The sequence below is a fragment of the Sceloporus occidentalis genome, unplaced genomic scaffold, assembly GCF_023333645.1.
Source record: "Sceloporus occidentalis isolate IW3139 unplaced genomic scaffold, rSceOcc1.0.p SCAF_9, whole genome shotgun sequence".
In the NCBI taxonomy this organism is placed as follows: Eukaryota; Metazoa; Chordata; class Lepidosauria; order Squamata; family Phrynosomatidae; genus Sceloporus; species Sceloporus occidentalis.
Window position 1 is genome coordinate 35760554 of NW_028316989.1, and position 71425 is coordinate 35831978.

General features: G+C 41.3%; 3 protein-coding genes and 2 long non-coding RNA genes across 5 annotated transcripts; 3 read left to right on the forward strand and 2 right to left on the reverse strand.

Annotated features, from left to right (window-relative positions):
* Positions 1-2068: 2068 nt before the first annotated feature.
* LOC149307263 (E3 ubiquitin-protein ligase TRIM69-like) lies at positions 2069-10246 on the reverse strand. The gene is made up of 6 exons (XM_089538763.1): positions 10100-10246; positions 8444-8539; positions 7530-7763; positions 5783-5805; positions 4234-4358; positions 2069-3086 (listed from the first exon to the last, which is right to left on the reverse strand). Exons 1-6 carry the CDS (start codon positions 10157-10159, stop codon positions 2542-2544), a joined length of 1083 nt encoding a protein of 360 aa, XP_089394889.1. The 5' UTR covers positions 10160-10246; the 3' UTR covers positions 2069-2541.
* Positions 10247-18734: 8488 nt separating this feature from the next.
* On the forward strand, positions 18735-22791 carry LOC149307264 (uncharacterized). The gene is made up of 3 exons (XR_016282359.1): positions 18735-18824; positions 20369-20530; positions 22485-22791. It is a non-coding gene; the product is annotated as an uncharacterized LOC149307264 (long non-coding RNA).
* Positions 20876-24975, reverse strand: LOC149307265 (E3 ubiquitin-protein ligase TRIM69-like). Its single transcript, XM_089538766.1, has 3 exons — positions 24959-24975; positions 23407-23531; positions 20876-22259 (listed from the first exon to the last, which is right to left on the reverse strand). The coding sequence occupies exons 2-3, from the start codon at positions 23528-23530 to the stop codon at positions 21715-21717; spliced, it is 669 nt and encodes a 222-aa protein (XP_089394892.1). The 5' UTR covers position 23531; positions 24959-24975; the 3' UTR covers positions 20876-21714.
* A 4516-nt stretch (positions 24976-29491) lies between these two features.
* LOC149307266 (uncharacterized) lies at positions 29492-38164 on the forward strand. Its single transcript, XR_016282360.1, has 3 exons — positions 29492-29536; positions 31135-31247; positions 38118-38164. It is a non-coding gene; the product is annotated as an uncharacterized LOC149307266 (long non-coding RNA).
* Positions 38165-38399: 235 nt separating this feature from the next.
* Positions 38400-58859, forward strand: LOC149307267 (centrosomal protein of 152 kDa-like). Its single transcript, XM_089539159.1, has 11 exons — positions 38400-38464; positions 41535-41867; positions 43158-43323; positions 45464-45604; positions 46616-46755; positions 47942-48142; positions 49296-49443; positions 50810-50901; positions 53963-54119; positions 55829-56027; positions 58811-58859. The coding sequence occupies exons 2-9, from the start codon at positions 41655-41657 to the stop codon at positions 54050-54052; spliced, it is 1191 nt and encodes a 396-aa protein (XP_089395285.1). The 5' UTR covers positions 38400-38464; positions 41535-41654; the 3' UTR covers positions 54053-54119; positions 55829-56027; positions 58811-58859.
* The last annotated feature ends 12566 nt before the right edge of the window (positions 58860-71425 follow it).

Consider the following 71425-nt stretch of genomic DNA (forward strand, 5'->3'; position numbering starts at 1 on the left):
GGGTTAATGATGGGATTGGCACGATGTCTTCTGAAAGTCTTTTGCATAGTAGCAATCAATTGCACTTTTCAGACGGGTTAATTACGGGATCGGCACACCGTCTTCTGAAAGTCTTTTGCATTACATAATGGCGCCGCCATTAGGGACAGCCCCCATTGTAACCAGTGGCGGTGTGGCTGCATGCATGTGCCACCACTGGGGACAGTGGAGGCTTAACTAAAGTTACATTGTCCATAATGGCGGCCACAGCCACTTGCACACACCACCAATGGGGACAACAGAGGCTGTCCCTAATGGTGGCACGGCCATATGCACATGCCACCATTGGGGACAACGGGACTTGAGCATCTATAGATGTTGGTATTTGCAGGGAGGTCCAGAACAAATCCTCTGTGGATACTGAGGTCCCATTGTAGTTGCATACTCAAATAATATTTTTTCATTTCCCCTTGTTCTGACTGCCCACCTGCACTCCCAGTGCATTAGATGCATACCTGTATGGTTACTTAGAATAATAGAATCCTAGAGTTGGAAGAGACCCCCCCCCCATGGACCATCCATTCCAACCCCCTGCCATGCAGGAACTCTCAATCAAAGCAACACTGTCAACAGTGGAGCATCTCCTTCTTTGGAGGCTTTTAAACTGAGGCTGGATGGCCATCTGTTGGGAATGCTTTGATTGAGACTTTTGGGGTCTCCCTGTCAAGAAGTTCCTTCTAATGTTGCTACAAGTGTTGCCTGTGCCCCCTCTAATTTAATCAGTCATTTTAAAAACTTAATTCCTAGGAAAGTGTTGGATTGTCAGCATATGGTACAATCTTATTCAGGCCTACTTAAAGGAAATTCTACTGAATTTGATAATGCTTACTCCCAGGAAAGTGTTTTATAGTGCTTGTCCCTGAGACAGGGGTGTTATTCTGACAGCGAAAATAATACCAGTAAAATGTGGGTTGAATCTATGTTGTTCACATGCATTTCGAATGCACCTGAGTACATTTGGAGGGGGACTGTCAAAAAAACCACTTAACCTAGGATAATTGGTCTTTAGGGGTTTTCTGAGTTTTCCTAAATGATTTGCATTGTCACATGGGTGAATAACTGATGCAATACACCCAGGATAAACTGGGATAAAACTCTGCATGCCTTGAATGTGTTTCAAATACATCTACATCACTGACTCCATCTTTATTTGCAGTGCTGACACGTGTGAGCAACAGAACTCACAGAGATGTTCACAGATACGGTTCTGATAAAAAATAGAGTGAACAACAAAACCAGAATGTGTGAGTGAGATTAGTTGCATAGTCCTGCTAAAACCACAACATCTGAATCACCCTACTCAAAAGGACATGTAAAGGTAAGCCCTCGGGCATCAAAAAGGCGCATTTTAGGCTGAAATGAGAGGAATGTAATGCATTCCAATAGGACTGATATCGAGGTAAGGACACATTATTTTGCCTGTGTTAATTCAACACCAAAGTCTGCTTGAAAATATCTAATAATATGAGGCAATGATAAAATTAGAGCTTCACTTTCAGTTGACAGTAGTTCCTGTATATCAGTCTCAGTAAATATTTTACTGGGCATAAAACCTGAACAACTCAGAGAAGAATATCTATAGGCATAAACATTTGCCCTTCATAAATATATTTTTATATGTATTCAAGAATCAACCAGCACACTGCAGAATTTAGTTGCTCTTTTATTAGATTTAATCAAACCAATACAAAAGAATCCACTTAAATCTTTGTTTGAGGTTAGTTATTTGCTCAGTTATTACTTTCCAAAATCCAGAGCTCTTAAGAGTCTTTACATCTTTTCATTTTTGCTTCTGTTTTGAATAAGTTGAAATTTCCACTAAACTTTGCCCCTATTGCTGAATTCAGAGTCTGTAAAATCACTTTGTTGGACTACAACTCCAAGAAATTCCTAACCAGCATTCCCATGTTTTCTGTGAATTCTGGGGGCTGTAGTCCAAAAATGCAAATCATCCATGTTATAAGTTAAATTTTTTATAATAAATGTATATTTGGACAATTTTAACAAGGATCAAAATTTGCTTTGCAAAATGAATGTGCAAAGGTTTTAATTATTTCCTTAGTTTTAATTTTTGCTGTTGTTTAAAGAATGGACTGTAGATACATTAACTACAGACAGCTCCCCTGAAGTGAACCTCTTTCCTGTTTGACTCTATGACTAGGAATTATCAGCACACAGAGTCTATGGATCTAAATTGTGGTGCCACAGGCTGTGGGATCCTGACACCTTTTCAGACATGACAGAACTAAAATTCTGTATTAAAATCTGCACAGCTGTACTACTGGAAGGTTAAGGATAACAATCAGTGCAGGAATTCCAATGGGTGGTTTTGCACCAGTGGTAAAGCTGAAGTAGGGTCCTAAGAGGTGTCCAAAGTCACCAACTATCCCCTTTCATTGGCACTGGAACTGTAGCACTGGATCCTAAAAGCTGCCTGTGTGTAGTAATTCATAGACCATAAGAGATCTGTTTTTCCATATGGACTTTATTGTTACCATTTGTCTACATACTATAACCAACAATTCTCAGTGGTTCGCTGTTTTTTCCAGCATCATTCAAGCATGGACAAAAATAGGGGTACAGTTTCTCTGTGAAAGTGTCTGTGAAAGTGTAGATGTGAGACGTTTGGTTAGTATCATAAAAGGACACCTGACCACCTTCATAATCCAAAAATATCCCAATTCTACAGGGAAGGCTGTCCAGGCTCAGACATTTTGGCTGTATATCTACAGCCGTGAACTCATCCTTATTCCTTAGCTTTATGAGCCAGTGACCCTCTTTGGGTGACAGTGGGTAGTTCCCTTTACGTTTAATGCTCTCTCTTACAACTCCCAGTGTCCATTTAGTCTTCTTTTGTACCTCCACTTCCCAGTAGTGCTTCCCAGAGGTGAATCCTTCTGAGCCCAGGACAGAAACACTACAATCAAATCTCTCTGGAGTGTCTTGAAGTGTCTTCTTTATGTCACTATGATACACATAGGTTAGCTCTTCAGAGAGAACCAAGTTTGGATGTGCTGTTTTGGGGTCCAGAGTCATGCAGGATATGTCTGGTTAAGATGGAAGAACAGAATGATTGTACATAGCAGCTTTTAAAAGTGATGATCACACAATAGACAAGGCCATGCTATAATAACAGAATAATCACAGAATCATAGGACTCAATCACACGGGGATGATTTATTGCTATTTATTGCCTGTTTATTCCTGGGATAATGGCACTTTAATCACGACATCATGTGAAAATGTTAGTCGCAATTGCGCTATTTCCACAGGATAATCGCTGTTGAAATCCCCGATTTTCCCTGTGTGATAAAGTCCATAGAGATGGAAGAGACCTCAAGGGCAATCCGATCCAAACCCCTGCCAGGCAGGAACACACAATCAAGATTCAACGGACAGTCTAGTTTTCATTTGTGTCTGAAATGGGAGTCTTTCACTTCTAACTATTGTCACAGAGTCAGAACCACATGATTCAACAACCTTACTGAAGATAAGCATGTCTGACAATAGAAAGTGTCTGCATAGAAGGGAAACCATCTGGAAGTGCATACAGATTGTTGTTAGTTCCATCACAGAAGAAAAATGGGTTCAAATGTAATAAATAATTGTTTTAAAGTGGGTGAATTTAAAGTTACTGCCTGAATTTCCTTGAAAATTAGGCAAAGGTTCTAACAGCTTCAACAGTAGTAATGCTACTGTCTACAGTAGTGTTTACACCCTGAAAGCTGTAATTGCATCATTATGCAATTATGTAATGAAACTGTTATGGAACCAGATGCATTCTCTACCCAGATGAATACACACAATATCATTTCTAGCATTTTGTCCATGCATTTTCCTGCAAAAATGTCTATCTGCCCTATTGACACCAAATGAGAGATTTCTTTCTTTAAGGTTTAACAATGATTTAATATTTTGAAGTCTGAAATTATGTATTGCTAGTTTGTATTCTGATTTTTGTGCCTACAGTTTTCCTTTAGTTTAATCAACAACCACTTCCCACTCCATTTAAACATTTTCCCCAGTAACTTCAAAAGGCATTTGCTTTTCTGAAACAAATGGGCAGGTAGTTTCATTTGATTAAGGAGAAAGAAGCAGCAGAAGATGACTTTCGCTGATCTTTCTTAGAGCCTACCTTTTATCCACTTAACTTTGATTTAAAGATGGGTAACCTAAACTAGACCACAGCTTTACCTGGACAAAGAATGGATTTCATTTCCTTCCACACAGAATAATGCATGGGGCCCTTGAATACCCCTGCACTCAGAGTAGCAGTCACCAGTTCACCAAGAGATGAATTTTCAGTTTTCAGTTCCATCCTGCACAAATCATTAATTCACACTTCAGTTAGCAAAAAGAGATGGTACCTGGAAAAGTTACAATTGTTATAATGCTTCATAAATAGCAATGCTGAGTAGATGATGTGCTTGTTAGATCTGTTTTATTTTTTCACTAGAACCCCTAAGTCCACCAACCAGAATCTGGTACAAAGAATTCCGAGTTCTGGAATATGTTTTGAGTATCATCACTGAATGGTGTTCTGTGTTCTTCCATGTACAAATCAATGGTCATTCCACATTTTCTTCATTTAAACAGTGTAATTTACAACAGGAATAATCATTTTGCTGATTTAATATGAGCCACTCAGAGATCTACCTAGACTTAGATCGCTGTTTAGTTTCTGTCCGATTCATGTTCATATAGATCCTGTTTAGGAACATTTCCTTTCCTTTACATGACAGAATCTTCATTTGATGTTACTAATCTACAGTCTACCTTCTACTAATCTACAGTTTACCTTCTCATTTCTCACTCTTAAAAAGAAAAAACTTTTATAGAAAATAAACTATCCAGAAGTAGTCCTGTTCAAGGTTCATAACAAAAAGAGGATCTTTGTTCTGTTGTTATTAGTTCCCAGCTCCTGGCTTAGATTTAACAAACTGGTTAGTTCATACCAGAAATCAGTTGTTTCCACTATCCATCTCTGCTGCATATTTAGAAAGGAGAGAAGGGGGAGTACTCAAAATTGTTTGTTCCCATGACATTAAATGCTGGTTTACCATTCTGCCTGAATTAGTCCTACTAATCTGTAAAAATGCATGAGATTACTTTTAGGTACATACACCAATCATAAGCTTTTATGTAAGTGCTTGTACCTGTGAGGATTGAAACAGAAATTGGAATGGAAAATATTGGAGTGGTAGGATAGTGCTCTTGGATCTGGATCATCTCAGTTATGGATGGTGTCAGTTGTCATTATATTTATTTGTCATAAAACTAATTTTCCAAAATTGGCTCAAGATAAAGGGCAGTCTTTGGCATAAGATGTAATGGGCATACACAAATACTGCACAAGAACCCTGTTCAATTGACTTTCTAAGACTGCAGAGACAGCCCTAAGTGAGTCCCTCTATAATCCTGTACAATTGCCTCTCTGTATCCACAGATTTTGCATCCACAGATTCAACCATCCATGGACTGAGAATATTTAAAACAAAACAAAACAAAACAAAAAAAAAACTCCAGCAGATAGCAAGGGCCCACTGTAGTAGGCCTGTTCAAGTTGGTACAGAACATATAGTAGCAGGGAGATGTAATCAGCAACTTCTATGTGATGGGGCTGTTGTGCATATATTGTTCACACTATCCCCTTCATGCGCTGATTACTGAATAGGGCTCATGTTGCATTAAAACGTGCCTGCTGAAACAGTTTGAGAATACCTTTTTATTGACTTCTCCTTACCTTTCTATAAAAGCTTTTATTCCCTGTCAGAGAAAAGGAAGAAAAAAAGGGGGTTACTATATTGTTGTTGTTGTGTGCCTTTCTAGCTTATAGCAACCCTAATGTGAACCTATGATGGGGGTTTCTTGACAGTTTCTTGATAGAGGGGTTGCCATTGCCATCCTCTGAGGTTGAGAGAGTGTAATTTGCCCAAGGCCACCCAGTGGGTTTCATGGCCGCGTTGGGAATCAAACACTGCTCTCCAGAGTCATAGTCCATCATTATTATGACAGCTGCCTTTATAGGACACACTTTCAGAATGTGAGCAACTCAGGGACCGTCAGTGTATTGCACATACAATGTCATTTAGATAGATATGCCTTTCTAGAGCAAGGTATTTGATTCTGTCACAGAGTGGCCTCCATGTTGTATTCATAAAGACCTGAGAAGCTGTCTTTACCACCACAGCTCTGCAAGCAACTACTGCTAGTGGCTTCCATATCAGTGGCTCCATTAATCTGCTCCTGGTTTTAGTTTGAATATTAATGGAGTTATTCAAGGCGCTGAGACTATTTGGGATGTAAACAGTCAGCATTTTGCATAACTCCATTAAGGTCTGGACTCTGGAGTAAAATCTGCAGCAGATTCACTATGGAAGCCACCAGTCAACACAGTTTCCAAGACTATTAAAGTTACTGTATTGTTCTTGGTGTGGTCAGGACTATAGTCTGGTCCTGTGGGTCTTGGCTCCTTTGATGAGATTCTTGGTCTGGACCCCCCCCCCCTTCTGTTAGATAAAATGAATGGTGTGTGCTGCCGCGCTGCTGCACCTAAGCCCCATTATAATGGTGGCACTTAGTCTGGAACCCCCCCTTCCCAAAATCCTGGCTACGTCCCTGTTGGCTCTTCTCCACTTTGTCAATTTTCATGTTAAAAGGTACATTTCTAGACTTTTAAAATGTGGGAATATAGGAAAAAGGAGGCAAGCAGGAGACTACCAAGACTGGCTTCCTCCCTTTGCCAGCAGCTCTCATTCATCGGAGCTATGGGGTGGCTGCCTGCCTGGGACAACATGAGTTATTACACTGGAGTGATACCAACTCTAGTGACACCATTGTTTAGTTGTAACACAAATATGTATTATAATTAAATCAACTTTGATGTGTTATCTTTAAAAAAAGTAGTTGTGTAAGCCTGTTTCAGTAAGAAAAAAAAGGATTAATGTGGCACCATCTGACTAAAAATTTAAAGGTACTACAAGAGTATTTTCTTCTTCTAGGCTACCTGTATTTATTATTGAATTCTGTAATTATTCTTTGTTTTCTCAAGTCCTTTCAGTTGAATACATTTCTAGACTAGGAGCAGATTTAATAAAGTTGACTGTGCTGAAATGATATCACTATGTCTATCTACTGGAATGCCAGTTATCCTTTAGTTCCCCTTTTCCTGAGAGGTGTTTCCTAGTACCCATAAGGAAGTTGTTAATCTCAGGGTTTGCAATGCCCTGAGATCAGGGGTTCCCAACCTGTACTCCAAGGAGCCCTTAGGTCTCCTTATGCACTTCCCAGGTGCTCCGTAGCTGCTCCAGGAAAATGAAAGAAATAAAAATTGAGTAAAATTAAAGAATACGAATATATTCTCATATATACTCCTAAACAGCATTAACTTGTAAGACATAGGGTAGGCCTCTTAGGGCTCTGCCATAGAAATAAGGGCTCTATTAGTTCAGCAACAATACCCAAAGCAATGCTCTATCTGGAATCCTTACTTTCAAGAAGCCAGCAGAATTCTGCTGATACAGCCGAGCCTGAATGCAGACCAGAGTATCCTTAGCATTCTGGGTTCGATCTTGGAGTTTATTGAGATTCGCCTCCATTTCTTGAAGGAGGATTTCACTCTCATCTTTTAACTGATTTATTAACATTTTTTCCTTGCTGTGAAGAAACTGGTGCAGTTTTAGGAATTCCAAGGAGATATGATACTGAAGTTGTAATTTGTTCTCCTGGAAATAAGTAAAATGATTAGAAAAAGTAAATAGCAGTCTGACAACTGATACTACTGTAGTTTTACGTTATGCTTTACAATAGTTGATCTGCTGTTTCATCATTAAGAATAGTTGATTCTTAATGATCAAAACAGCAAGATTTCTGGTGGGGGGGAACACATTATTTTAGATCAGTCATTCTCAACCATTGCACCTCCACATTGGTTGAATTTCAGATTCCATAATCTTAACATTTCTTGATTGCAAAGAAATAACTTGCACTATTGATGCACATGGTGTCAGTACTCTATACTTAAGACCTCTAGAAAGTTTTAAAAGTAAGGCCAGCCCCCCCCCCCCCCCCCACACACACCTTATATCTACCCCAGTTAGAGGATCTACATGCAGGCACACAAAAGGATACAAAACCTGGCAGTAGGTTTACCAATATAGTCAATAAAATCCATAGTCTCTTTGATGTGTACATACTGGAGTGGTCATTAGAGTTCAGGAAGCACCATACGTACTGCACAAACATGCCTTTGTGCTGTTTTCAATGTGAGTTGGTTTTTTAACTTCCTTTGGTTTGTTGTACCCAAATTGTTCTTTTGTTCAAAAAATACCAACCACACCCTGCCCCATCCAAATAGTAACAGAAAAATATTCAAGCAGGGCTCTGCTGAATTAATGCTACCCACTTTATGATTACTAATCTTTTCTTCCTGGGCATTCTTCAACACCTCTAGCTTCATCAAGATGGATCTGAGTTGAATTCTCAACATGAGCAGCTTTTCCTGTGGGTAAATAGTCACAAACAATGTTACTCTCTGGCTCTGCTGGGTAACTTGTTATGCAGGCAAAAGACCACACTTGCCCACATAAACAATTGCTTGATTTGCCTCATAAGAAAATTCAGGGGTTACTGAATTCCACGTTCTTTACAAGAACTATGCATACATGGATAGACAGAGCTATATTCTAAATTGCCCTTCTCTGACCTGGTATACTAAAGTGTTGGGCCTTGGGTGCATATCCAGCTCTGGAAATACATGTGTGCATATACATGCATGAACACACACACACACACACACGTGTGTTGATGCCTTCCCCCTGGCATGACAGTGTCACTACTGCAGAGATATAATCCGATAGCTATAGAGGGAGAGTTGTATTGCTCATCAACATGAGTAACATAACGGACGCTATCCAATATGGATTAAATCTAGAAATAAGAGGTTTCAAATGGGTTCTAGTATAGATCAAGCCCAAACGTGCCCTGGAAGCCAAAATGACCAAATTGAGGATGTCATACTTTGGCCACATAATAAGAAAGCATGACACATTAGAAAATACAAAAAATGTTAGGAAGGGTTGAAGGTAGTAGAAAGAGAGGAAGACCACATGCCAGATGGCTAGACTCAGTTTGGGAGGACATGGGCCTGAATCTACAAGACCTAAGCAGAGCAGTGGAGGCCGGGGGTCGGAGATGTCTCACCCACAGGATTGCCATGAGTCTAAATTGACTTGAGGACTGTTAACAACAATGAAAGGGGTTTCAGGCTTTTGTTACAGCATCATGCCATTTCATGCATTGAATTTTGCAGGGGCTTTATATAATGGAATCCTCCACTCTCCCTTATTTTTCCAAAGTTCCTTCTGACTTTTTTCTTGCCTCAGAAAACCCATTATGGATTAAATACAGAATAATTTCAAAGTGCTAACTACAATCATGATAAAAGCCTAGCTGGAAATTAGTACCCATAAGTACTTCTTAAAAATAGATGGAACTTTGATGGATATGACTAATTTCAAGTCCCACTGAGTTCAGTAGGTTTCCTTTCAGTATGACTAAGATCTAATCTGCACTTCAGAAATAATGCAGTTTGACACCGCTTTAACTGCCATGGTTCCATGCTATAGAATTCTGGATATTGTTGTTTGTTGTAGCACCAGAGCACTCTGACAGAAAAGTCTAAATATCTCACAAAACTACAAATCCTAGAATTTCATAGCATCCAGCAATGGCAGTTAAAGTGGTGTCAAACTGCACTGTTTCTACAGTACAGATTAGACATAAGTCCTCTATCACACTATACATTTAGAGCTTCTGATTAATATGAAATGTCATTCAAGTGGGAAATCTAGTTGATATACACAAAGGTGTTTTGTAACTGTTTGTATGAGAGACTTTCTCTCAACCATTAAACTGCAGTTCAACCAACCACACAACTTCCAGAATGTGCTAGTCTTACTGATGTAAACTGAAGACATGAGGATTTGTTTAAGGTGCGACTTTCTCTCTATCATTTAATCATTCCCTTCATTTTTTGATCTGGTGTTTGCATGACCGTTACCGTATAGATCTGTACAGCATCTGGGATGAGAAGAAACTGTGTGCTTTGATCTTTCGGCATCTGAGCTTCTCGGCATGTGAAGCAGGCTAGTTTTTCGTGTGGCTTCCAATACAGGGTTAGTGGCTCACTATGTTCAATGCATTTCTGTTGCAGGCAACCGACATGAAAGGTCTTAATCTTATCCGCCATTTTCTCCAGGGCAGTGTTTGATATGAACTTTTGCTCAGGAACATTTGCATGGCATTCTGGGCAGAATACGCCCTTTTTTCCCCATGTAGTCTGCCAGTCTGCTCCATTGGGCAGCTTTAGCGTCCTGACTGATAACTGCCACTTGCCAACTGTTTCCTAGAAGGTTCTATCTGGGCTTCTGTGAAATTATTTGCTTTCTCTCAACTACCAAGCTCTTGGAGTGAGATCTGAACATGCCTGAACCAGTCAAGTCTCATTTCATTCTTTCATTTCAGGGTTATATTCCTTGTGGCTTCTTTTATACAATACAACCAGAAATATTTTCCACATGAGAAGATACTCAACTCTTCAAGCATAGCACTAATTTTAGGTTTAAAATGCATGTGTAAGGTGATAAGGTTGGACATAATCTCATCAGAACTGTTTCACGCCAAGGGCATTCCCTCCTTCAGCTGGATCAGTGGGGTATTCCCACAGAATACTGAGTTTGGGTGTATTGTAGGTTCAAATGCTATCTTTCTGTTTTTCAACTGTGTTGTACGGGTCGCCCTTTGCTGGGTACCATTCAGGCTTGATTCCACCCAGCTCACAGAAAACTGTCATTCAATAGTATGTAAAGTATTGGTTTTATTTTTAAAAAGCTGTCCGTTGGTTTTTGAGCTTGCTACTTCTTTTTAATTTCCAATTTTCCTTCCAGCAATTCTTTTCACATATTTACAATCAGCCCTCGATAGCCACAGATTTTTTTTTATCCACGGATTCAAGCATCCACAATTTGAAAATATTTTTAAAATGTATAAATTCCAAAAAGCAAGTCTTCATTTTGTAATTTTATATAAGGGATACCATTCTACTGTGCCATTGTATCTATTGGCACCTGAGCATCCACCGATTTTAGATTACTGGTATGGTGTTTTTTTTACTTTGGGTATGTTTTTAATCTTAATTGTATACTGTTTTAACTAGGTTATTTTATTGTTTTAAAGTTGCTTTTTATGTGTTTTTATCTTGTGAGCTACCTTGGGTCCCTTTTTTGGCATATAAATTAAACAAACAAATAAATAACTATACAAATAAATAAATTATTTTTTATCCAGGGGGTTCTCCTGGAACTAAACTGCAGCAGATACCAAGGACCCACTATTGCATGGCTTAAAACCAGCACTATCAATGCCTTTTAACCACCTTGGTTCCCTGAACTATTATTATTATTATTATTATTATTATTAATTATTTATTTATTTCGATTCCACTTTTCTGTTAATAACAAACAAAGCATCTTACAATAAAACCAATTCGATATACAATACATGGTAACATACATCACATCCCCAACTCCCCCCCAAAACAAGATTAAACACACCGGATTATAATTAATCTATTAAAAAACTAGTAATCTGCCTAGGCCCTTAATAATCTCTAGTTGCTGTTGTTGTTGTTGTGTGCCTTCAAGTAGTTTCTGACTTGTAGAAACCCAAAGGTGAACCTATTGCTGGAATTTCTTGGCAAATTTCATTCAGAGGGTGCTTGCCATTGCCATCCTCTGTGAGGCTGAGAGAGTGTGACTTGGCCAAGGTCACCCAGTGGGTTCCATGACCAAGCAAGGATTCAAACTCTGGTCTCCAATCATAGTCTTGACGCTCAAACCGCTACACCATGCTGGTTCTTTAATATCTCTTTTTCTTTCTGGTTTCAGGCAGGGAAGATTAAAAATGGGATTATCGAGCATTAATTCACCTTTGGGAACACATGGCCCTCCATCATGAGATTGGAATTTATGTCACATCTCACTATTGGCTATGGTAAGGTTTATGTGACCTCCACTCCCAACATAAGAATATTTGGGATCCTTTCCTCTTTGGATTTACTGCACCTTTCTGATTTCTGACTGGACTCAGTCACTTTGTTATTGCTCTTTCTATCCTTCCACCACACCTGATTTCATGCCCCCCTTGCGCCTTCCTCCCTGGGTCTTTGCTCTGGCTAATGCAAAGAGCATGCCTTCTGGGTAGACCCATGGTAGGCGGTAGGCATTGCACATGATGCCATACAAAGGTTTGTGCAGGAAGGTTAGCGAACTGTCACCTGCATCCTCTGTTCCAGAGTTGTTTTGCTGGCTTTCCACATGGGAGGTGAGCCAAAACTAATGTTCCGGCCCCCTTTTTTCAGAAATCACACCCCGGTGTTTGTTCTAGGGTTGCCTGACCAAGCTCCAGCAGCCTCTGCAGATGGCAAAAGGTTAGCAAAAGTACACAGCGGGGTTCAGTAAGACACTCTAGGAAAGAACTTGATGCCGGCTGCCTCTGGTGCCGCTTGGTTTATTTGCAGAGCTCAAAATTAGCAGAGGCCTATAATGATTAGCAGCTGGCCTCGCGCCCAGAAAAACGCCAAGTGCTGGGCCTGGCATTCATTTTCTGGAAGACAATTGTCCCCTCACTCTCTCTTTTTTTATTACCGAATCGATTCTTTGACAACAGTGCTTCTGTTTACAATGCTGATGATGCCAGGGTTATATGGAGAGGAAAACAAGAGTGGCCAGATGCCACTCCTCCCTTGCGGGTTGAAACACACACAGCGCCTGTCGATAATAGTGGCATTGGTTTGTGATGCCTCGCAGCAACCTTCCCTCCGCTGGTGCCCTTTGGGTATGTTTTGCATTGCAGCCCCCCATAGTCGCCTGGGCCCAGCTGGAGGATTGTGGGGATTGTAGCCCAGCACAGCTGGGAAGGGGGGCACCAGGCTAAGGAAGACTGCTTTGCACACACCACATGCACTGTTCTGTTGACCCTGGTGGCTTTGCAAAATGGCTGCATGTACCTCTGGTCTTCTTCTCTGAGAAAATTCCCAAAAGAAGTCAGTGTATTTGAGTTTTTACCTCTTGGCCAGAAATAGTGTGATGGACCTAGACTTTTGTCCCAGAATAAGTGAATTCACTAAGACCCCTCAGACCCATGGGACACCACCATCACTGCATGCTGGAAGTTGTAGTCCAAAAAGGAAAAAGCTTCTCCAGACTGACCTGAGGGTTGGAGATGCTTTTGGGGTCCTTCTTTGCGATGGCGCAATCCATGGGGTGCAGCAACTCTTCTTGGCATTAAGCGCAACTTCTCTGGGGTCCCTTGAGATGGATGTGTGCCTGCCTTTTTTGGGGAGGGGGGCTAAGAAAAGCTAGCCCTATAACTCCTCAGCTGCCTTGAATGGCAACAAATACCTTGAATGGTAATAAAGATCTCCAAGTTCCATTGTCAAGATAATTAATTAATTAATTAATTAATTAACTTAAAATTTTATGAAATAGAAATGCCAGTGTCCATTGGGGATGGGGATACTGGAGATGGACTGCAGGTAATGGGGGAGAGGCCTATTAATGGGGTTTTCTTGGCAGGGTTTGTCCCAAGGGGGTTGCCCTTGCCTTCCTTTGAGGCTGAGAGAGTGTGACTCCCCCAAAATGGCCCAGGAAAAATATGAGTGACCCCTAATAACTGGGGGGGGGGAATAACAATGATCTTAAGTTCACAATTGAAGGGACCCCCAACAACGTAGGATTTATGCCTCTGTTATGGAGGGAAAGAAAGATGGCTGCTTAAAAGGATGGGGGCTTATTTCAAGATTTGAGTTTTTGGGTTAGGGTTATTCCCTCTCCTTTGGCCGTGAGATTTTGGGAGAGTCACAGTCTCTCAGCCTCAGGGCAAAGCTGCCATGATGAAGTCGCCATAAATTGGGAGTGACATGAAGCCACAAAACAAGATGGAGTCCATTTTGGAATATCAAAGCAACAAATAAGTGCAATATATAATAATAATAACATAGGCTTCGACTCCCATCCCTGAAGGGTCACTGTGTCTGAAAGAGTGGGATACAAATGCAATAAATAGGTGCAAATAATAATAATAATAATAATAATAATAATAATAGGCTTCGACTCCCATCTGATAAAGTGTCCCCAAAAAATAAAGTATGAAATGGGGAGGGCATGTTAGAACAAAAATGGACGCCTTCACCTCAGTTTTTTTTTTGGGGAGGGGGTCAAAGATGTCACTCTGAACCCCAAAAATGCTTCTCCCCCAAATAAAAGATTCCTATTTAGGGAAGAACCAGATTGTGAGGGAAACAAGGCCGCCATTACTTCCCCTCAGAGAGGCCTGAAGGGACTCTGAGGCGCGTGAGGCGATGAGAGAGACCGGGCGCCATTTTCCCTCTCCGCCCCTGACTCCCTCCATGTTTATTCCCGTTCTATTTCCCCTCCTCCTCGGCGGGCTCTTTCCCGGCGTTCGGCCTTTTGTCCCCCCCTTCGTCCGTGGGCGTCGAGAGAACGGCGACAGTTGTCGGCGTTCTCCCTTCTCTTGCCCGCCAAAGAGGAGGGAAGGAGCGGCCGCCATGAGGGAGAAGGGGAGCCGCCCTCACTGAGGAGAAGGAGGAGGGAAAAGGGAGAGGATGGCGGCTTAATGCTGCCGTTGCTTTTTTTGTGGGCCCTTTTGGGCTCCTTGCCCCAGCTGGGAGGCGACCCCCCGTGGGCAAGCCGCGCTAATTTAGGCCGGGGTCGCGCCTCGTGCTCCGAAAACGACTAGGCCCCATCCTCCTCCTACTCGACGCGCAGATTCCCCTCAGAGAACGTCTATTCTTATACAATTGGTTTTGAATACATTTGGGTTTTGTTCCTAAATATTATGATTTTTTTGTCAGTTCCTCTTTCTCTGAACCATGGAGCCAGAACGCACTGCAGAAATAATAATAGTAATAATAATATTGTTCTGTAAAAGAACAGGGTGACAAAAGTAAATAATAATAATAAGAATATATTGTCCAGGGTCTAACGTGGTCCAGGGACACCCCACCACTAGCAAATGTGGTGAAAAATGTCCCCATGTCACAGGGACTTTATTTTATTTGTAGTGAGGGAACAGCAGGGAAAAGCCCTCCAAGGCCTTTTGGGGGCTATTGCAGACCCCTACTCACTGGCAGTTGTCACTCTTGATCCAAACAGTGCTAATGTGGGGAAAGACTTGGGTTTAAATCTTAACTCATAGAATCAGAGAGTGGCTAGGTTTTGGGCCTGAGATAGTCCCAACCTGGCATCCCTAATACCTATTATTGTCAGTACTTTTCTCTGATTGCATGGTGCATAATCTGAGACCAACCAAGTGTACCAATATTCTGGCTAAAGAATTAATGGATCTAATGTGATGGCTATAGACCACAAGGGTCTACCTGTAATGAATTAGGGGTGTTGTTTTTTCTGCAACAGATTACCACATCTACCCTTTTGGAAATTATTATTACTACAAATTAGGTTACTTTGCAGAAATATGATACCAAATATTTTTGTTCATCCACATGACCACTGAGGTTGGCATATAGGACAAAAGGTTATAATGGACATTGTGCGGTTGCCTTCAAGTCATTTCTGAATTGCACTGACCCTAAGGTGTGGAATTTCCTTGGCAAGATTTGTTCAGAGGCAGTTTGCCATTGCTTCCCCATGAGGCTTAGAATGTGTGAGTTGCCAAAGGTCATCCAGTGGGTTTCATGGTCAAGCCAGGAATCGAACCCTAGTCTCCAGAGTCACAGTCCAACAGGCAAAACACTACACCATAATGGACATTAGCAACCAGTTTTCTAACTCCAGTAAAATTGTGTAACTTCTTACGTGTGGTTTGCAGTACAGCCCTTGATCTTGCTCTTTGAATCGTATATTGATTAGTGCTTCTATGGGCCTGAACAGACAGGCGAAAATAAAGTAACTTCAGGTCATTTTGGAGGTATGCTGTTTAAACGATGCATACATCCTAAGAGGCCAGAAGCTGTGCCAAAGCCATGCTCCAGTCCTAAGGACTTTTCAGGCCCTATGTTAGCATTATGCTGTTTAATGTGGTAAATTTGTAAAGAATAAATACAGAGAATGAATCCTAATTGCAATGTCTAGGTGTTGTAAACACCAAGCACAAAGGTGCTACATACTGGGTAGCACAAAGTTGGTGACCTTTGGCAAGCCTAATGTGTTTGCTTTCCTGGCATAACTGCTGTGTTTTTCTTTGGGTGTGTACATACATGTTCATTACTGAAAAAAGACTGAAACGTAAGTAAGTATGCCGGAACAATGTTTACTTGGCCAAGTCCGTATCGATGGTCTCCTGGTGTTGAACAGATGCTGGTTCAAATGCTTGTTGCATTTCACGAAGGAGTGATTTGTGCAAGGCTGAAGGGCTGTATTGACTTTCTGGGTTCCATGTCTGTACTGGTGCCACCAACAGACACATTCATTGTAAAGTAGTTTATACCATCCTAGAAATAAAACATAATAATAAATACCATACCATAACCTTTAAGCCAGGGGTAGGCAACCTTTTTGAGTTGGGGGCCAGGTTGCTGTCCCTCAGATGGGGGGCCAAAGCCGGAGGGTGGAGCCACCCACCCACCCTTTCTCTCTCTCTCTCTCCTCCTAGGGTTGCCATAAGTCAGGACCGCCAAACAGGGACAAATGTAGGACACGTGTAGGACAACATTTTCAAATGTAGGAAAACATTTCTAAAAATGGAGGACACGTGAAAAAAAAATTGGTGATTTTTAAAAAATGTTAATCTAAATGCATGTTTCTTAGGCATGATCAAAATGGAGGACATTTTGACATTATTCCTGGACAGACGTCAGGAATGTAATTCCCTTTCTGGCCACACACACACCCAATTCTAAAACACACACACACACACAGCACATTTACACTATCATTTCTTTCTTTCTTTCTTTCTTGCTTCTGTTGGATTTTTAACACTTTTGCCTGATGAAGATGTCAGTGGAGCTTTGAAAGCTTGCATGATATATTTTGTGCATTTTGGTTGGTACTATAAGGGTATCACTGCATGGTAGATTTGGGCTGTTACTGTACTTGTGTGTCCAATTTGTTAGCACAGAATGTTTTAATATGCGTGAACATTCTTGATAAGTGTAATCCTGAAAGGTACACCATGTGAAGAATCATAATGACAATACTAGAAGGTCCAAAAGGTTGGAATTAACAAAGAGAGTATGGGGCAATGTTGCACTAGGTGACTCTGGGCAAGTCCTACTCCCAACTCTCTCAGCCTCAAGGACAGATCTGGCAGCAAACCTCTTCAGAATACAATCTTGCCAAGAAACCCCAGGCTAGGTTTGCCTGATTATGGTCTCAAAGTGCTCTTCAGTTCTAAGTCTCTGGTGCCACTGCCATTCTGCAAACTACAGTTTCCACATCCAGGCAGGGTTGCCATAAGTCAGAAAGGAGTTGAAGGCACACAATAACAATAACAACAACAGAAGAGGAGGAGGGAAGAAAAGAAGAAGGAGGGAAGAAGAGGGGGCTGGCTTGGTGGCTAGAGAATTGGAGGAGCCAGAATGGCCATGCAAACCGAGTGGGAGACCTTGGGCAAGTCACACTCTCTCAGCCTCTTCTTAGGAGAAAGTAAAGGCAATCCTCTCCTCCTTTGAAGAAACTATGCCAGGGGAACTCTGCAGGGCTGCCATAAGTCAGAAAGGAGTTGAGGGCACACAATTACAACAGAAGAGGAGAAAGAGGGGAAGAAGAGGAGGAGGAAAGAAAAGAAGGGGGAAGAAGAGTATGAGGAAGAGGAAGAAGAGGGGGCTGGCTTAGATGGAGGAGACCGACTGGCGTGGGGCTTTTTCCCCCTCCTCCTTCCCCTGTTCTCCTCTCCCACAGAAGCCACAGCAGAGAGAAGCCCCAAAGGAGGAGCAGGAAAGAAAGGCAAAGCAACGAACATTGAAGGGAGTCCCTGGTGCCTGCCTCCTTGCCTTTTGCCTTTGTGCTGAGCCCTTGGTGACAAAGGAGGAGGAGGAGGGAGGCTGGGGGGCAAGGGAGGCTGCCACACCAGGAGACCCCCCCCCCGCCATGCTCCTTCTCCCTGGAGGCAGCCATCTTGGCTGCTGCCTGAGCTCCTGGCTGAAGAGGAGGAGGAGGAGGAGGAGGAGGCGTGACTAAGGGGGTCACATGGGGGGAAGGAGCCAATCCTGCCTTCTTCCAGGCAGGCAGAGCTTGTCAGTCAAAAGTCTTGACTGGAGATTGACAAAATCTGGCCTGGAGTTAGCAGGAACCCGGGATTGAAAGGGCAAAACGGGCGGGAAACGGTTTAAACCCTCCAATCCGTGAATTTCACGGGGGCAGCCGGGTTATGGCAAGCCTATCTCCTCCCCTCCCTCCCTCCCTCCCTCCCTCCCTCTCTTTCCTCTCCCTCCCACCCTCCCTCTCTCTCTCGCCTCCCCTCCCTCCCTCCCTCTCTCTCTCCCTCCCTCTCTCTCTCTCTGCCTCCTCCTCCTGAAGCCCCGTTTCAGGGCTCCAGAGGCTGCACCGGGCCTTTCAATGGACGCCGCCATTTTACCTTTTAAAATGGCGGCGAAGTCTCGCGCGGCCTTTATGGTCGCGCGAGACTTTGCCGCCATTTTAAAAGGCAAAATGGCGGCCGAAGGAGGGAAGGAGGCCAGTAAAAAGGTAGTTTTACTTACCTTTTGGTTAGGACCCTGAGGTGTATTTCTGGGTTTCGTCAGCCAGGTAACATAACCAAACAGAGCCATACAGATGAAAACGGTAATGAGAATTATCACGAAAACATCTTTCGTCGCGAAACATTCGCTAGACGAACTGGAAAAGAACATGGCGGCAGCAGAATCAACACTGTTGAGAGACCAGGGATAAACGGAGGCCGGGATGTTAAGACAGTTGTCCGGTTTGATGAAAGCAAAGCTGGCTTGCTAAGCCTAGCTATGACCGTTTGGTCACAATCAAAATTCAGCTCTTTGTGGTTGCTATGAAACCTACTTGGCCATAGGGAAACATGGGGGAACATTTGCCCATAAAGAAACATAGGGGAATATATTAGCCCACAAGGAAACGTAGAGGAACACTTGCCCATAGGGAAATGTTAGGAATTGCTTGGCTATAGGGCTGCACTGGGAAATACTTGTCTATACTGGAATCTTGGGGAATATCTGCCCATAGGGAATCATTGGAGAACACTTGCCCATAAGGAAATACAGTATAGGGGAATACTTGCTCATATGGAAACAATGGTTGCCTATAGTTCCCAGGATTCCCTAGCACTGAGCTAAGGCAGTGAAAGTGGTCTCAAACTGGATTTTTTCTGCAGCGTGTTTTGGACCTAACTGGATTACAGCTGGATTATTATTATTTTTTGTAGTTGCAGTTTACTGTGGCACCAGAGCTCTCTGACAGAAGGCTAAATGTTTCATAAAACTACAGTTCCCAGAATTCCCTAGTGTTGAGCCTGGGCAGTTAAAGCGCTCTCAGACTGGCTTATTTCTGCAGTATATTTTGGGTTTTGGTTTATTAAACTAGAAGTCTTTTAGGTCCAAAACACACTACAGAAATAATCCAGTTTGAGACCGCTTTAACGGCCCTGGCTCAATGCTAAAGAATTCTGGGAACTGTAGTTTTTTTGAGACATTTATCCTTTTCTGTCAGAGTGCCATAATAAAAGCAACACTGTCAACAGTGGAGCATCTCCTTCTTTGGAGGCTTTTAAACTGAGGCTGGATGGCCATCTGTTGGGAATGCTTTGATTGAGACTTTTGGGGTCTCCCTGTCAAGAAGTTCCTTCTAATGTTGCTACAAGTGTTGCCTGTGCCCCCTCTAATTTAATCAGTCATTTTAAAAACTTAATTCCTAGGAAAGTGTTGGATTGTCAGCATATGGTACAATCTTATTCAGGCCTACTTAAAGGAAATTCTACTGAATTTGATAATGCTTACTCCCAGGAAAGTGTTTTATAGTGCTTGTCCCTGAGACAGGGGTGTTATTCTGACAGCGAAAATAATACCAGTAAAATGTGGGTTGAATCTATGTTGTTCACATGCATTTCGAATGCACCTGAGTACATTTGGAGGGGGACTGTCAAAAAAACCACTTAACCTAGGATAATTGGTCTTTAGGGGTTTTCTGAGTTTTCCTAAATGATTTGCATTGTCACATGGGTGAATAACTGATGCAATACACCCAGGATAAACTGGGATAAAACTCTGCATGCCTTGAATGTGTTTCAAATACATCTACATCACTGACTCCATCTTTATTTGCAGTGCTGACACGTGTGAGCAACAGAACTCACAGAGATGTTCACAGATACGGTTCTGATAAAAAATAGAGTGAACAACAAAACCAGAATGTGTGAGTGAGATTAGTTGCATAGTCCTGCTAAAACCACAACATCTGAATCACCCTACTCAAAAGGACATGTAAAGGTAAGCCCTCGGGCATCAAAAAGGCGCATTTTAGGCTGAAATGAGAGGAATGTAATGCATTCCAATAGGACTGATATCGAGGTAAGGACACATTATTTTGCCTGTGTTAATTCAACACCAAAGTCTGCTTGAAAATATCTAATAATATGAGGCAATGATAAAATTAGAGCTTCACTTTCAGTTGACAGTAGTTCCTGTATATCAGTCTCAGTAAATATTTTACTGGGCATAAAACCTGAACAACTCAGAGAAGAATATCTATAGGCATAAACATTTGCCCTTCATAAATATATTTTTATATGTATTCAAGAATCAACCAGCACACTGCAGAATTTAGTTGCTCTTTTATTAGATTTAATCAAACCAATACAAAAGAATCCACTTAAATCTTTGTTTGAGGTTAGTTATTTGCTCAGTTATTACTTTCCAAAATCCAGAGCTCTTAAGAGTCTTTACATCTTTTCATTTTTGCTTCTGTTTTGAATAAGTTGAAATTTCCACTAAACTTTGCCCCTATTGCTGAATTCAGAGTCTGTAAAATCACTTTGTTGGACTACAACTCCAAGAAATTCCTAACCAGCATTCCCATGTTTTCTGTGAATTCTGGGGGCTGTAGTCCAAAAATGCAAATCATCCATGTTCTAAGTTAAATTTTTTATAATAAAAGTATATTTGGACAATTTTAACAAGGATCTAAATTTGCTTTGCAAAATGAATGTGCAAAGGTTTTAATTATTTCCTTAGTTTTAATTTTTGCTGTTGTTTAAAGAATGGACTGTAGATACATTAACTACAGACAGCTCCCCTGAAGTGAACCTCTTTCCTGTTTGACTCTATGACTAGGAATTATCAGCACACAGAGTCTATGGATCTAAATTGTGGTGCCACAGGCTGTGGGATCCTGACACCTTTTCAGACATGACAGAACTAAAATTCTGTATTAAAATCTGCACAGCTGTACTACTGGAAGGTTAAGGATAACAATCAGTGCAGGAATTCCAATGGGTGGTTTTGCACCAGTGGTAAAGCTGAAGTAGGGTCCTAAGAGGTGTCCAAAGTCACCAACTATCCCCTTTCATTGGCACTGGAACTGTAGCACTGGATCCTAAAAGCTGCCTGTGTGTAGTAATTCATAGACACTAAGAGATCTGTTTTTCCATATGGACTTTATTCTTACCATTTGTCTACATACTATAACCAACAATTCTCAGTGGTTCGCTGTTTTTTCCAGCATCATTCAAGCATGGACAAAAATAGGGGTACAGTTTCTCTGTGAAAGTGTCTGTGAAAGTGTAGATGTGAGACGTTTGGTTAGTATCATAAAAGGACACCTGACCACCTTCATAATCCAAAAATATCCCAATTCTACAGGGAAGGTTGTCCAGGCTCAGACATTTTGGCTGTATATCTACAGCCGTGAACTCATCCTTATTCCTTAGATTTATGAGCCAGTGACCCTCTTTGGGTGACAGTGGGTAGTTCCCTTTACGTTTAATGCTCTCTCTTACAACTCCCAGTGTCCATTTAGTCTTCTTTTGTACCTCCACTTCCCAGTAGTGCTTCCCAGAGGTGAATCCTTCTGAGCCCAGGACAGAAACACTACAATCAAATCTCTCTGGAGTGTCTTGAAGTGTCTTCTTTATGTCACTATGATACACATAGGTTAGCTCTTCAGAGAGAACCAAGTTTGGATGTGCTGTTTTGGGGTCCAGAGTCATGCAGGATATGTCTGGTTAAGATGGAAGAACAGAATGATTGTACATAGCAGCTTTTAAAAGTGATGATCACACAATAGACAAGGCCATGCTATAATAACAGAATAATCACAGAATCATAGGACTCAATCACACGGGGATGATTTATTGCTATTTATTGCCTGTTTATTCCTGGGATAATGGCACTTTAATCACGACATCATGTGAAAATGTTAGTTGCAATTGCGCTATTTCCACAGGATAATCGCTGTTGAAATCCCCGATTTTCCCTGTGTGATAAAGTCCATAGAGATGGAAGAGACCTCAAGGGCAATCCGATCCAAACCCCTGCCAGGCAGGAACACACAATCAAGATTCAACGGACAGTCTAGTTTTCATTTGTGTCTGAAATGGGAGTCTTTCACTTCTAACTATTGTCACAGAGTCAGAACCACATGATTCAACAACCTTACTGAAGATAAGCATGTATGACAATAGAAAGTGTCTGCATAGAAGGGAAACCATCTGGAAGTGCATACAGATTGTTGTTAGTTCCATCACAGAAGAAAAATGGGTTCAAATGTAATAAATAATTGTTTTAAAGTGGGTGAATTTAAAGTTACTGCCTGAATTTCCTTGAAAATTAGGCAAAGGTTCTAACAGCTTCAACAGTAGTAATGCTACTGTCTACAGTAGTGTTTACACCCTGAAAGCTGTAATTGCATCATTATGCAATTATGTAATGAAACTGTTATGGAACCAGATGCATTCTCTACCCAGATGAATACACACAATATCATTTCTAGCATTTTGTCCATGCATTTTCCTGCAAAAATGTCTATCTGCCCTATTGACACCAAATGAGAGATTTCTTTCTTTAAGGTTTAACAATGATTTAATATTTTGAAGTCTGAAATTATGTATTGCTAGTTTGTATTCTGATTTTTGTGCCTACAGTTTTCCTTTAGTTTAATCAACAACCACTTCCCACTCCATTTAAACATTTTCCCCAGTAACTTCAAAAGGCATTTGCTTTTCTGAAACAAATGGGCAGGTAGTTTCATTTGATTAAGGAGAAAGAAGCAGCAGAAGATGACTTTCGCTGATTTTTCTTAGAGCCTACCTTTTATCCACTTAACTTTGATTTAAAGATGGGTAACCTAAACTAGACCACAGCTTTACCTGGACAAAGAATGGATTTCATTTCCTTCCACACAGAATAATGCATGGGGCCCTTGAATACCCCTGCATTCAGAGTAGCAGTCACCAGTTCACCAAGAGATGAATTTTCAGTTTTCAGTTCCATCCTGCACAAATCATTAATTCACACTTCAGTTAGCAAAAAGAGATGGTACCTGGAAAAGTTACAATTGTTATAATGCTTCATAAATAGCAATGCTGAGTAGATGATGTGCTTGTTAGATCTGTTTTATTTTTTCACTAGAACCCCTAAGTCCACCAACCAGAATCTGGTACAAAGAATTCCGAGTTCTGGAATATGTTTTGAGTATCATCACTGAATGGTGTTCTGTGTTCTTCCATGTACAAATCAATGGTCATTCCACATTTTCTTCATTTAAACAGTGTAATTTACAACAGGAATAATCATTTTGCTGATTTAATATGAGCCACTCAGAGATCTACCTAGACTTAGATCGCTGTTTAGTTTCTGTCCGATTCATGTTCATATAGATCCTATTTAGGAACATTTCCTTTCCTTTACATGACAGAATCTTCATTTGATGTTACTAATCTACAGTCTACCTTCTACTAATCTACAGTTTACCTTCTCATTTCTCACTCTTAAAAAGAAAAAACTTTTATAGAAAATAAACTATCCAGAAGTAGTCCTGTTCAAGGTTCATAACAAAAAGAGGATCTTTGTTCTGTTGTTATTAGTTCCCAGCTCCTGGCTTAGATTTAACAAACTGGTTAGTTCATACCAGAAATCAGTTGTTTCCACTATCCATCTCTGCTGCATATTTAGAAAGGAGAGAAGGGGGAGTACTCAAAATTGTTTGTTCCCATGACATTAAATGCTGGTTTACCATTCTGCCTGAATTAGTCCTACTAATCTGTAAAAATGCATGAGATTACTTTTAGGTACATACACCAATCATAAGCTTTTATGTAAGTGCTTGTACCTGTGAGGATTGAAACAGAAATTGGAATGGAAAATATTGGAGTGGTAGGATAGTGCTCTTGGATCTGGATCATCTCAGTTATGGATGGTGTCAGTTGTCATTATATTTATTTGTCATAAAACTAATTTTCCAAAATTGGCTCAAGATAAAGGGCAGTCTTTGGCATAAGATGTAATGGGCATACACAAATACTGCACAAGGACCCTGTTCAATTGACTTTCTAATAAGACTGCAGAGACAGCCCTAAGTGAGTCCCTCTATAATCCTGTACAATTGCCTCTCTGTATCCACAGATTTTGCATCCACAGATTCAACCATCCATGGACTGAGAATATTTAAAACAAAACAAAACAAAACAAAAAAAAAACTCCAGCAGATAGCAAGGGCCCACTGTAGTAGGCCTGTTCAAGTTGGTACAGAACATATAGTAGCAGGGAGATGTAATCAGCAACTTCTATGTGATGGGGCTGTTGTGCATATATTGTTCACACTATCCCCTTCATGCGCTGATTACTGAATAGGGCTCATGTTGCATTAAAACGTGCCTGCTGAAACAGTTTGAGAATACCTTTTTATTGACTTCTACTTACCTTTCTATAAAAGCTTTTATTCCCTGTCAGAGAAAAGGAAGAAAAAAAGGGGGTTACTATATTGTTGTTGTTGTGTGCCTTTCTAGCTTATAGCAACCCTAATGTGAACCTATGATGGGGGTTTCTTGACAGTTTCTTGATAGAGGGGTTGCCATTGCCATCCTCTGAGGTTGAGAGAGTGTAATTTGCCCAAGGCCACCCAGTGGGTTTCATGGCCGCGTTGGGAATCAAACACTGCTCTCCAGAGTCATAGTCCATCATTATTATGACAGCTGCCTTTATAGGACACACTTTCAGAATGTGAGCAACTCAGGGACCGTCAGTGTATTGCACATACAATGTCATTTAGATAGATATGCCTTTCTAGAGCAAGGTATTTGATTCTGTCACAGAGTGGCCTCCATGTTGTATTCATAAAGACCTGAGAAGCTGTCTTTACCACCACAGCTCTGCAAGCAACTACTGCTAGTGGCTTCCATATCAGTGGCTCCATTAATCTGCTCCTGGTTTTAGTTTGAATATTAATGGAGTTATTCAAGGCGCTGAGACTATTTGGGATGTAAACAGTCAGCATTTTGCATAACTCCATTAAGGTCTGGACTCTGGAGTAAAATCTGCAGCAGATTCACTATGGAAGCCACCAGTCAACACAGTTTCCAAGACTATTAAAGTTACTGTATTGTTCTTGGTGTGGTCAGGACTATAGTCTGGTCCTGTGGGTCTTGGCTCCTTTGATGAGATTCTTGGTCTGGACCCCCCCCCCTTCTGTTAGATAAAATGAATGGTGTGTGCTGCCGCGCTGCTGCACCTAAGCCCCATTATAATGGTGGCACTTAGTCTGGAACCCCCCCTTCCCAAAATCCTGGCTACGTCCCTGTTGGCTCTTCTCCACTTTGTCAATTTTCATGTTAAAAGGTACATTTCTAGACTTTTAAAATGTGGGAATATAGGAAAAAGGAGGCAAGCAGGAGACTACCAAGACTGGCTTCCTCCCTTTGCCAGCAGCTCTCATTCATCGGAGCTATGGGGTGGCTGCCTGCCTGGGACAACATGAGTTATTACACTGGAGTGATACCAACTCTAGTGACACCATTGTTTAGTTGTAACACAAATATGTATTATAATTAAATCAACTTATAGTATTTTATAATAAATAAATATTCATGCTACATTGCCTCTGTACCACTGGTCAGTTTAAAATAGTCTGTAAATTAACATATCCTGGAGTTAGGCTGTAATTTATGTATAGTGGAGAAGAGTAGGTAGGGCGTTTGACTTCTGGAAAGAAAACTGAACTCTTAAGGATGCTAGGTATGGAGTAAATTGTTCTGGGTTTAGGGACTGGGTTCATTTGCCACTGCAATGTTTAGGACCAGTGTCCTAGTGCACAGAACTTGTTTGCTGTTCCTTTTGAGAGAGGGGTAGTTTGGAACGAAATCTGAATGCAGGATTATAGCTAGCAAGATAAAAAAATTGTAAATCAACAACAGACACTGTTTAAACCTGTATTATAATCCTGGTTTATTTTGATCCGCCTAACTATAATCCCAGATTTATGAAATTATATGTTGCACAAAGCTATCCCTAATTTGTCTGTTCACATGGCTACGCACATGAACTGTATGCACCAGCAGAATGCTTGGTTACATGATGGTTTATTAAAACAGGATTTCTAGTTTAAAAGATGTGGAAACACGGCCAATGGAATTTACTTGCACATATTTAACACTATGCTGCACACAATACCAGGCAGAGATGGATAGGAGAGTTTTCTCAGGGTATCTTCCTATATACAGTATATTTGAAGACAACATCCCCGAAATCAAATTTTCAAGATCTGAAGAAGCTGGCAGAGCCATTGTTTGTGAATCTCTTCAAGGATTTCCAACAGTGCATACAGTATTTGAAAATCATAAATAAGAAATGAGTTTAGCTTTTGAAATCATGGCATTTGAAAGTAAATTTTGTCTGCGCACATGTCTTTTACACGTTTGATTTCTCTCATTTCAAGAGTGGCTTGTCACATTGTTGGCAGTGTGCGTGGCCTCAACCATTTACCAAAAATCTTGCTGCATATCTCAGAATCATAGAATTGGAAGAGACCACCATGGCCATCTAGTCCAAACCCCTGCCATGCAGGAATTCACAATGAAAGCACCCCTGACAGATGGCCATCCAACCTCTATTTGAAGACTTCCAAAGAAGGAGATTCTTGTCAGAAACTTGTCTTTCACTATACCAAAATCAGGATGATTCCTATGCATTTATAGGGGGATGTGGTATGATCAGATGAATAGAGGCTGGGAAGCAGTGGCATCATGAGGCTTGTTGTCACCTGGTATCACCCCTGCCCCATTGACCTCCTCCCATACCACACCATTTGCTGTTGTGTGCCTTCAAGTTGTTTCCAATTTATGGTGACCCTAAGGGGAACCTATGATGGGGTTTTCTTGGAAAGGTCCTTCAGAGAAAGTTGCCATTTTCATCTTCTGAGGCTGAGAGAGAGCGACTTGCCCAAGGTCACCCTGTGGGTTTACATGTCCAAGCCAGGATTCGAACCCTGGTCTCCACAATCACAGTCCAACATTCAAACCACTACACCATGCTGGCTCTATACCACCCTCAGCTGCATCCATACACACAAACCACATGCAGCCCATACAGAATCCTTAACAATGTTTTTGTACTAATGTTACTCATACGTTGTAATTCCTGTATCTCACTGAAGGTAATGGCAATAGTAGTGACATAAACAACGCCCAAACTTAAAATTACACCTTGTATGCACTGTCTAAATGTATTCACATTTACATAGTTTCATGCGGCAGAAGTGAATATCTGGTAAAGGCAGACGGCGAGGGAGGAAGGTATTTCTCTGGCCCCTGAGGCATAACAACACACACAAACACATGCAAACACATCCCTACCTTCCAGCTAGCCAGGCTCAGAAAGTGGAGAGACCTCCTTGCTCTCTGCTCTGTTTGGGAGGGAGGAAAGTATCTCTCTGCCCCCCTGAGCCCACGCACCCTTCATGCTTTCCACCCAGATGGAGTGGACAGAGAGACACATTCATTGCTTGCAGTAACCAGCAGCAAGTGGAGAGCTTTTCTTTCCCTGCTGGGCACTTTTGGGGAACAGTGGTGTCACCCCATTTAGGGTGCCACTTGGCGCATTTTGCACCCCCCGCACCCTCCATTGATGCCACTGCTGGGAAGCACAATAGAATGAGGGTGAAACTGGCAGAGGGCAGAGTAGGATGTACAGTCAGCCCTCCACATTCGTGGCTTTGACCTTTGTGAGTTCAATTAATACATTCGCTCTAGGACTCTCCAGTTCCTCCAGTGCGGTTCTATGGGCAACCTCTGCCATAAGTCACAGTAGAGGACCTAGGGCCACCATAGGTCAGAAACAACTTGAAGGCAAACAACACACACATTCTTAGGTCTAAATGTGTTGAGGGAAGTCTTTGTCCTTACTCATAGTTAGTCCAGGGACACATCTAATGCATAATGCCTCCATCCATGGTTCCCAAAAGGTTGCAGTGTGAGATTATTGCAATAGTTACTTTATATACTCATGTATAAGTCTAGACATTTTAGTCAAAAGATTGACCTCAAAAACCTGAATCAAATCATCCATGGATCAATATGAGAGAAATTGGAAGTATAATCCAATGGCAATCTGAACGCAATCGTGGGGTTTCAGGTTATTGCGTGATAGACTACCAGACGCAATATCGGTCAATGTGAAGTCAGTCCGGACGCAATGCGAATTCACGTATATTCGCTGAATGCGTTCTGGCCCCACTTTCTTTTCATCCGACTCCCCTCTGATAAACTCCATTGTTTCAGTCATTGTTCTGACACTGTTCATTCGTTCAAAGTATTTACAGACAGACCACAGTTTAAAAAAGCCTTTGACAAAAAGCTCCCTTTTGCAAAGACCTTTAAAGCCTTCTTCACAGCCTCCCCTTCCCCCTCATCATCTGGGGGCCCACAACATACTCCAACTCCCAGAATTCCATAGCCTTTCAGCCAGGAAGGAGTTAGAGCGCTGCCAAAGCGGGTTATCTCTCCAGTGTGGATAGTAACCAATAAAGTGGGTGGAGAGCCGCCATTTTGTTTCTCTCCCTCAAAACCCTGAACCGTCTCCTAGCAACAAACACAGCATGACGTCACGGGAACGGGGAGCTATGATTGGCTGTGTCCGCTTGTACCCCTCTCACGCCATTGGCTGGGACTCCCAGCCAATCCCCGCGCAGGCTTCCCCTTCCCGCCGCAGTCCGCGCCAGCTTTCGAACAGAGAAGGTGGCTCTGGCTCAGCGCAAGCTCTTTTGCCTCCCCCAAAAAGAAAGGCCCCCCGACGAAAGCCCCGCCCCTTCGTCCCTGCGATTGGTCTACGTTGACGTCGATCAAAACCTCCCGCTTTGCTGATTGGTTGGACTCTCTTCTCGATGTCCTGGAAAAGGCGGGTTAGAGTGGGCCCTCTGCGACACGGAAGGGGGCTGGAGAGGGCTCTGGGACGCCGGTTGGGCCGGTGAAGCCTTTGGGCCTCCGGACGACGGAACTGTGCGAAGAGGTACCTAATGAGTTGGGCGTTGCTATGGGAACGGGAAGGCTCGGGCCTAGGCTTCTCAGTCCTCTGCGTAGCGAAGCCAGACTTGGCCATCGGGAGTCACTGGGGAATACTTGCCCACAGAGAAGTATTGGGCACGTGTTCAATGTTTCCCTATGGCCAAGCGTTCCCCAATGATTCTCTATGGCAGCGGTCCCCCTTTAAGAGCTTTTGGACTTCAACTCCCAGAAGCCTCAGCCATGTTGGCCAACAGTCGGGGCTTCTGGGAGCTGGAGTCCAAAAGCCCTTAAAGGGCACAGTTTGGGGACCACTGCCATAGAGAATCATGGGAGAACGCTTGCCCTGGATAGGGAAACATAGAGGAATACTTGGCCATAGAGAATCATTGCAGAATACTTGTCCATCGGGAAACATTGAATCCTTGCCTAATATTTCCCTATGGGCCAGTATTCCTCTATGTTTCTCTATGGCCAAGCATTCTCCAATGATTCTTTAAAGACCAAGTATCCCTCTATGTTTCCCTGTGGCCAAGCATTCTCCAATGATTCTCTATGGCCAAGTATTCATAGAATCATAGAGTTGGAAGAGACTGCAGGGGCCCTGATCCAGTCCAGCCCCATTCTGCCATGCAGGAACTCTCAATCAAAGCATCCCCAATGGCAGATGGCCATCCAGCCTCTGCTTAAAGACCTCCAAGGAAGGAGACTCCATTACACTCCGAGGAAGGAATTTCTTCCATTGCCAAACAGCCCTGACTGTCAGGAAGTTCCTCCTAATGTTGAGCTGGAATCTCTTTTCCTGGAGCTTGCATCCATTGCTCCGGTTCCTGTTCTCTGGAGCAGCAGAAAACAAGCTTGCTCCCTCCTCAATATGACACCCCTTCAAGTATTTAAACAGGGCTATCATATCACCTCTTAACCTTCTCTTCTCCAGGCTAGGTATTCTCCAATGATTCTGGATTTGTGTCCCCTCCAGTTTCCATGTACAACAGCAGTGAATGTTGTGTACATCTGTTCTTTAGGGAAGGTTTCCCAGGATTCTTTCTCTATTTCCTCCTTGGCCATTTGTTATTTCTATTGATAGAAAAAGGCTTCCTCGCAAGGGATTGGCTCTTTTAATGGGAGCAGCAGCTATATCAAGGGTGAGTAAGTAGCTTGTAACCCTCAATATACTATTGGTCCGCAATTCCAGTCTGCCCTAATTGGCATAACTAGCGTTGAGGTCTGATGGATGTTGCAAGCCAATTCCTGGAAGGCCACATGCGGCCCATCTTAAGATGTACAATGCATTTCAGGGTTGCCATTGAAATAACTGCACAGCTAGATACTTGACTACATCAAATTGTTCTTCAACCAAATATTAGTAATCCCTATATATGCCTTTTGAAAGTTCACTGAAACCAAGAGCTCAGTATCCAAGGATTTTCCATAGCAAGAAAGTATATTTAGAATATGCAAACTGAAATACCACAACAGGAATAGAGCACAGCTTTGCTGGTTTTTTAGGTTTAATGGAATGTCTTCTCTTTCAGCACAGTTTTATTTATGGTATTAATTGTAGATAAAATGGTACGCTTCTTATTTCTTATTTCTCCCTGGTAGAAAAACACGAAGCAACGTTCCCGAAAATGTCGCTTGACTTTGACAGCGCAGCTTTACAGATGCAACATGAAGATGAAGAATATGACCAAGAGGACTACGTTAGGGAGCAAGAGGTAAAAATTAAGACTCAGCTTCATTTCATGTTTTAAAACCTTTCCCCTCCTTTTTTCTTAAACTCCGGCCCCATACAGACAGGCCAAAATAAAGCTGCTTCGGGCCACTTTGGAGGTATGCTGTTTAAATGCCAAAGGACTGGAGTGTGGTTTTGCCACTGCTTCCGGACTCTTAGGATGCACGCATCATTTAAACAGCATACTTCCAATGTGATCCAAAGCAGCTTTATTTGGGCCTGTCTCTATGGGCCCTGAGATAGGTGATTCAGTCACTACTAAAGGCCACCCTGCAAATGAATCTCAAGCTGGAAGGTTTACGGTTAAAATGAGGCTGACGTTGCATGTCATTTGCACAGCTATAATTTCAGGTCCAGTTTGTGGACTTCGTGAATTCATTTTGTGACTTTTAACATTTTAAAATGTTACTTCGGTTAAATCTCAAGAAATCTTAATATAGGTCCAAAACACACTGCAGAAATAGTCCAGTTTGAGACTGCTTTAACTTCCCTGGCTCAGTGCTAGGGAATTCTGGGAACTGTAGTTTTGTGAGTCATTTAGTCTTCTCTGTCAGAGAGCTCTGGTGCCACAATTAATTACAATTCACAGGATCCCTAGCACTATGCTAGGGCAGTTAAAGTAGTCTCAAACTGGATCATTGCTGCAGTGCGTTTTGGACCATAGTTGCTTCAGTTTACCTTTGCTGTGTTCTCAACTTTTCATCCACATATATATTGTGATGAGACAAACCATGGTAAACCTCAGGGTTTGTACTCTCCTCCCACCTTTCAGCATATAAAGAGAAGACTGAAGCTTTGTCTTCGAGTTATTAATTGTAGTATGCTATATTATCCAAACCTAGCAAAGTGTTCTTCATCTTAACTCAGTTTTGTTTGAAGCAATGTAATAGGAAGTTGATTAGTTTCAACAAACCATAGTTAAGACCTAACCTTACTTTAAAAATTGTCATAGCTCATTATTACACTGAATCATATTTGAAGTGAAAGCTGAGAATCTCTGCATGGCAACATTGATGGAGGGGGAGCCAAGTGCTGACTGGTTTGTTCTCATCATGATATATTTTTTAACAAGATCTTTTTATAGTGCACATAGCTTTTTATATTGCTTCAAAAATACATTCTAGAGTCTGTTTTGCATTTTTAATTGCATTTAACGTAACGAACCAAAAAACAATTACACAGCGGTTTATCTCCATCCTGGGGAGAGGTGACTAGGGGAGTGGTCCAGGGAACTGTACTGGGCTCTATGCTCTTCAACAAATTTATCAATGACTTGGATGAAGGAATAGAGGGCATGCTGATTAAATTTGCAAATGATACCAAACTTGGGGGGGGGGGGTTGCAAATTCCCCAGGGGACAGGATTAAAATTCAAAATGATCTTGATAGATTAGACGGCTGGGCGAAAGGTAATAATGCATTTCAACAGGGAGAAGTGTAAGACCTTACACCTAGGCAGAAAATATGAATGCAGAGATATAGGATGAGAGAAGCCTGGCTAGACAGCAGTTCATGTGAAAGGGATCTAGGAGTCCTAGGAGTCCAGAAGTTGAACATGAGTTAGCAGTGTGATGCGGTAGCCAAGAAAGCCAATGTGATTCTTGGTTGCGTCAATAGGACTATAGTGTCTAGATCAGTGATGACAGGAATTGCTTACTATGAAGATTTGTATGTGAGATGTTCTAAGGCAGTGGTGACACATACCATATATACTCGTGTATAAGTCGAAAAATTTATTCTACAAAATTGTCCCAAAAAACCTGGGTTGACTTATACATGAGTCAATACAGTAACAAGATGGCAGGGAGAGCGATCGTTCGCTCCCAAAGCTTCTTTCTAGCCCCGTTGCCTCCGGAGGGGGCAGTTGAACCGGGAAGATGCAGGAGGAGGAGCAGGACATCTTTTACACCCATAGTTACATGCCTTTCAGTTTTACCCTCAACTTATCCATGGCTCATAGAAATCCAGAATTTTGGCCCCAAAACCTACATGTGTTCACCTATACATGATTATATACGGTAGTACAGTATTGGGACTGCATTTGGACCCCAAGACCATTTTTATGCCCCCTCTCCCAACCAGTGTGGCATAGTGGTTTAAGCGTTGGAGTACAACTCTGGAGATGAGGATTTGATTCCCAGCTTGGTCATGAAGATTTTAGATTGTAAGCCTGAGGGCAGGGAACCATCTGTTATCCCCTCTGTTGTAAGCCGCCTGGATTCCCAGTGATTGGGCGGCATATAAATAAATAAATCCTATGAAACCCACTGGGTGACCTTGGTTTTTTTTTGTACAAACCAGAGGCTTTTGTGTTTTAAAATTTTGTAAGTGTGCCACAGTTATATGAATGAAGTGTTTGATATTGCTGAAACAGAAAAATAAATTTAAATTTGATGTGGAAAGAAGTATTGTCCATATTTCAATCCTTCTCTGAATTGCTACATCTCTAGAAATTTTACTTACTGTGGCCTGTTACAGACAGCCAAAATAAAGCTGCTTCGAGCCTAAGGACTGGAGCGTGACTTTGGTGTGGCTTCTGGACTCTTAGGATGCATGCATCATTGAAACACCATACCTCCACTCTGACTCGAAGCAGCTTTATTTTGGCTGTCTGTAACAGGCCTGTATCTACTTCAGACCCAAAGAGCGACTTTTGATTGAGCCTCTGAGTTTTCGGTACACTCATTGGATGCTTTGACTGTTTTCTCTTTGGTTGTTCAGTGCTTTTTCCTTTGCTTTCTGAAGCAGTTTGCTGTGTTTCCCAACTGGCTACCTGTTTGAGAAATGCTTTTCACTAACATTGGGAATGCTATCATAACAATTTACTTGGTGTGTGGCGGGTTTCATCTACTGGCACTTTGTAACACATGTATCAGTGAGGCTTATTGAACAGCTCATATTTCTAAACAGTATCTTAAGCTTGCTGTGCAGGTTTTTTGTGATACAGCATATATAGTGTGCAATCGTATGGACAAGTACTGGAAGAAAGCCTCACTAAGCACAATGAGAGTTGCATCTGGATAAAGATGAATAAGTCTTTCACTGTTCTCTGCATGTGGGACAGAATAATCTTGGAGCCTGGTGTGAATTTGTCATGAATGTTTGGAGCAGATGACTTGGCAATTGTGTGCCTTTAGCCCCAAGTAATTATGGTAATTATGGTGATGTTTTTGGACACTTGTCCAGTATGAACAGTATGTCTATAACCAACTCACCCACAGCTTAGTCTCTTTAATAATTCCATTTTAGAATCAGATCTTCAGAAATATTCACATCTCTGTGAGCTTGGAAATGCTATGACTGTCCCAGTTTGGAGATGGTAGTCACCATTTCTTCCAGGAACCATCTGGAACAGCTAATGCTGTTGTCTTGGGAAAAGAGATTTCTAGTGACATCATAATCTTCTGAGTCTCTCATGATGTCACTCAAGCAGCTCCTTACTATGTAGCTACTTTCAAAATAAGACTTTCAAATAAAATACCTCTGTCATGTGTCAAATTTCAGGCTTACATGCATGTTGGGGCTAGCTGTTGTAACAGAATTGTGTATTATATTGCCTTTTACCTGGAGCTTTAAGGAATATGGGTGCATCTCTGTGAAGAGAGAATATCTGATATTCTGTGCAGCATTTCAGTATGTGCTTTTTGTAAGTTGAGATTTGTTCTGTGATGGAAAGGATAGTGTCAGCTGCAATATGGTTTCCTGCTGGATTATATCACTAAGCAGGTACACACGGCTACAGTAGGATCGGCTAGATTAGAATTCTGTTCTTTCTGACCTTGAGCTTTATTGCATAGTTTACTGTAGACACACGTCTGCAACCTGACACCAGAAGTAATTCTCCAGCCCTCCTTCACCAGCCTCCCAAGTGCCAATCCTGGTAAAGAAAAAACACCTCCAGCTAGATAGAGAATATGAAAGGGAGGGGGTGTAAAAAGGCTTTGTAAGAAGGAGCTGCTTTTGTCAAAGGATTTGCTAACTGAGGCATGCCTGAAATTTCTTCCTAATTCATACTAATATTGGTAAATTTATGTTTGGACTTAGACACATCATGCTGTGAGTGGACTGATATGATGACTGAACACTTTTTGGTATGTTCTTCATCCCCAGTTCTAAAACCAGCATGTTGGGAAGAAGAGGTTTAGGCTAGAATTTCTCTCCCTGCTGTGTTTTTCTTTGGGTGTGTGCATGCATGTGTGTTTTTAAAAATTATTTGCAGCATAATGGGGTGCATCTCACACCTGCGTTAACTACCTGATGCAAAATAGGTCTGTGTTATTTTGTGTGACACGTAGAGATCAGCTTCAGTTACTGGATAAGAGGAACAATACTTTTCCTTTTAATATCTCCTCTTTCTCTCTTGCCCTGCATCAAAAACTCAGCCTGTGCCTTAATCACGGAGCTGGTTGCTAGACTCTAGAGCCTTCTGCTCCCATGTTCTTTCTTCCTACTTTGGTCTCCTTGCATCTGTCTAAGAAACACTGATGCAATTTGCTGACCTATCCTCCTTTCTTCTATTTGTGTCCCGATAAAAAAAGAATACATGGTGAAAAAAACCTTGTAGAATTCAATAGCTAAGCATGGCAGTATGTCTTTGTTTTTCCTAAACCATGGCTGCTTCCACACTGCAGAAATGAAGCAGTTTGACACCACTTTAACTGCCATGACTCAATGCTATGTAATTCTGGGGTTTGTAGTTTTGTGAAATATTTAGCCTTCCCTGGCAGAGATCTTTGGTGCCCCACCAGACTACAAATCCTTAATTCAAATTCTATAGCATTGCATCATGGCATAAATTGCATAAATTTACAGCGCTTTATAAATAAAGGTTAATAATAATAATAATAATAATAATAATAATGGCAGTTAAACTGGTATCAAACTGCTTCATTTCTGCAGTGTGGCAGCAGCCCATGTGATGCTTTACTAGATATTCTAAAGATTTGGTAATGTGTTGTGTTTTAGGCCTAGTTTTCATAAGAATAAAAGGAGTTGATGTTGTAGAACTTAGGAAGTCTAAGAACTTTAAGATGGCAATAATGCTTATACTGGTATCTGTAGCTGGCTTGCCGAAAAACAAGTACAATTTTGCTAATGATTTTGGTGCAATATTGCACCCCTTTTGTGCCTCTTTTGGAATATAGTAACCACTTCACCCTAAATGAAAGAGTTTATTTCTGTCATTTGCTTGTCCTTGTTGTAGGTTGTTGCTTCTGCTCTAATTAACAAAATATGTATAGCCTTTGTTAATTTGGAAAAAAACCAACACAAGTTTGGGTGCCAAGTTCCGATGCAATACTTGCTTATATTGTTGTGTACAGTTTTCTAGTAACCTTGTGAGAAAAAGAAAATGTACTGCACAGATGTATCACTTGAGATCCATTCTATGTACCAAAACTTTTCTGAAGGTTTAGAAGAACAGGTACACTCTATTCAGGATTCCTTGCTCCAAGTAAGTACAGACAGTTTATTTTATTTTAGCTTCTGGAAAGTAACTTGCACAAAGTGAGTGGATGAAATGAAAAGCATTTGGGTGGTTAGGTGATCTGGGAGTGATACTATATATATATGTATATGTATATGTATATGTATATGTATTTATATTGCCACTGGCAAATACAAAGCAAAACATAAAATCTTTGTCCTGAAGAAACATAGATGATATATCCACACTGTTTTCTGTAGCTAAAAATGTAATGTCTAAAAGAAATGCCGCACGCTAACTGTCCAGTGTTAGCTGAAAAACTGAGTGTCATGTTACTGACATCTGCTCCAATTTTAAAGGATTATTATAGGATTTATATCTCATCCCAAGTTACTGCAATCTCTGTTGCATGCCAGGATAACATCATGATCTGTGGTAGAATTCAAAGATATAGCTGTGTTAGTCTGTAAAATCAGTTAGCGCTGTTAGTCTGAAAGATGCTACAAGATCTCTACATCATGATCAGTGTTTACAGCATTTCCCTATTGGTATGCAGCCCTGGTTAATATTTGGATGGGAGACTGCCGACCAATACTAGGTGATGTAGGCTATATTTCAGAGGTAGGGACTGTCAAAACCACCTCTGAGTATTCCTTGCCTAAGAAAATCCTATGAAATTTGTGGGGTTGCAATAAGTCAGTAGGCGACTTGAATGCACCTAGACATATGCATGCAGGTTAAACAGTACTGCACTAATAGAAGCCTTTCCTCTGGGTCTTTTGGACTCCTGTCTTCTGGGAGTTGAGAAGAGTTACAGGGTATGTTTGTGTAAGATCGAATGTAGTAGTTGTTGTTGTAACCTTGAAGAAGGGCCAGGTGGAATGCTGGGTGGAAGTAGGGGCAGGTGAAATACTGAGAGGAAATTTTGTGTGGGTAAGATTTGGGTTTGTCTGTTACTCCTGATGTTCTTCAAATGTAAACTAGAGACCATTACTTTAAGGGCAACTTTAAGTCTCATGATCAGTTTTACATATGAATTTCATGCTGGTCAAGCTGATCAGTTTTCATCTTGCCAGCTATGCCTCAGTAGTAGCAATAAAAACCTGTCTCTCATGTGTGCGCTAGTTATGTGTTATACCAACTCCCATAAATGTATATGTTGCTACACTGGCTACCTGTCTGTCCGCCTATGTTACCTGCAGGAAGAAATACTGTTTTTGCAGAAATGTTAATAAGATAGCAGGGAAAAACAGCACCTGCACTATTATGACAGCTATATTGTGGTGCTATGGATTCTTCAAAAATTTTGTGTGATTTGTCCACACATAACTGAAATTCTGTTTTTAAAAAACTATTCTGGTACATATAGAAGTCTAAATACTGTATTAATAGTATTTCATATTCATGTAGCTGTTATGTCCTATTTCAGTTGCAACAGCTGTTGACAGATCTTCCCCATGATATGCTAGAAGATAGTGGAGATCACCTCTCTGATTATAGTGCCCCTGAGGACCATGAAAGGTAAGAACCTTCATTTTCTTTATTCTTTGGAAAGTACTGCAGCTCTAAAACTACACACAAAGTAACTATGTTCAATGTTAACATCCTAAGAAAGAAGCCTATCTTATTTAGCTAACTCCATATATGTCACAATCATGCTATAAATATTAACATGATTTCTAAACATTCTTTTATATTCTCTGTAGAGTAAATGAACATTGGGACCAAAATGCCAACCAATGGGATGATCATCCAGTTGCAACAAATACACAAAGTGTAAGAATCAAATGTCTGTTTAATTTTTGAAACTTTTTTTGTTATAAATTTGCAAGATGTACAAGTAGTTAATATTGGCCTATCTTGGAAAATCTTGACTAATTCATATTTAGCAAAATCCAATGCATTCTGTTAAAAAACATAGAGATATGTCAGGGAAACGTTAGGTCATTGCTTCAAGTTGCTGCATTTCTCTGTTTGCTAAGGAAGAAGGAGCATCTCTCTCATTGCCTGTTTCTGTTGTTCATATATTTTAATTGGTCACACAGCAATTAAATACAGCACACCTTTATTCAGCACTACAGTTCCATACCAGAGACTTCATTATTAGAACTAAATAACAAGAATTAACATTGTCTAATTAAACTACACATGCATTCAATTTCACGGCAGACTCAATTCTTATTCATTAAAATTAATAAACACATTTTCTCCTCTCATTCCAATACCACCCCTTCTTTGTTCTTTGTCTGATGTTTCTTACGGGAACAACCTTGAACAGGCTTGACTCGTGCTTTCCTTTCCTAGAGATTTATCTCACCTCCTATGGCTAAAATCATCATGTTTCTGCAATAACTGTTTTACTGCTACATAACCCATCACTTAACCTTCCCAGTGTTTTATGGCACAACAGTTGTATGTGCAACTCTTGACATTCAATTATTTCCTCTACCCTTAAACACTGCAACCAAAAGCAGTAATATAAACTTGTGATATAATAACATGACTTGACTATACCTTATGCAACAGATACTCAACAAAGGAAGAGTATCACTCTCCCATATTAACCAGGGGCAGGCTTCTTAAAAGACTTTGCATGAAACTTTGTCACCAGTTCGGAGGCTTATACATTATGGCTATGCACCCATTTGCTTTGAGAAAACGGGAAATGCTTCCATTCAATGAAATACTGAAATTTCCTTTTTGTATTTTAGAGCCCAGGCTTTTTTTTTCACTTCAAAATGTTATTTACCACAGGAATGGGGTGAGTTTTGGCTTGCTGTTTGAGTAAGCTGGAATGAAAAATGAGATGTAAATATTTATATGTTTTGGGCAGTTCTAATTCTGTCAGTACATCATAGAATTATACAGTTGGAAGAGATCATCTAGTCCAATCCTCTGCCATGCAGGAATAAAGAATCAAAGCACTCCTGACAGATGGCTATCCAGCCTCTGTTTAAAAAACTCAATACAAGGAGACTCCACTTCACTCCGAGGGAGTGTGTTATACTGTTGAACGGCTCTTACTGTCAGAAAATTCTTCCTGATGTTGAGCTGGAATCTCTTTTCTTGTAATTTGAACCCATTGCTCCGGGTCCTATTCTCTGCAGCAGCAGAAAACAAGCATGCTCCAGCCTCAATATAACACCCCTTCAAATATTTATCATATAACCACTTAACTTTCTCTTCTCCAGGCTAAACATACCCAACTCCCTATGTCTATCCTCATAGGGCATGGTTTCCAGCCCCTTCACCATTTTGGTAGATGATAGATGAAGGGAATTCTGTGGATGTAGCATATCTTGATTTCACTAAGGCCTTCAACCAGTTCCCCCATGATATTCCTGTACACAAGCTAGTAAAATGTGGGCTAGACAATGCACCTGTTAGGTGGAATTGCAACTTGTTGACTGGCTGAACCCAAAGGGTGCTCACAATGGCTCCTCTTCATCCTAGAGAGAAGTAATTAGTGGTTCTGCCCTAGGTCCAGAGCTATTCAACATCTTTATCAATGACTTGGGGTGATAAAATGGAGGACATGTTTATGAAATTTGCAGATGGCACCAAATTATTGCTTGCTAATGTCCCAGAAAACAGGATCAGAATTCAAAATGATCTTAACAGATTAGAGATTTGGGCCAAAACTAACAAAATAAATTCCAACAGAGAGAAATACAAGGTACTACACTTAGGCAGGAAAAAAAATTAAAAGGAACAGATATAACATTGGTGACACAGGATTTGACAACAGTACATGTGAAAGGGATCTGTGACTCTTAGTAGACCACAAGCTAAACATGAGTCAACAATATGATGCCGCAGCTTTAAAAGCCATTATGATCATAGTCTGCATCAACATCCAACTTTTTAAATGGCTAACATCCCCATTTTTCTTCAGCAACAACTCTATTGCCCCCACAACTATTTATAATGCTAGGTCTACTGTTTGTGTAGCAGCCAGCTGGCCAGTGTTTTCTACCTCAGTCATGCCCAGTTTACCTCCATGTGCAAATGTAGGAGCAGCAGCAGCCACTGCACTCAGGGGGGCAGGTACCACTCTGTTCTGCATTAGACAGACCTTATCTTCAATACTGTACCCAATTCTGGTCATCACAATTCAAGAGGGATATTGACAAGCTGGAGCATGTCCAGAGGAGGGTGACCAAAATGGTGAAATGTCTAGAAGCCATGCCCTATAAGGAGCAGCTTAGGGAACTTGGTATGTTTAACTTGGAGAAGAGAAGGTTAAGCGGTGATATTATAGCCATGTTTTAATATTTGAAGTGATATCCTATGAGAATAAAGTAAGCTTGTTTTCTGCAGCTCCAGCAACTAAATGAAAAAAATAATCCACCTACAGGTTAGGAAGAACTTCTTGAAGTAAGAGCAATGGAACTTTCTGTCTCTGAGTGTAGTAAAGTCTCTTTCTTTGGAGGTTTTTAAACAGAGGTTGAATGGACCTCTGTCTGAAGTGCTTTGATTACGCATTACTGCATGGTAGGAGTTGGACTGGATGACCTTTGTGATTTCTCCCAGTTCTGTGATTCTATGAAAAACTTGCCTAAATAAAAAGAATTTTGCTTCCTGGAAAAGAGAGAGAGCAGAGAGTAGGTTAACTCATACTCCCATGGGGGAGAGTAACACACTATGGCAGAGGCCACCAAGGAATGTGCTTCTAAATGTAGTGAGACTTAAAGAGACCCTTCTTTCACAGATCCTGAAATATGGGCAAGCTCATATGGAGAGGTTTGGTCTTTCCATTAGTTTCAGATCCTTTATCAATTATAATGTCATTCAGACTGGGCCTTCGGTGACACACACATTATTACCTGACTTTCATACTTTGCAGGATTACGAACAGGGTCCAAATGTATATGGTGACAACTTTCTGTATGATCAAGGAAATATCCAAGGTGAAATACATGCCAGAGACTGGTCTGACCATCGCAATGAAAATGAAGATAAAAACATGTATGAGATTTCTGGCAGAATCAGTGAAGATGGGTCTGATGATGTGTATCTCAGAGAAGATGGGTATAAAGCTTCTAGCCATTACCAACAAACCAATGCATATCATTTTCCAGAAAACGTAAGACTGTATACAAATGGTCAACAACAAGAATTCAGTAACCAGCACAGCAAAATTGCAAACTTGGTTGATGCTAAGAAGGAACACTTGAAGGTTTGTGGATTAGTTTGTTATCTCTTGTCCCGCTACTGTTCCTTGCCCTATGTTGTAATAACTGGTATTCTAAGCAGAGTATAAAGTGGAATTGCATCCTCAAGATTTGATATTTATAACTTTTGAATAAGAATTCAGCCCATTTGGGGAAGGGGTACGTCTGAACGAGTCCTAAAATCCTATATGTTGGGTCTAAGGCCTGATTGTTTAGAAAGATGAAATGTCTAGAAATTATTTTCAAGTTAAGTGTTTCCAGATTAAATCTCTGATGTGCTCCTTGTACTGCGTTTTGAGTATTTGAATACTGACATTGCAGTTCAAATTACACGTGTGTTAAACTAGATTGGAAGCATGAATGTGCTTATATGTATTCACAGTTTCCTTTAAAGCAGGGATGGGAAGTGTGGCTTTTCAGGTGTTGTTGGACTGCGAGGTCCATCATCTCTCACCTTTGGCTATTCTTCTTAGGATTGCTGGGTGTTATTCTTCCACAAGTGAACACATGCGCCCCATTCGTATTTTGAAACAGTACTACTCAAAGTGTAGGGCCCATATATCCTAAATGCTCCAGAGCCTTTCTGATCTTGGAAGCTAAACAGGGTCAGCCCTGATCAGTACTTGGATGGAAGGCTGCCAACCAATAACAGATACTGTTGGCTATATTTCAGAGGAAGGAACTGAGAAAACCACCCCTGAATATATCTTACCTAAGAAAACCCTATGAAATTCATGGGATCACCATAAGTTGGCAGGCAACTTGAAGGCATACTCTCTCTCTCTCTCTCTCTCTCTCTCTCTCTCTCTCTCTCAAAGTGGTGCTTCCTGGACTGGTGCTAGTCCCAGAACCATTGGCTGTTGTTCCCAGGAGATTTTACAGAAAAGAAAGAAACAATTGTAGCCAATGACCACAAAAAGCTACTGGTCCATGGCATATTGGAGAAAAAATCACCAACCCCCTGCATTGGATAGCTTGAGAAACCTTGCTTTAAAATACACATAGGTGTAAAGGGGAAAGGTTCGGGGATCTGCTCAGTTGTATTAAAGAGAAGTGTGACTAGGATTTGTTCCTCTTATACAGAATCATAAAATCATAGGAAAGGGTCACAACGGCTATCTCGTCTAATCCCCTTCCTTTCAGGAATACACAGTTAAAGCATTCCTAAAAGTTACCCATCCAACCTCTGTGATTACACATTTTTTTTAACTTGGGCACTGAATGCCTTTAAACAATATAAGAGTCGTTTCATTCTAGTGTTTATTCAGTCTTATGCATTTATGTTACAATTGCAGTTTGGCACTTCAGAAGGAACTACCAAGCAACCTATGGAGCCTTACAAAGTAATATATAAGCCATATGAGAATAACATTCAGCAGCCAGGTTCTGTTTCTCCAGATGCGCCAAGAAGAAACGAAGTGTTTGAAGAAATGCAGCAAGAATTTCTGGGTACTGGTGAGAGTAAGTGTCCAACCTTGATTTTGAGAACAAATTTGATGCTTTTTAATTGACCCAAAAAACCTGGCTTGACTTATTCACAGGTCAGTACTGACTTTAATGCTTATCAAAAAAGGAACTATACCCTTCTCTGAATAGAGTGGCAAAAGGTAAGAGCTTAGTCTGTCCTGGCAGCACCTAAAAGAAGCACTGACCCCTCTCTACTCTCTCTGCCATGACACCACTTCTGACCTTTTTAAAACCCTTGGTGGGAAAATGGCAGTGGTGGCAGCTCTTTGGTGGTTCCCCTCAAAGAAGCACCAACAGGAATTGGGCTTTGAAAGATTTGAATAAGACACTTGTGTATGTTTGTCAGCTTTTTCAGGTTAAAATAAAAATAAAATTAGACAAAGTGAATCACATTAGCGTTGAAGACTAATCACTGCTAACATGGGGGGGAAGCAGATGGGACAATTGCCACGGGACTGCCATGAAACTAGATGCCACATTCCCGAGGGCGTCTGCTACCATGGTCTTGGACAGTCCATGAAAAGGAGAAGTAAGAAACCACTCCTTTTGCGTCTATAATTCCTTCCTCAACTATCCAGCCTTTAGGGTGAGCGAAAATAGTTATGCCTGCTGGAATTTTGTGACTTCTTTATCATTATTTTCCTTTCCTTTGTTCTTTACTCCCTTTGTTTCATTCCCCCAGGTTTTACTCTTGACTTATCCATGGGTCATATCAAAATCTATAATTTTGTTCCCAAAACCTGCCTTTCATTGACATGAGGTCAATTTATAATCGAGTATATACAATATCTCTGTCCGCCAGTAATAATATTTGGGCAACGCCAAGTTCTGTTGCAGTATGGGTAAAAATTACCCAGCTATAGCCAAAACAATGTACATTGCAGAGTATAAAAACAAAACCCCCCAGTTATTAACATTAGCAGAGCACTGGCCACTTTTCACACTTAAAAAGAAAACAATCATACAGTTGATTCATCCAAAGTTCCTAGAGGCTTTTGTATTCAGTTATAATATATATGCATTATAATACAGCATCCACCCATGCACACACACACACACACATATACACACACAGCTCTCTGACTTATAATCAACTTCAAAGTCTGTTTCATAGCTCCAAACTTAATCCACACACAGAGCAATCAAACACACTGCTGCTTCAACCCATAACTCTCAACCAGCTGAACAAGTTGTCAACTCTCAATTGTCACCTGTCAATCAGAATATTTTTCTGTTGTTTAAAGACATATTACACCTACAACCTCTTACCTGCCAATCAAGTGGTAAGTAGAATTTGGTATGGGGAGCAACCAGTTCTGTAGCTTACCGAGAGTTCTGCATCATGATTAAGCAAAGGGTTCTAGGGCAGGGACCTCAATGTATTAACCCACGAAGATTTAAAAAAAATCATTTATTTGAAGCCTCATGTCCAGACTGTAGTAATTGATATTTAAATAGATATGACAGTGTCGTTTTCACTTAATTGTTTGAACTGTTATAGTGAGATAGTTGAAGTGCTAAGCAGTAGAATTACAGTATTGTTGTCACAGGTGTTTTTGGGTATTGGATAGGAGGAGCTATGTAAAATGGTATAGGGAACCCTTCGCCCTTCAGATGTTCGGGACTGTGCTTCTTCATAATTCATTGCCATTTCGTCCAAAACTAGGGAAGGTCTACAAGTTTCCTACTTCCTTTTCTGTTTAACAAACGAAAACACAAAATTCAAGATATAGCTGACAGGATTTATAGTAAAGTTCATTAATTCTGCTGAGATACAGTGGTACCCCGGGTTACGAAATTAATCCGTTCCGCGGAGCCCTTCGTAACCCGAAAGATTTCGCAACCCGAAAAAGCCATAGGCGCTAGCGCTAAAAGCCGCGATTTCGTGCGAAATAGCGCCGAAAAGCACCAAAAAATTTTTTCGTAAGCCGAAAAAAAAAACGTAACCCGGAACAGTTTTTTCCTATGGGATTTTTTCGTATCCCGGGAATTTCGTAAGGCGGTGCTTTCGTATCCCGGGGTACCACTGTATATTTATTTCCTTCAAGAATGCTATTTTGTGGCTTGATTTATGTAAGTTGAGAATACCATGCACATTCTAATTCCTGACATTTGAAACTATCTGTATTGACAGATTCTTCTGAAAACATGCAGATTCTACAACTTCAGATTATTAATAAAGCAAAAGAACGAAAACTGGAGGAACTTAACAAACAGCTGGAAGATAGAGCACAGCAGATTAGATATCTGTCTCATCAGCTTGCTATTGTGAAAGGTAAATGCCAATCTTGGAGGTAAGGTTTGCAGAGGGTGAGTTGCATCCATTTGGAGGCTCATTGGAAGTAAAAGATGAAAATGGGGAAGATGTGAGGTTTTTTCTTGTTCTGAGGTAGGATGGGAGTATCAATACTTCAGTTAACTGGAGTAAAGTATGGCATGCTTGCAGTAATTGAAAAGCCACATATCTGTCTCCCACCCACCACCAAGTTCTAGACAGTTTGTAACCCTCTTTATAGTTGCCAAAAAACTAGTTAATATGTAATTCAAGTACTAGGGTAGCCAAATAAGATGGGTTATCTGGTAATATCCATGCCCAGTGCTTCCATGGGCATTGTTCCATAGAGTGTACACATATATCTATTGTGAGTTGCTTTCTTGGCTCAAAAGGTGACATTGATTTGGGTGTGGGTGTGTATATAAATGTTAATTGAACACTATTGGCTATTTTCCGTCTGGTAGCCATGATATTAATATCCATGATCTATCATCTCTCTTAGATGATAGAAGACTGAGAAGTTTACGTTAAACAAAATCATGGAACTTTGCTAATAAAACAAATAGAAGTGAGCCAATAGAAGTTTATTAAGAAAAATAAACAAGGAGCCAAACTATTGGCTTTCATTTCTGTTTTTAAAATATTTTTATATATTTTAATGCTTATATACCTGGGTTTGGAAACACATTATGTCTGCCTTCTTCCTCTGATATTCACTGCATTTGTAGTGTTTGTCACATTTCTTGTGATTTAGAGCTTGCTGTATTTAATGTTATTGTTGGCCTCAGATCTACTTTAACCTTGGCTGGCACTACTTGGTTATTACATTGAAGTCTCAGGTTGAATCTGAAGCAGATGCCATTCAGAATTAGCTTTGTCATTTCTCTTTTTTGATCGATGAAAATATCAAACAAATGTTGGTGTTTTAATCTTTTCTTGGCCAAAGATATTTTGCAGTTTTTGAAAAAATGATGTATTGCAGTGGTATAAATATGTCTTTATTTTGTACAGATGAAAAGGATGGCATGTGTCTCAGTCTTCAGGAAAGTCAAAAAAACTATCAGAATGGCAAGGAAATAGAAATTCAACTTGAAGGCCAAATAAAAGCACTCAAAACCCAAATTCAAACACTAACTACCAACGAGGAGCAGGTAGATTAACAAGTTTATTTCTTTTCATTTTTAAAAATTCTGTTGATGTTCACATCATAACATATTTGCAACTGCTTGTGAAGGAACACTTAGGGTGAAGTGTGAGTTGAAACATAATTGTACTTGACATGAACACAACATATGATTTAGATAAAAACCCTGAGGTGTCAGGCTGTGGATAATAGGGCTCTGTTTCCCCACACTGCCCATTTCCACCCAAGCATATACACATACATACATTCCCATCTCCTCTACCCATCAAAGGGATAAGGTAATAAGCCTGCTCGGGATATAAAAGAAGACATCACACTATCTGTTTGCTATTGCAGCAATGCGGTGGGACACTGCTTTTCTAGAATTCTTCAGTTCTCTCCCCAACTCCATCCCAGTTCCCAGCTATGATAAGTCCATAGTGCTCTTGGGATCTAACTGTAGATAATGAGAAGAAGTCATGTTACAGCGCTTCAGTTTTCTTTCCTTCCTTCCCTGGTTTTCAGCAATTTTGAAGTGCTTATGAGATATTTGTGATGGTAGCTTGAAGTGGCTGAGATTGGTACATGGCAGGCTGACATTATTATTGGTTACTTATACTCTTCAAACCCACTACTCCAGGTCCTGAGCATGATAGGGAACATCACACAGATCAGTTCTATTGCACTGAAATGCATGCATGCTGAGGAGATGGAAGTGGAGCTGCCTTTTTTAAATTTAGTAATGCAGTTCACTTTACTTTTGATGCATAAAGAAAGTGTAATGATACCATGGGATAGACGGTTATTGGCCTGCAGATGTTCTTGGGCTGCCACTCTCATCAGCGCTTGACAGCATAGCCAATTGTGGGGATTGCTGGAAGTTGTAATCCAGAAACATCTGAAGAGTCAGAGTTGTCCACCCCTTCACTTTCCTCTGTTGGCACATGTGGGGTAGTACCTGTTCAGCAGCATTTTCTCCCAGGACATGTGTAAAACTGTAATAAAGACTTGATTGATAAAGAATGGTTGATTGTTGTACTAGTACATCAGCTCAAATTCTACAAGCATAGATGTTTTTCTCTTTTTTACTGGATGTTTAGAATGGGTTTCTTTGTGGAATTTTATCTTGATTTACATTGATGATGACTTGTGTCAAAGGAAGTCACAGAATCATTTTGATATGGTATAACTAATACATGTGGTGTTTTTGGTAGCTGATCAAAAAAGCCAAAATAGCAGAAGTTGCTATGGAAAGCATGCAGCAGCAGCTCTTGGAACTTCGGCGGTCTGATGCTCTTCAGCGTGCAAGAGAGCAGCACGAGGCTGTTGTCGCAGCACTCAAACAGAAATATGAAGAACAAGTCATGTCTCTGCAGCAGAAACTTGATGCTAGCCATGTAGCACTGCAAGAGCAGGTCAGACTCTGTTGTTTGTAGAAGCAAATATATCAAAAAGAGTAGTTGTGAATGTTGGCTTGGAAGTAAGTTCCAGTATGACCAATGGAATTTATACCTAGATAGTGTTGTATAGGAATTTGGGGGACTGTAGTTGTGGATCAGATGCGACATGTTTACAGATCCTGGCATTGTAAGGTCTTAGTCGTACTTGTGCAGATAATGTCAATTTATAGATATATAAATGGTTTCCTTGCAATATTGGACAATCCACCACTTGAAATGAGCCAGGTGACAATATAGAACTAATACATGGTTTAGCATTCTTTCATTTGCCTGAGAAACATACAACTAGATTTTTATTTAAGTTAATAGAACTATTTTCTGAGTTTTCAAGTCATGTAAAACAATAAAGATAATTTTTTGCTACTGAAGACTTCCTTTATTGAACCCTGCCAAATTTAGTATTAACTTGCTTAGAGAGGTCTCAACCTTAGTTTTATAAATTAGGAGTGGAATCTAGTGATAAATCGCTAGGCGATTTGTAGTATATTGGCAAGGATTTTTGATTCCCTTCTCTTCCTTTTATCTAAATAGTACTGCTGAAGTACTTTTGGTACTCAAGTACAAATTCCTGGGCTCAGAATTTTTAATTGTAATTGTAGGCCTTCTGCCTGAGGTTTCCACTAGTGGATCTCTGATGTAAAGTAAAAATATTCAGTAAATACCAGAAATGATAATATTGGACCATGGTTTATTGAACAAAATTAAAGTGAGCCATGCAGTTGTCTCCTTGTAACAATATCTCTTTCCTTTGAATTACAATCAAATCTTGATTAGGAGGGAGCTCTTAAATCATGGTTTTCTGCTTTGGATGTCATGAAGAACTGTGGTTTAAGCAAGTCAAGATAGTCTTGTCAAACAGAAATGCAGAAGGGGAGGGTGAGCAAACCACAGATGCATGGCTTGCTCCTGAGCCAATTAACCATACCTTATTGGATTGGGAAATGTTGGCATCTGAATTGCATCAAAATGTCATTTTGTATATTTATATTTTTAAAAATCCCAATGTTACAGAAGGAGAAAAAAAAGAAGTATGCTTTTCTTGTAATCTTTAACTTTATTGGGATGGCCATGTATGCTACATGCCAGATAACACAGTATATCTTATCAGACAGAACTTTGCTGCCATCTAAAGGAACACGTGAAACAACTTGAAAGAACTCTTGAAGAAAGCAAATTAGAAAAAAATGAAATGATTAGTCGGCTCTCAAGAAGCCTAGAAGAAAGTCAAAATCAATGTGCAAATCTCCTACAGACAGGTATGTCCTCTTGGCCTTATTTTTGTCAGTAAATCCTAAAATGAGAAACTCCAGAAATTTAAATAAGCATTTGCGTGAAGTCTTGAAGTGGTGTTTAAATGGTCATGATGGAGGTGCAGTTATCTGGCAAGTGGGTCAATTGCTTTGAGTACCAGATATTTTATACAAAAGGATTTACATCAGATTTTTTCTTAGATTGGCAGAAGAAGCACTTGGACCAGAAATCTGGTATACCTAAGTGAAAAGTGGCTTCTTGTGAGGATGGAAAGTTGTAAGAGAGGAAAACTATAAATTAAGTTTGTATAATAAAAGTAAATAAGTGTGACAGGCAATCCTTAAGTGACATTCTCCCTGCCAAATCTAGACTGAAAAATATTCCTGCTGGCTAAAGAAATCTTGTGAAACGCTTCTGCAAGAGTCATTAAATTCGCAACTGTACACACTAAGACATTTTGTTCCTTTAAAAAGGTTCTTTTTTTTAAACTTCAGTCTATTACCAAGTCGGCCTTGTTCCTCTTGTTGTCTGGCATGGTTTCACAGTTTCCGTTAGCTTAAAGGAAAGCAAATATTAGACACATTATAGTTACTCATCATTATTTTCATTTTGAAGAGAAGGAAAACCCCTAAAATAAATCTACATCAGTCTGAAGTGCTGGAAAAGTTGCTCTTTTAAATGGTGAGCTTGAATATCTTCCATTAAAATTTAGCCACATTGTCAATACTTTCTTCTAGGTAACTAACATTTTAGTACATTTTTAAAGGACAATTGGAAATGCTACCTCAGTAAAAAGAAGGAAGTAGGAGGGGGGAAAAAAGGAAATGCAGTGGCACCTTTAAGCTTTTGTTTTTTAAGCACAAGTTTTTGTTGATAGAAACCTACTTATTTGGATGCGGAGAGCCAGTGTAGCACTGTAGTTTGAGTGTTGTACTACAACTCTGGAGACCAGGATTTGATTTCTGCTAAGCCATGAAACCTGCTGTATGATCTTAGGCAAGTCAGACTCTCTCAGCCTCAGGGGAAAGCAATGGCAAACCTCATTTGAACAAATCAAATCAAGCAAAACAAATTGTCAAGAAAACTCATTATAGGGTTACCATAAGTTTGAAATGACTTGAAAGCACACAACAACAACAACAACAACCTGCTGGGTTTATAGCTACACAAACTCATGCTAAAATAATAATAAAAAAGTCTTAAAGGTGCCACCACATTTATTTATTTTCCCCCCTTCCCTTCTGCTTTATTTTGCAAGAGACTAACATGGCTACTTCTTTTCAGACTGCCTTACGAAAGGTCACTTGGGTTTTTTCTCTTTAACAATTCTTATGTGATTTTTAAAAAGTAATTTCAGTTATTTCTCTCCAGGCTGGGTAAAGGAAACAAATCAGTTACGTATGCAGCTTCAACAAGCTCAGTCTGCCCACTTAATAAGTACTGAAATGAACAAGGCTCTGCAGGTTTGTTTATTTTCCTCTTGAAATATTGTAAAAGATTTGCTTGGACTAGTACAAAAGTGATAGAAGAATTTCCAAAAGAAAAGTGCCTCCAGTAAAGAATGTTGTTTTTATATGCTTTCCAAATTGTTTCCAACTTATGTTGTCCCTATTATGGCATTTTCTTGGCATGATTTGTTCAGAGGAGGATTGCCTTTGCCACCTTTTCAGGCTGAGAAAGTGTGACATGCCCAAGATCACCCAGTTGGCTTCTGTGGCTGAGTGGGAATTTGTAGTTGTAGTCCGACTTTCAAACCACTACAGCAGGCTGGTAAAGAATATGACTCTGAATTTATAAGATGCATATTCCACTTTTCTACATGTGTGCCATCAAGTCCCCTGTCAATTTAAGGCAATCTCATGAATTTTTATTAGGCAAGGAATACTCGGAGGTGGTTTGCCTATTCCTTCCTCTGAAATATCACCTACATCATCTGGAATTTGGTGGTGGTCTCCCATCAAAGTACTAACTGGGGCTGATCCTGCTTAGTTTGCGAGATCACCCTTTAGACTGTTTATCCCCACCCCTTATCTTTTTAAAAAGAGAAACAATGTTTTTACTTATAAAGGCTGTCCAGCAAGTTCATTGTGGAAGTGAAATGTGAGGCCACTTTAAAATGTCATTTAAATTTATGTAACAGAGAAAAAGGCACAATTCACCTTGACAGCCACTAGCTCTCTATATAGTTCTGGGAGCTTGGCTAGTAGGCAAGGCCATATGGGGTGGTGAAAGAGGCAGCATAAGGGGAGCTTGGGTCAGTTGAGTTAAACTTCCCCAGCCCCAGATAATGTTTTCGGAGAGTTCGTTTGGTCACGGTTGCGGGTCTGTTGGGATAAGTGTCAGAACTAGTTCAACTCTAACCCCAGACTCAGTAAATCAGGCTTCTGTGGATGATCAGCAAGCTTTTAATTCCTGAAGTTACAGAGATGCAGCTAGTCGGGCGTCCTGGACAGAACTGAAACCTAAGTACACATACATCAAACATTAGTCTATCATTAGCTCCACTTTACAAAATTGGTAGACTCAATCATTTCACGATTCTAAAAATAGTTGGTCTTCTTTAGTTGTTTTTAGTTCTTTCCCAGGCCAGCATTGCCTAGTTGTTCTAACTGTTGCAGCAGTTGATAACAGAGCCCTGAACAAGCCGAAAAGGAAAAACACCCCTATGCGTTTCTTTACCAAGAATTCAGCAAAGCCCAATTACCGTATTCAACCCCCCTCTTTAAAACTGCCTATGTAGTCTATGTAGTTAATATATTTAAAATATATAAAAGCACACATTTTATTAGCTCTATAACCATTAATCCAACTAACAACAAATCTGCATCCCCCCCCAAGATAACACAAACCAGTTTTCACACACAATATCAGCTAGCAGGAACAATGTATCATATTATGAATCTATAGCTATTTATAACACTATATATCAAAAGCATAAATATGTCCACCAACCTAACAGCAGTCCTACACAATACATCAGACTACCAAGTTTGTATCAAATGTATATCAGTTAGCACATATATCATATAAAATATATATTAGTTAAGTCACCTGATGTAAACTATTATATCCTTTTCATCCCACAGCATATTCATATAAAGCAAAACCTCCAAGTAAGGCATCATGACATAATGTCATACCTTCCTGTTGAAACCATGCATATCAGAATATCATACATCACAGTTAGATCAAATACATGATAAGATCCCCCAGCACAGGATTAGCCCAATCCTGATAGCAAGGCTGTTTGGTTGGTGTGAGCTGGGTGAAGTCTTGCTTACTTCTATGCTCTACTGTTTTCTCTACATTACTTGTATGCTCTACATTGGCACTAGCAAGATTTAAGGCATACTTAACAGTCATTCGTCTGACTCCATTTTCTTGAGTTCCAGAAATCATATTACTGTTGTCTCTGAGAGGTCATCCCTAAAAGCTTACATGTAATACTGTGTCATACTTTGATTCTTTCAAGAATCTACTTGTTATAACATCTGTCACCCTGAAATTATTCCATAATTAATTTTAAGACATTTTTAAGTAGCCCTCTCAGAGCAAGCTACAGTTGAATAACTTCTCTGAAAGGGCAATTTCAAGAAGCTTGACATGCGTTTCTGTTTTGACTACCGTATATGTTTCCCATAATCTACATGCTTTCAGATGAGTTATCTGTTTCCCAGGCATAACAGCAAATAATCTTGTTATTATTTAAGGTTATAACCAATTTAATGTGGCACGAGTTTCTCTCAGCTAGAGTTCACTTCATCTGATCCATGTATTCAAAGTGCATATTTATAGTGACCCATTCATAGTGTTTATGTTAACATTGTATAGAAATTATTAATTATACAAACTGGCAAATGTGAGCAAATATTTCCCAATAAAGAGTCACTGTATATTTGTCGTAAACAGAAGCATAAAGATTCAACTCTGATGGCACTTGATCCTGCTTCATTGTTGAAATGAAGAAAATGTGTGGATCTGTTCAGTGGTATGAGAAATCCCAGTGGTGTCCAGTGTGGGAATAGTTAAATAAATGTTTAAGAGATAAAGAAAATTCATAACTGTACATCCAGCTGTTATTAGTTCATATGCCTAAGAGATAATGTCAGAAGTTACATTTAGAAGTTTGCATTCTGACTACAGTTGCCCCCTCCGTTTTCGCGGACCTGGAATCTGCGTCCCTCAGAAATACACGAGAGGCAAATGGAGGGCGACACACTGGGTTGCGCACCTGAGGCACGTGTGCGGCAGCGCATGCAGGAGCATGCTGCCATTGCAGTCAGTAGAGGGACTCCAATATTGGTGGTTTTCTGTTTTTGCAGGGTGTGTGGTCCAGCATGGCTCACCTGTGAAAATGGAGAGGCGGCTGTACTTGTGTGTATGTGCCTTCAAGTCATCTATTGACTTATGGTGACTCAATAAATGTAGGATAATTCTGTTATCAGCCTAGCCACTGGTATCAGTAGATTTATATTATTAGGTTGTGCTGGATTTGCTTATCCCTCTCTAATTTCTACATTTTAGGAAGAGCTAAAGGAACAAAAAGAAGAAATTTTTTATATGAATCTGCAGCAAAACATGGTGTGTTTCTCAGTAACCCACATGAAGGATTGAATGAAATGTCTGATTCTTATGTTGATTTGGGTATTAAAAAGATCAACAAGAAAACAAGGCTGCACAGGTATGGAATGAAAACTTTTCTGATTTTTTTACAAGAATTAAACAGTGAAATGTTGCTCAAATCATATCATATATGCCCCCATTATACATTAGCTGTTCCAGTAAAACTGTTGTTGTGTTATACGGCTAACTGTAATGCCATTTTTTAAAATCCTATTTTTACATGGGGCTTACTCTCGTCTTGCATTTAAGGGACTGATCTGGCTAACGTGCATAGTGTTAGCAATGCTATAGGACCAGGTGTTTCCAGTTCATTTTCTGAATACCTAAAATCCGCTCCATGATATGATACATTTTTTTTCAGATTTGCACTAAGATTTACACAGATACACTAAGTAGCATTCACTTAAATATATGTAAAAAAAATAAAGCCATAATTAAAACGTGAAAATAAGAACACTGGGAAAATGAGACATCAGAAAGCAAGTAATAACCATGAATTATTTCAGTGGTAGAGAGTGCTCCAGACTGCTGGTCTGCTTAAATGTGCTCTTCAGTAGCTTCTGAAAAACTAACAGAGAAGTAGTAAATGAGGAGATTATTTTTTATTATGATTGCAGTGTCGATTGATAAAATATGAGTTATGGTAAGGAGTTAAAATGTTGATCACAGTTCAGCTCTACAAGACAAGTTGAAATTTAGTGGACCTTGCAAGTTGGCATGCAAACTCTCCACTTGTAGTTTTGACATGGAGTAAGCTGCTGTCTTAAGCTATTTAAACGTGACATATAAATCAACCTCATGTTTAAGTTGAGGGCAGGTTTGGGGGCCAAAATTATGGACTTATATTTGAACTTTGGAGAAGCTGAGGATAAAACATTGGGGTCCAGCATAGGGTTTCTTAGATTTATAGCAGCTCTTTGGCATTTCTCCACTGTGCCAAACAGAGGTTGATTCTCTGCCATGTCAGAGAAATGTGAAAGAGTCACTGTCAATGCCTTTTTTCTTCCCAGGCATTGTAAAAGGCTACTTGAGACAGTAGAAGAGATTGATCTTATTTTTTAAAGGTTCCTCTGGGACAAACTATGACAAGAGCTCCCCACCCATAATAAAGACCTTTAGCTAACCCTGTGATGCAGCAGTTCAAAAAACCAATGGGATTCTAGGCTGCCACAAGAGAGATATAGTGTCTAGATCAAGGGAAGTAATAGTGCCACTGTATTCTGCTTTGGTCAGGCCTCACCTGGAATAATGTGTCGAATTCTGGGCACCGCAGTTTAAAACTGAGAAGCCGGAGCGTGTCCAGAGGAGGGTGACAAAAATGGTGAAAGGTCTGGAAACCATGCCCTATGCGGAGAGACATAGGGAGCTGGGTATATTTAGCTTGGAGAAGAGACGGTTAAGAGGTCATATGATAGCCTGTTTAAATATTTGAAGGATAGAGCATGCTTGTTTTCTACTGCTTCAGAGCAATGGATTCAAACTACAGGAAAAGAGATTCCATCTCAACATTAGGAGGAACGTCCTGACAGTAAAGGCTGTTCAACAGTGGAACACACTCCCTTGGAGTGTAGTGGAGTCTCCTTCTTTGGAGGTCTTTAAACAGAGGCTGGATGGCCATCTGTCAGGGGTGCTTTGATTGTGAGTTTCTGCATGACAGAATGGAGTTGGACTGGATGGCTCTTGTTGCCTCTTTCAACTCTATGATGCTATGATTCTTTGATTCCATGAAACTAATTTCTCCCTCCTGACTTAAAAAAACCTCAACAGTCCTACAGAGCATAAAGAAGCAGACAGAGGACTTTCTAAAGATGAGATCATCTTAGAGTTAAAGGATGAAATGGAACGTTTGCTGAGAAGTAACAAATCGAAGAGGAACCGAGTTTCTCAGTTGCAAAATGAGCTTGAAGATTGCCAGAGGACAATAGATGAGTTGAAGCAGCAGCTGGTGAAAACAAATGTTCATGAGGTTTGTTTGTTTTTCATATGTTTAGAAACATAGATGTTATTTCCTCCACCTTGCTACAACTGAAGAGGCTTTTTTTGTGTGTGTGCCTTCAAGTGACTTGTCACCTTTCGACTTATGCTGGTCATATGGGTTTTCTTAGGCAAGGAATACTTAGAGATGGTTTTGTTAGTTCTTTCCTCTGAATGTAGCCTTTAGGATACAGTTGGCCCTCACAACCACAGATGCAGCAAACCATAGTTCGAAAATATTCACACACACAAAAATTTCTAAACAGCAAACCTGGATTTTGCCATTTTATATAAGGGATGCCATTTTACTACACTATTGTATATAATGGGCTTGAGCATCCACCGGGGGTCCTGGAACCAAACTCTAGCGGATACTGAGGATTTGCTGTTCAACACCATCTGCAAAATTGTGTGAGTTCTACCCTTGATATAAACAGACACTCATGATAACATAACTTCAGAATTTCTAGTGAGGTGCTGTTCATTCTGCCCCTTGTGGAGCTAGTATCCATAATATGCTGTGGGTTTCTATGGCCAAAGCATTGCCTGTGGGAAGCCCACAAGTAGGACATGGTGTGCAACAGCACCAGTGCCACCTTTACCTCATCTGTATTCTTCAGCAACAAACATAACAGAATCATACTTGTTCTGGCTGGTACAGTCAGCCCTCCTTATCCATGGATTTTTTTATCTACAGATTCAAGCATACACAGCTTGAAAATATTCCAAAACAGTATAAATTCCAAATAGCAAACCTTGATTTTCCATTTTATATATGGTACACCATTTTGCTTGGCCATTATATTTAATGGGACGTGAGCATCCACAGGTTTTGTTACTCAAGGGGGATCCTGGAACCAAACCACAGCAGATAACAAGGTCCCACCGTATATCTCCCTTTAGCTAAATAAGAAAAAGGTACCTAGTATATACAGCCAGCTTGGTGTGATAGTTTGAGCGCTGAACTGAGTGACCTTGGGCAGATCACACTGTCATAGCCTCAGAAGAAGGCAAAGGCAAACCTCCTCTGAACATACTTTGCCAAGAAAATACCATGATACCTTGAGATTCCCATATGTTTGAAGCAACTTGAAAGCACACAACAATAACCTAGCATATAGGATATTGAAGTGGATATAAAATAATCCAAATCCACAGTGCTGCAGTTCAGGCCTTTTTCTGTAGTTGTGCTCTCTGGGGCAGCAGAGGATGTATTATTGCTCTCTTCTGTGTTTGAAGACTGCTATCATGTTTCTGAGAATGAATGTGCTGTAGTGGTTTGAGTGTTAGACTAGGACTCCTAATATGGTATAGGAGGAGGTCATTGAGGTGGGGTGACACAATGAGTTTAATGCACTGCATTACACCAACCCTAATGATTCCACTGTGACCTACTTGCTTCACCCTAGTATGTATAGCTTTGGGATATACAGTTTTATATTTTAGCTTGCCTGTCTGCCACATATTAAGTTGGATCTAGCATAAATAGCAATCAAGGTTGGAATGGGAGGAAATTCCAGTTGAGATTCTGGCAAGCTGCCCTGAACCCCATCTTGGGAGAAAAGCAAGATATCAATTCAGTAAATAAACGGACCAATTTTATAGCCTCTTGAGTTGCATGAAAAATCAAACAAAAAAAAGTGTGTGTGTGTGTGTGTGCCTTCAGCAACTGATCTTCAGCCAAAGCATGTGTTCATTGCGCATAAATTAAGAAACATTATGCAAAGGGATCTTGTAAGCCCCTTTGAGATTAAGAAAGAAGCATGAGCTTTTGTAGACTTGAGTCTTGAAGAAGTAGGCTCAAGTCTACAAAACCTGCAGCTCCTTTTGCACACTGATTTTCCAGACTAACGCAGCTAGGTCTTTGACGTAAGAGCATGTCTTTGCGCATGTACTGAATGACTTTCCTTCACTATTGAGAAAATGCAAGCTCCGTCTCTTTGTCTCTATTTTAAACTAGAAGAATGGCTTTAGGGGATGAAAGTAATTATGCCTGAGTCAGCTTGAGCTCTAGTAGTTTTCATTTCAGAAATAAAGCCCTGCCCTGAAATATTCTGCACACAGGAGGGGTTTTTCAATGGTGCGTGTGTCGAGACAACCTTTTAGCTCGGTTCAGGTTGTTTAAACCCTTGACATGTCTTCCATCTTCAACGCAATTCTTCATCGTTCCCAAACTTCCCTTGCTCTTTCCTGTAAGATGTTCTTCCCAGCAGGTCTTCTACTGGACCCACCTTTCTTACATCTTCATCTGGGCTTTGTTAATAGTCCATGGTCCGAATTTCTGGAAGTGGTTTGTGGTGCCTGGGTTTCTGTTTCTCTTAGAGAAGATCCTTGGGTCGGCCTTGTCTCACACCGGAGGGCTGTCCATCGTGGAAGTCAACCTCTTGCCCTCAAAAGTTTGTTCGTCAAAGAATGGGACCAAAAGAAACGCAGATAAACTGTGATGGATAACATGAACAAAAAAGTGGGGTCCTTTGATGGAAAAGCAAAGAACGTCTAGAGCAGTGGTTCCCAAACTTTGGTCCTCCAGACGTTTTGGACTTCAGCTTCCTGACTGTTAGATTTGTGGGAGTTAAACTCCAAAACAGATTTTGTAGTTTAACTCCAAAGTTTAGGAACCGCTGATTTAGAGAAAAGGGGAAGAAAGAGGAAATTTTATTTTGGGAAAGCCATCCGAAGTGTTTGTATGTAGGGAGCGGGTGGAACCAATCCTAATGTCTTTGGCGATGCCAAACCAAAGGTATTTGACATAAGCTGTCTGTCCTTCTTGTGCAGGTGAGTCACCTGGTGATTCAGAGGCCTCCCTTTTTCCACTACAAGCCTGGTGACTGTATCTAAACATCCCTGCCATAGCCAAATACGAGTGGCATCCCTTCACCATCAGTAGCGCTCCGGAGCAAAGAGGTAAGCGGCCGTCCAGAAAGCAGCCGGGACTTTGGTCTGAATGCCCAGGAAGCCTGGAAAAGCCAGTTGCCCATTCCTGCCGTGTGCCACACCAAGGTTATGGATGGGACAGCTCAGGGGTCAGTGGATACCCTTGCAAGCCATCAGAATAGCAGCAGCATGATGTGTGCACATGTGTACATGTGTATACACTCTGGGCTTTGTGGCTTCCTTTTCCAAAACCAAGCATGCACCATAACTGGTGACTGCAAAGATGACAAGTCCAGCCCTTGAGCATAAGATAGTTCAGGGTTCAATTCCTGCTCTGAGCTTCTCTTTCTCTCTCTTTCCCCAAAGAGACCCTCTGGCTCCACATTTGCTCCTTGGGACAGTGGACCAACAGGTTATACGAATACTTTTGGCGTTATGATGAATTTCAGGACCATCTCCCTGATGGAAACCAGCAGAATGAAAACAGCTCCAAGAAATGGATGAAGGTCTGTGCTTCGAAACGGAAATTGTTGTTAATGTCTAGTCTTCTCTCACCTTTTTGTCAGTAAAAGCCTGGGGTCTTAAGTGACATGGGGGCAAGTGGTGTGTGTGTGTGTGTGTGTGTGTGTGTGTTCACATGGAGCTGTGCATCCACTTTTGGTTTCATGGCTTCTCTAGACTGTATGGGGATTTTCCTAGAGCCAGCCCTCTGTCAGAAACAATCGTTGCCTGCAACTGCAACTTATTTTGTGGGAAAATACACATATACATACGGCTGTATAAATACATAGATGTGGATGCATGTGTAGGCAATTGTCCCTCCATAGCCACAGATTCAAGCATCCACAGCCTGAATATATATATATATTTGCAGATGCTCAGGTCCCATTGAATACAATGGCATAGTAAAAATATATGTATTGAAATAATATATATATTCAAGCTGTGGATAAAGAATCTGTGGATACAGAGGGCCAATTGTATACACATGCACCCACATCTATCTATCTCCCCAAAAGCAAATCTTGATTTTGTCACTTTACATTTTTACCGTGCCATTTTACAGTTTGCATTTTTACTATACCATTGTATTTAATGGGACCTGAGCATCCACAGATTTTTGTATCCACAGAGAGTCTTGGAACCAAGCCCCAATGGATAGCAAGGGCCCACTGTAAATATTAGTATAAATATAAAGAGAGGTTTGTGTAATAGACCCATGTGTTTGTACGGATATACATCTATAAATGTCTACTGTATAAAACGAGTGTAGGGAAGGCATCCTCTCATCGGTAGGACACTACAGCTCACCTGGGCATCTCCTTGACCTTTCCTTCCAGAGATACCTGTTGGGTTCCTCTGACCCGGAGCCTCCTGTGGCCACCAGCCAGGATGAAATGGTGCAGATCTTATCCTATGCTCCCATCTGCGATGCCAGCGGCAAGCGTGCGTGAAAAGGTAACTGCAATCCAGAATAGCTCTTATCTCTCCCAGAAAACGGGTGCATCCTGTCCTCAAGGTATGCGCCCTCCAAGGAAAAAAGCATCTCGAACATCAACCTGGTGCAGAGTCCACAGGAGAATGTCACCCGGCATCATCACCAGTCAAGCAATCAGTATCAACAATGTTGTTTTGCCTATAAAACAAAGCTCATTCTTTCTTTAAAACAACCCAAAACTACAAATTGGATATAAATTATAGCCGTTTGAGAGAAAGACCGAGCGCCATATTTATGGACATGTCAAAAATCTGATGGGAAAAGGTTCCTCAGAGGTCGATTCTGTTGCAAGAGAGAAGTCGCGAAACATTCAACAAATCATCTGCACAAATTGCAAGGAGATTCTCCGTCCTAATTCTTTTTGCTGCTGCTAAATGCTGAATTTTCTAGATGGTGGGAAGGTGTCCTTGTATTGGGTCCAAGTCTAGTGCGCAGTGAATTTCTCTGTTGCCCAAAGCCAGGAAAAGTCAGGTTTATCCAGGTGGGCTCTGGTTATATATGGGCCTTTTCTCTGTCATATAGCCAAGTAAATTCTATTGTGAAGCATAAATTCTGCAGAGGAATTGGAGCATGTGTGCAACAGGTGGAGCATAAGGAAACATGAAGGCAGGCGTTAGCTCAACCAGTTTGTCCAGTGGCTTGTTCATTGCTAGTTCCTCCCAGTGAAACACAATGGCAATGGCCTCCCTTCTTCAAAACCACTTGCACCCATTGAATGCAGAAGTTCATACCTTACCAGTCATAATTGCTCAGTTAGTAGGTATTTAGGACTTATGCTTTAATGGGTTTGGGCTACATCCGTACCAGTTTTGACACCACTTATCTGCCAAAGCTGAATGTTGTGCAATTCTGGGATTTGTAGTTTGCACCAGAGCTCTCTGGCAGAGAAGGCTAAACGCCATTCAACTTTGGCAGTTTCCTTACCAATAGCCCATGACTGAGGGACCCTTGGCAGTGATTCACAAATGCTCCAGAGAAACTATATTTCTCCAGAAGTTTTATACCTCTCTCGCTCATTATTTTTTTAATTATAGTCTCTTGCAATTGATGTTTTTGGGGTATATGTCTTTCATGGACCCTCCTCTAGGTGCACTTGGCCCCAATGACGCACGCATGTGAGGTCTTGCTCAGTCACTTCCCACTCTTGCTCACCAAAGAGCTCAGCTTCTGGGAAACATCCTTTGCAAATCAATGTGTTCCTGATTTTCACGTGTGTAGATTTCCGCTTTCATCTTTCATCTCCAAAGGAACGGAAAAACCTCTTCCCCCCCTCCCCCCAACTGCCTCCTCTTCTTGCAAACAGGCCTCACAGCAGCAGGAAGATGAAAGGGAGCTGGGAAAAGGCTGGCAATGTCACTTGGCTCTCAACGCTGCAAACACGGCAAAATCCCAGGACTATACCCCATGATATGAAAAACATTCTGGAAAGAGCAGCTTTACTGTAAAGAGAAGCTTCTTTGGCCCAAGGTTGGCTTGTTCAGTGAGGTCGGCCAGCAAACCCAGTGATGCAAACCCAGAAAAAGAGACAGGAATCCATTTCAAAAAGTTAAAACATGCTTTATTTCTAATATAGAGTCTTCCCTTCAGAGTCCACCAGAGAAGCCGTGGTGTTTGCCACCTCTCTCATTCCTCCCCTCTGTTCCTTTCCATTCCCTCTCTCCTCCCTCTTTTCCTCCTTCTTTTCCTCCCCCCCCCACCCAGCTTTGCCCTGGGAGCAAAGAGGGGTCCTTCCCCCAGTCCTTGGGCTCTGGGATGGGGTCAGGGCAGTGGCTGCCAGGGTCTGGAACTAGGTCCCTGCCGGCAAGCCACCATGACAGCCTCCGTTCCCAATGGATGCATGACTCACAATCCTTTGCCGCAGCCAGTGGCTACCTGTTTGCCTCCCTTCTCTTGCCTTCACAGTAGGGCTGGGTTAGCTAGTCCAAGGCAATAGGGCTCATTGAGAGAAAGCAGGCCCCCCCCCCAGCTCTGTCTCTTAGCCCCATAGCCGTACGACTGGATCACTCAATCTGCTCAAAGGCAATGGGACTGAGAGAAGGAGCACCCCGCCACCATCATTCTACCTTTCCCCCCACTTGCTGATTTTGCTTCCCTTTTGGTCCTCCACCCTTTCTTTCCTTTCCTTCCTACCAAAATATGAATCTTTGCTTCTCTCTGGACCTCATCACAAGAGCAAAATTTGAAGTTAGCCCAGGGTTGGTCAAAGACAATGTGAAGGCAAGACAGGAGCAATCAGAAGCCAACCTAAGGGCAATCGGGGGTCATTCCAGGGTTAGGTAAATTCAAGGGAAAAGAGGATTTTCCTAGGCCTGGAATGAGCCCTGATTGAAACCCCACAATTGCCCCTGCATTGCTTTCACATTGACCCTGAGATGACTTCAAATGTTGCTTGAGTGATAAGGACCTGAGCCCCAGTGCTTTGTAAGAGCAAACCCGGCCTCACTGCAAAGGCAAGAGAGGGAAGGCAAACTGATGGCCGCTGGCTGTGGCAGGGGAGTGTGGGCTATGCATTCAGTGGGAACAGAGGCTGTCATGGCGTCCTCCTGACAGGGACCCAGTTCCAGGCCCTGGCAGCCACTAGACCCCATATTGGAGCCCAAGGACTGGGGGAACGACCCCTATTCGCTTCCAGGGCAAAGCGTGTGTGTGAGACCGTGGGAGCAAAACAAGGAGGCAAGCAGCAGGAGTAGGGGGAATGGAAAAGAGCTGGGGTTGAACTTTGCACACTGTCCAGTTCTCTGGGTCTCCGGAGAAGACATAAACAAATGGGGGGAAAAAATCCTAACAGTCTAAGTCTATTGTCTATAGATCTTCTAAGAAGTCCTAAAAGCCTTTGGGCATCTTGGCATCCTTGGCCGTGATACGGGCGCTTCGTCTTAGGAGCATGCTTCCCTGTTGTTCTGTCGTAGTGGTCTTGCCTCGTCCGAGTGCAGAGGGGTTCATTATCGCTGGGGCACTCTGTGGTCTTGGTGGGACGGCTGTACACTGGTTAAATGTCAGGCAGGTTCCACAGGCAGGGGCACTTCTAGGGCGAACAGGGGCATTCTTGATCCCTTGGATGAACACTGGATGCATCATGGCCACCCCTGGCGCTTGCCCTCTGTTCATCCGTGGGGCAACCTGGTTGACCTGAAGGACAGCAGGCTGATGATTGCCATGTAGCAGGAATTGCAGGAATCTCCCCTGCCAAAGAAAAAAATCATAATTAAATCATAATTCTTTGCATTCTAAGTCAAACCAGTTCTGATGACGTATCGATTTATATCTAGCAGAATTACTTTTGGAAACGGTTAATAGTGGTTGAAGAGAACTAATTAAAGTATTATAATTAGACAGTATTTCAGAATCCAAATTAGCATCCGCTATTGTAATGGAAAGCCGCTTAATTGATTCACTAGAAAGAAACTTAGTGAGGGTATCAGACAGTTGGGGGGACCATTTAACTCGGGTTAGACTGATATCGTTAGTAAAAATTGAGATCTTATCAAGAGGCAGGGTAAAACTGTCATAAAATTTTAAACACAAGAGGGCTGGAAAATGGTCACTGTCAGGTCTGCTAACAATAGCAAACTTAGAAATGTGAGATATTAAATTTGGAGAGACCCCTACATAATCACCTGGTGATGGTCTGGCACCTACCCAGTGCGTATATTCAGCTGGATGGTCGTCCTTAAAACTTCCATTTAGGATAATTCAATTTAGTTCATTAAAGGTGCGAACTAAGCAAAGACCCTTAAAACCACAAAACATATCTTTAGATTTGCGGCACATTGTCGGGGGAATAACTGTAGGGGAAGGTGGTTGGCAATTGTATTTTGCATACAAAGACACATCGTCAGCACCAATTCTTGCATTGAAATCCTCTGCAACAATAAAATTAGCTGCTGGAGCCTCAAACATCAAATCTTTGATAAAGGAATTAAGCTTGTTCCATACACTTTCTTTCTTAGCACGGCCTTGAAGTGGGGGAATATAGATATTAATCAAATATAATAAGTTGTTTTTTAAACTTCAAAAGAACAGCTAGGGCATACTGCTCCAGTGCAGAAACCTTAGTTATTTGAACCTTGAGTACCAAAGATATCAGCACCCCTAAGCCACCACATAATCTCCCACTACCTTTGCCAGGAATAGCATTTAAACCCATGAATTTATAACCCTCTATAGATATATCTTCAGCAAGCCACGTTTCCTGTAGAAGAATAATATTATGTCTGTTGACAAAAGGCTTAAAGGTAGGGTGCCTGCATCTGGGCTTCCAACCAGCTATGTTCCATGAAATAATAGACAGAGGGGACAGGTCAGTTGAATGTCAATTATCTGAGATTATTACAGACTGTTCCTGGGGTATGGAAGCTTGCGATTCATTAACAGTTATATTTCCATTAGGTATATTTCCCTTCTCTGATGCTAAATTGATTAGACTGTCAGATAAACTCTGCTTAATTATCTTTGCTGCAGAGGAATTTGACTTAAGACATCTCCTTTTCTTAGTCTTGGAAGATTGTGGATTCTTGATGGATTTGGGAGGATTCAGTGTTATTAATTGCAAAGACTCACTATGATGATCAGTCATATGATTAGGAATAACTCCTCCATTTTTAATTGTTTCAAAGTCGTAGCAGCCTCCAATAATTCTGGATTCATTGAACTCGCTACTGAATTCTTGGCAGGTTTCTTAGGCCTTTTAACATTTGTACAAATTTCTTTTTTGGCTAACCTCCTTTTCCGCTTAATACTATTCTTGACCACCATGTTGTCATTAATTATCCAGGTAAATAACCAAGCTAAGTAAGGCACCTCAACAGAAATCTTAAAATATGGGAAAAGCAAAAATACTAGATAAAATTCCTAATCAGACTATAATTAGAAGAGCACTTAAAACCCACTGCAAAACAGCACTGTCCCCTTCCCTCCCACCAGACGAAATTGCAATGCTTACCTCTTCCACGGCATCTATGAGTGCATACTCGAAACGGATGATGGCTGGGAGATTGACAAACATCAAATACAGCACTCCAAACATGAGCATCAGGAGACTGGAAACGGCCGTTGAGACCATGAATACTTCTCCACTGAACCACAGCACGTAAAGGACTTGGATTGGACTCTGACCCGTTGCACATGACCAGAGCCATACCAAAAGGATGACGATCAGCCCAGAATAGTCTGCCATGGTTGATTGCCAATAGCAAACTGGACACACACTCTGGACCTTACATTTACTTCAGCTGCAGCTCCCTTGTGAGGTCATGCTGCCTGTCTCCCAAACCCATGGCAACAAGGCTTATTGTTATTTATTCACTGCATGGATTTATACCCTGGCTTTTCTCCTAGACTTCTTGGTTCTCCTGGGCTAGGCTCTGAAGTCAGACTATTGGCAACCAAGGGCTGATCAGAAACATTTTGACTCTAATTTCCAAAGGAATACAAGGCAGCACTCTGGACATGCCTAGAGACTACTAGAGAAAACATTTCTCTGGGCCTTTGTAGGTCTGAAAGCAGCTTATGGTCTAAAAGCACAATACAGTTAAAGTGGCCATTAAAATGATGATCAGTCATATGATTAGGAGAAGTTTGAGTTAGTGGAATGAGAGGATCCGCCAAACAGTCCATTGGGCGTTTGGGAGACATGTACATTAAAGGAATCAGGTCATCCTCCTCCTCACCAATACGCCGTTTAAGTCCATTTTTAGGTTGTGACAAAGGATCAGGTAAGGAGCAGCTAGTGGATAATAGATCCTTAATTGTCATAGTTGCCGTTGTTACCGACATCAGCATAGATTAACAGCATCGAACCTGTTTAGTATTTGCTTTTGTTCCTCGCCAGAAAGGGAGCCAAACATCTCAGCCAGTTTTCCATCATCATCAAGGAGACTCTCAGGAATTGGTATTATCCTCCTGACATCCTCATTGAAGTTCGCTTTGCCTTGTATGTGCTTGTCAAAATAACCACAGAACACCAACATGGGAGAAAGGCCACAACTTTATTAAACCATTGGTAGGGTTGGCACAAAGCATGAGGTCAGGATCTGTGCAATCAAACAACCACCCTGTTGTTTGATTATCCAAAGCTGGGTCCCAACCCGGTGCTTGGGATGACCTAGGGGCTAAGGAACACCGCTTGCGCGCAAACCATGCCTTGCGTTCCCCAATTCACAAAGCCCCTAGTCACCGGGAGGCGCACCTGCGTTCTGGCCCCCGCAATGGCCAGACGCCTTCACTCATCGCCCCCGGGTACCTTGTGACTCCTAAACCAGAACTCCATAGCCCTGGTACCACCAACGTTCAGATCCTGGCCTATGCTGCCGCCACAAAAGGCCTACACAGGAGGCCTGCCGCCAACCCTGCCAAGAGCGATTTAATGTCCGCCACATTGATCCAAATGTGGGCGAACATAGCCAATGAAGGCCTTGGATCTCCAGCGTCCCACTTGTTTGATATCTCTGGCAGGCATGCCAGCCCCAGAAGCAGCAGTGACCGCACCAATACGGAAAGAATGGCCACCAAATTCCCTGGCTGGGAGACCCAGACTTGAAATGACCATTCTGAGCACAGAAACAAATTGGTATCTTGTAAGGGGAGAACCATCCACATGTATGAAAAGAAAATCGGCCAACAAAGGCCTAACATCCCAAAAGAGTCGAAGAGCTATAACTGGACAAACAGGGGAGCCACGAAAGCGACGTAGCACCACATTCTGACCAACCCCTAACTGGTCGCACTTGGAGCGACGCAAAGTTAAAGAGACACCATGCTTTATAAATGTTAAGTCAGAAGCACGCAGTGCCCTGCCGGATAAATCGCTCTTGGACCCAGCGACTATTTCGCCTAAACGAAAGGCGCCAAAAAAGGCCACTGAAAATGCAGCACAAAACAGCTGAACTTCGTATTTTGAAGAACAAATAACAGGAAGAGTAGCACAAATTTTACAGAGCAATTGTAAACATATAGGGCGTCTTGTGTCCTTATTACAAGCATAAGCACGCTTCCAACCTTCAATAGCCCTTTTTACCAAAAAGGAGGCACATGGATCGGCAAATCCCCCAGCCTTAGAGAAAAAAGAAATACCAGCCAAATGGATGGACATTGTCTTAGGAGCCACATTATTGTGGCGTAGCCAAACTAAAAAACGCAACACCACCTCGGATGTCATGCCCAGCCTGGAGGACTGCTTGGAGGACTCAGAGGATGAGCTAGAGCCCCTGGGACCTGAACCTGTAATGGAGGAGCCAGAGCCCCTGGGGCTTGAACCTGTAATGGAGGAGCCAGAGGCTGGCCCTAGTTCTGCTGGAGCAGAGTCTATGGCCCCTCCAGAGATTCAGCAGTCAAGTTTGCCTGGTGCCGAGGCTGTGGACACGGAGGAGGATCTGGGCAGTGTGCCTACCTTCAATGAGCGTCGAGCAGAAAGAGAGGGCCTTCGAAGATCTCGGAGGCTTTATCAGAAGCGTCTTCGTAATCAGACACAGCTGAAGGCCGGCTCCTTGCCTTCTTAAGCACCTGGAGCATGTGTGGTTCTTTGCCAGTGGATATCTGACTCTTTTAGAGGAAAGATTCTGTCTCTGGCTCCTTGGCTTCTTGTCTTGACTACCTGGAAACCTTGACCTTGGACTGCTTTATCGACCTGCCTATCTGTTATCCTGAACCTCGGACCGTCTGACAATTCTCTTGGTAATCCCTTTTGGTAGAACTACTGTGAATCTCCAGGACTGTGTAACTCACACTGACTTTGCTGTGCTGGGAGGGGCTTTGTTTGTTTGAGAACTAGCTGCTTTATCAGCCCTTTGGCTGCTTTCCCGGACATCGGTGGTCAAAGGCCAAACATGCTGAGTTCTAGAGTCATTAAAATAATCTGCCAGCTTTCTGATGGCATTTTTGTAAGTCTTTAAAGTGGAAGGAGCAATGGATCCCAAAATCCCATTCATTATTTCAGACGGCCAACCTCCCACATGGAAGCAGGACATAGGGTAGGTTGAAGGTCTGCCTCTGGGGCTAATTGTCGAAATCGCTGAAACTGAAAACGAGAAATTGCATCAGCAATGCCGTTATCTAAACCAGGAACATGTTTAGCTAGGAAGGAAATATTGTTAATCAGACAACACAACACAAACGTCCTTAACAAACTCACTACCCTCGGGGATTTTGCTGACTGCTTGTTGATAATTGACACCACAGCTTGGTTGTCGCACCAGAAAAGGACTCTCTTATTTGAAAATTGAGAGCACCAAATGTGAATGGCCACAACAATGGGAAAAAATTCCAAGAATGTCAGATCCCTGAGAATGTCTGACCCTTGCCAGGCCTCAGGCCAGTGCTCGGCACACCAGTGGCCATTGAAAAATAAACCAAAACCGATGCTCCCAGCTGCATCTGAATGAACCTGCAAAGAATCATTAATGTGCCAGGTTCTCTGCCAAATGGCAATACCGTTGAAACTCTTGAGAAATTGGAGCCACATGCGAAGGTCATCCTTAACACCTTTTGTGATCCTAATGTGATGGTGCGGCAGCCGAGGACCTGCTAAAGATCTGGCTAATCTAGCGCAAAAGGCTCTGCCAGGAGACACCACCTTGCATGCAAAATTAAGATGTCCCAGCAGGGACTGAACCTGCTTAAGCGTAAGCTTGGGAGCATGGAGGGCATGCTCCAAAAGTTCACAAAGCACAACAATTTTTGAATGAGGTAAGGAAGAAAAACCATTGACCGAATCTAACTGAATGCCTAGAAAGGACATAGCCTTAGCTGGACCCTCCGTCTTGTCAGCCGCAAGCGGAACCCCAATTTCCGCAGCTAGGGAAGAAAAGGCAGTTAATAAATCCATACACATGTTAGAGTAAGCAGGGCCAACAAACATAAAATCATCCAGATAATGTGTAACCAAAGTTGAAGAAGCCCTACGCTTTAATTCCCACTCCAAAAAGGTGCTAAAGGTCTCAAAGGCTGAGCAGCTGATGGAGCAGCCCATAGGCATAGCCTTGTCAAAGTATTGTATTCATACCCTTTTATTGTTTTAAAAATAGATTTTGTAATGTGGGGCAGAATTGCTAGGTCAACCCAATGTTGTGTCATAAAGATTTCTATCTTGTTCACTTCCCTCTTTATGTCACCATTTTTGTTTTTCTGAAAAATTCCCACCTCCGTGTGGTTGTCCATTTCCTTCTATTGGAGGATCTGAGGTTGCTCAATACCTCTTCTGTGAGTAAAGATCAATGATTAACAATAAAACAGGGTGTTTGCCTATCTGTCAAGACCTTAAAACCTTAAACTTGGCATGTATACGAAGAGGGCTATAGGGGTGTGTGCTGGGGAAAGTAATTTCGTTTATAAAATGCTTTAATTAATTTATTGTATATACTCATGTATAAGTCTAGAAATTTTAGTCAAAAAATTGGTCCTAAAACCTGAGTCGACTTATCCACAGATCAGTATAAAATCTGTACTTTAATCCTTATTAAAAGAAGAAAACATCCCCTGGTGCAAGTATAATTTGCCCTGGAAGCACTGACCATGTTGTAAGTTCTTTGGCATTGTTTAACCAAAGAGTCCACCTTAGCTAATGTCCATATGTTTGAAGGCTGTAGCATCTGTTAACAAATAGTAACTGATTTATTGTGGCATAGGGTTTCATGAACTAGAACAGCCATTGGACATGGTGGCTGCGTATGATGGAGGCTTGTAGATAAATACATCTGAACGGCACCAGGTTGGAGGAAGGGTGAAGAACACGTTTTCATTAGACTCGTGCATGAAGACGCACAAACATGCACTCATACATAGGGAAAAAACAACAACTGAAAAACAAACAGGATTTAGCATCATAGGCCAGAAAATGCAAGCAAATAGCAGCATGTCTGTGACAGACCTTGGGGTTCTTAATTGCTTTTATTTATACGATATATACAAGTGTGGATGGTTAGATCCATATGCAAGCAGACAGGAAGTCTTTTGGAATTTGTTGTCCAGATTTGTGTGTGTGTGTTTACTACATCACTAAATTAGATCAAGGTTCCACATTGTTCTGAATCAAGATTCAGTTTGGCACTCTTCTATGTTCTTCATCACACTAACAACATTCAGAAGTGAGTGATGCAATGAAGATTAGAAGATATTTTTAGTTTTGCCCGAGGTTGCTTACACCTAGTTTTCGCTCTGCTTGTTCCAAAACCACACGTTGCTCCCCCTTGTTACTCTCAGTTAAAGTTATTTGTTTTATTAAAGAGCTCCATCTAGAGGTCACAGTCACACTTTATAAGTTGACTGAAGCAAACAAAGAAACAAGAGTGTTGTGGAAATGGCATCCTTAACATTTATTTTAACATAAGCTTTTGTGAATAACCATCCAATTCTTCAGGTGCATGGAATACAATACAGTCACCCCTCCAAGTCCACGGACTTGAGATCCCAGGAGGGGCAACCACCATTAAGCTCAATGGGGTGCATGCCTGTGGTATGCACCCCACATGCACACACCCCATTCAAGCCTATGGGGCTTGAATATGTGCAAGTTTTGGAACTCGCTGGATGGGGTCCGGAACGGATCCCCCACGAGTTCCAAGTGGCAACTGTATTAAGGCTTCAGATATGTCCTCATATCTGAGGACGCCCTCAGGGGCATAGAGCATGGGGCTGCCTTTGGAAACAGATCAGAAACTTCAAAATTCTGCAGCCAGAACATATGAACTCCCTTTTTGTAACAGTTTCATTGGCTACTGGTCTGCTTCTGGATACAATCCAAAATGCTGGTTACATGCCTCTACATGGCTTGGATCCATACGATCTCCCTATAAATGCCTGCCCAAATTTTGAGATCTTCAGGGGAGGACCTTCTCTTAGGGGTTTATCTCACACCGGGGCTGATATTGGCCTTAAAGAGAGATTAAAGCGCATTTAAAGCATCCTGCAAATGACAAGTAATGGCACGAATGATTATTACATGCAATTGCGCAAATAAAGCAGTATTGGAAATGCACTGTCCCTGAAATCCCAAAAGTAAAAAAGATGCACATTAATGATTCTTT

Bases quoted from the DNA above. Each gene is read 5' to 3' on its own strand.
- LOC149307263 (XM_089538763.1), bottom strand. From the start codon at position 10,159: ATGCCGAAAGATCAAAGCACACAGTTTCTTCTCATCCCAGATGCTGTA. The intron at 5,806-7,529 runs GTAAGGATTCCA...TTTCTCTGACAG, and splicing joins ATTCTGCTGGCTTCTTGAAA to GGAATAAAAGCTTTTATAGA. The intron at 3,087-4,233 runs GTAAAGCTGTGG...CATCTTAACCAG, and splicing joins GAAATCCATTCTTTGTCCAG to ACATATCCTGCATGACTCTG.
- LOC149307265 (XM_089538766.1), bottom strand. From the start codon at position 23,530: ATGGAACTGAAAACTGAAAATTCATCTCTTGGTGAACTGGTGACTGCT. The intron at 22,260-23,406 runs GTAAAGCTGTGG...CATCTTAACCAG, and splicing joins GAAATCCATTCTTTGTCCAG to ACATATCCTGCATGACTCTG.
- LOC149307267 (XM_089539159.1), top strand. From the start codon at position 41,655: ATGTATGAGATTTCTGGCAGAATCAGTGAAGATGGGTCTGATGATGTG. The intron at 41,868-43,157 runs GTTTGTGGATTA...TTACAATTGCAG, and splicing joins CTAAGAAGGAACACTTGAAG to TTTGGCACTTCAGAAGGAAC. The intron at 49,444-50,809 runs GTATGTCCTCTT...ATTTCTCTCCAG, and splicing joins TGCAAATCTCCTACAGACAG to GCTGGGTAAAGGAAACAAAT.